At 33.2% G+C, this 62,780-nt stretch overlaps 6 protein-coding genes, 1 long non-coding RNA gene and 1 other non-coding gene across 8 annotated transcripts in view; 3 read left to right on the forward strand and 5 right to left on the reverse strand.

The window, feature by feature from the left end:
• LOC110722639 (6-phosphogluconate dehydrogenase, decarboxylating 2, chloroplastic) overlaps positions 1-1,109 on the reverse strand; it is a 2,387-nt gene extending 1,278 nt beyond the window's left edge. The window contains exon 1 of the mRNA XM_021901911.1: positions 68-1,109. Coding sequence (XP_021757603.1) covers positions 68-939 — 872 coding nt within the window. The 5' untranslated portion in view covers positions 940-1,109. The remainder of the gene's footprint in view (positions 1-67) is intronic.
• A 1,548-nt stretch (positions 1,110-2,657) lies between these two features.
• On the reverse strand, positions 2,658-7,270 carry LOC110722640 (V-type proton ATPase subunit E). The gene is made up of 6 exons (XM_021901912.1): positions 6,999-7,270; positions 6,758-6,858; positions 5,088-5,244; positions 4,570-4,763; positions 4,179-4,278; positions 2,658-3,062 (listed from the first exon to the last, which is right to left on the reverse strand). Exons 1-6 carry the CDS (start codon positions 7,098-7,100, stop codon positions 3,027-3,029), a joined length of 690 nt encoding a protein of 229 aa, XP_021757604.1. The 5' UTR covers positions 7,101-7,270; the 3' UTR covers positions 2,658-3,026.
• Positions 7,271-16,205: 8,935 nt separating this feature from the next.
• On the reverse strand, positions 16,206-17,316 carry LOC110722641. Its single transcript, XR_002511620.1, has 2 exons — positions 16,897-17,316; positions 16,206-16,667 (listed from the first exon to the last, which is right to left on the reverse strand). It is a non-coding gene; the product is annotated as an uncharacterized LOC110722641 (long non-coding RNA).
• Positions 17,317-19,952: 2,636 nt separating this feature from the next.
• LOC110722642 (laccase-4-like) lies at positions 19,953-24,978 on the reverse strand. Its single transcript, XM_021901913.1, has 6 exons — positions 24,834-24,978; positions 24,407-24,558; positions 24,076-24,314; positions 23,652-23,780; positions 21,376-22,302; positions 19,953-21,264 (listed from the first exon to the last, which is right to left on the reverse strand). Exons 1-6 carry the CDS (start codon positions 24,933-24,935, stop codon positions 21,134-21,136), a joined length of 1,680 nt encoding a protein of 559 aa, XP_021757605.1. The 5' UTR covers positions 24,936-24,978; the 3' UTR covers positions 19,953-21,133.
• A 1,952-nt stretch (positions 24,979-26,930) lies between these two features.
• LOC110722644 (hydroxyproline O-galactosyltransferase HPGT1-like) lies at positions 26,931-34,311 on the forward strand. The gene is made up of 13 exons (XM_021901914.1): positions 26,931-27,135; positions 27,293-27,356; positions 28,651-28,700; positions 28,796-28,989; positions 29,094-29,157; positions 29,240-29,312; positions 29,668-29,791; positions 29,911-29,998; positions 30,101-30,151; positions 32,659-32,730; positions 32,867-32,979; positions 33,782-33,799; positions 33,830-34,311. Exons 1-13 carry the CDS (start codon positions 27,023-27,025, stop codon positions 33,832-33,834), a joined length of 1,029 nt encoding a protein of 342 aa, XP_021757606.1. The 5' UTR covers positions 26,931-27,022; the 3' UTR covers positions 33,835-34,311.
• A 14,303-nt stretch (positions 34,312-48,614) lies between these two features.
• On the reverse strand, positions 48,615-50,198 carry LOC110722507. Its single transcript, XM_021901776.1, has one exon. The coding sequence runs from the start codon at positions 50,196-50,198 to the stop codon at positions 48,615-48,617; it is 1,584 nt and encodes a 527-aa protein (XP_021757468.1).
• An 860-nt stretch (positions 50,199-51,058) lies between these two features.
• Positions 51,059-54,175, forward strand: LOC110722645 (putative glucose-6-phosphate 1-epimerase). The gene is made up of 8 exons (XM_021901915.1): positions 51,059-51,559; positions 51,747-51,821; positions 52,139-52,195; positions 52,327-52,490; positions 52,589-52,723; positions 52,937-53,039; positions 53,212-53,311; positions 53,599-54,175. Exons 1-8 carry the CDS (start codon positions 51,407-51,409, stop codon positions 53,766-53,768), a joined length of 957 nt encoding a protein of 318 aa, XP_021757607.1. The 5' UTR covers positions 51,059-51,406; the 3' UTR covers positions 53,769-54,175.
• Positions 54,176-57,258: 3,083 nt separating this feature from the next.
• On the forward strand, positions 57,259-57,330 carry TRNAM-CAU. The gene has a single exon. It is a non-coding gene; the product is annotated as a tRNA-Met (tRNA).
• The last annotated feature ends 5,450 nt before the right edge of the window (positions 57,331-62,780 follow it).

Genomic DNA, 62,780 nt, shown 5'->3' on the forward strand with positions numbered 1-62,780 from the left:
TATAGTATAATTCATATCATAGCAAAATAAACATAGTCATAAGTCGAAACGACGATTCGGGTTATACCTGCAATCCAAAGAAGCAGCAATAGTAGGAGCAGCAACAGATAACTCAGCAGCTTGTTGAACAGTCCATTTCCCAGTACCCTTCATCCCAGTCTTATCCAAAATCTTATCAACCAATCCACCTTCTGCTAAATCATCCTTGACCTTGAAGATATCAGCAGTAATCTCAACCAAGAAACTCTCAAGCTCACTTCTATTCCACTCATCAAAAATCCCAGCTAATTCATCATTACTCAAACCACCCACATTCTTCAACACATCATACGCTTCCGAAATCAATTGCATATCACCATATTCAATCCCATTATGAACCATCTTCACAAAATTCCCAGAACCACCTTCACCAATGTAAGTAACACAAGGTCCATCATCAACCTGAGCTGCTACCTTCTTCAAGATCTTCTCAACGTTTTCATACGCTGCGTAATCACCACCCGGCATAAGCGAAGGACCGAAACGAGCACCATCTTCACCCCCGGAAACCCCCATTCCGAGGTAAAGAAGTCCATTAGAATGAGCATCAGATAAACGACGTTCAGTGTTCTGGTACCACTCATTACCACCGTCAATAATGGTGTCACCAGGCTCCATGAAAGAGGAGAGAGACTGGATGGTTTGATCGACGGGTGACCCAGCTTTGACGAGGATGATTATGGATCTGGGTCGTTCGATTGAGAGGACGAAATCGCGGGGAGTGTAATGGCCGAAGAGAGGGAGATCGCCTTCGGATTTAGCGCGGTCGATGGTTTCATCGACTTTGGTGGAGGTGCGATTGTAGACGGAGATAGGGAAGCCTTTCTCGGCGATGTTGAGGGCGAGGTTTTGGCCCATGACGGCGAGACCTGCGAGTCCGATTTGAGAAGCGGCCGCCATTGTTGAAGAGGAGAGAGAAAATGGGGACAAAGAAAGGTGAAGGGGAGTTGGTGAGTAGAAGAAGGGATGATATAGAAATGGAGGAGAGAGAAAGTAGGGAAGGGAAAGTAAAAGACGGACTCGTCGAGGGAGTGAAGGGACAGTGACCTTCCAAGGGAGTGGAGATAGGTGGAGGGTTGAAGGTAGGATTGTGTAGGAGGCTAATTGGTTGTTTAATTAGAATATTAACTACTCTATTATTGCTTAATTATTGTAAGTACTCATAATCTAATACGGAGTATCCAACACATCTACAAGAGGGTAATCACGCAACCACTTAGGTTCATAATGTAGTAACAACACGTCAACACATTTATCGAGATGCAAATTGTGTAATGGTGTAGCAGATTAGATTGCTAAGATAGGTTAATTAATACAGCACTTCGTATTCGATAGTATGGACATTGATGTGTCGTAATACTCCGTAACTCTAGTTTGTTTATTACACTTCTTTCTAATATATTAGGAAGTCTAAGCAATACCAGCCTACAACAAAATTAGTTTTTGGTTTGAACGATACTTAAGGTTCTTATATCGGAGTTCGAAGATGAAAATTATGCTCGACTTTGATTTCAGGGTGTTCAGATAGTAGCTCAAGTTCAACTAATAAATCGTGAAATTATAAAGATTAATTGAATTCATGTAAAATATTAAGTACATTCCACAAAATGAGTATTTCACATAGCCTAAACCAAGAGCCATTAAGGTCACAAGTTGTAGGAAATGCGGCTTTAGACCTTCAACGTGGGTGGCGCATCCACATGCATTAGCAGGCACAAGTTACATCATGGGCTCTCAGTCTCAGTAAAACGCCAAAGCTAAGAGAGGGAAAGAGTAATACGTTATGTTTAATCAATACAATAATTTAATGTCAATTTGCAAATCATGGATCAACTCACAATCACCCATTTTATTAAATTAGCTACATTAGCCTCCATCTTTTGTCCTTTCATTTTCAATACACTTTTGGAGTTTTGGTACACTTTTGCAACGTTCTTTTAATTAATTGACCCAAAATAATATCAACAGCATCAGCCATCAGCTGTTTCCAAAAACAAAATATCTGAATGTGTACTCCGTACAAGTTTTTAGCTTTTCACGGAGTTCTTTTTTCTTTTTTTTTTTTTTGGCGCAAATAAGGACACTTTCTTGGCGCATAAACAAGAATCATGATGTGGTGTTGAAAAATATTACTGTAACTAATACTTGTAGTTTGGCTCTGTACATTGCATTATATTTGTTCTCTTTTTGACTCAAATAGACTCTCGGCAGTTTTCTGAAAAAATTTGATCTGCTAGCCCAAGAGGCTGAGGCTGAGGCAGAGGCAGATACACATCGATATGTTAATGGTATTTCTTTCCGCTTGCTTAAAGCATAAAAGATACTGTACAAAATTAGCATCCGTATTTACTAATGCCTAATTAGAAAAGCTCAAACCAATGCAATAGATAGCTCGATTAATCCTAACAATCAATCAAGTTTCAGTCATTTAATACTTGAAACACACCCGAAACAGGAAAATACAAACTTCCCACACATCATGAAACAACTTCACCTGTAGAATTTCATACTACTAACAGTCCCATACTGTACACCAGCGAACCACGAAGTATATCTTATTGCCAACCGATAAATAAACACAGCACAGCTTGGAAAAACAGGAGCATGCTTAAAGCCCATGATAAAAGATGGCCTGTTACCTGATAATTAACAACTCAACGTTCCATATTTCCATTCATTGCTTAAGACTATCCGAAATTACACAAGCTAATGAAGGAACGCAGCTTTTATCTGAAGCTGTCATTTATTTGATCCAATGACCATAAGCAAGAAAAATAACGAATTCAATGTCTGATTAATTGTATGATTAACAATACATAAAACACTCATGTACTTACTAATCAACTTAGTCACTCGAATGGATAAATAGAATTTGTACTATTCTCACAGCGATAAACAAATTGCTGATTGTGGTCAATGACCATATATCCAAAATCTTAACGGCCTCGGTGACAAGGAATGCACGAGTTTCTCTTGACCACAGCTCATCATGCAGCAGCAACCTCAAAGAGATGCTTGCGGATCTGCATTGGATTTATAAGAAGATTTCTTATAGAAGGCCAAAAAACTTAACATCGTACTACCAAAAATGAATAAAACTAAATTCATCATCCCAACAAGAACATTAAGGACCTAAGAGTAGCAACTCAGAATCTGTAACGAACCCAAGGGTGCAGCCCCAAAGCATCATCACACATAAGAGGAAATGCAAGAAAAGGGTGCAGACGGAGGGAGCAGGTGAAATAGAGCAGCAGCAGCACAACATTTTAATTTTTAAGTGAACCGCCACCACTCAACAAATGACTGCAAGGGGGTTTGGTGGAAATATTTGTGACTGATCTTTTGGCCTTTTGTGTAACCTAGCTGGCTCTTTTTAATTGTTGTTGTTTTTTTGGACTGATGTACATATAGAAAGTGGGAGAGGGCAATTGCTGAGGTAGCTAGAATATGGTACTTGCATTTGGAGAGTTGTGACCTGAAGTCACTTAAAGAGTGGTGAGCTTACCGTTGTAAGAAACTTCCTTATTTTTCATATTAATCAAGAAGCGGTCCTACTTCCCTCAAACTTATTTCCTCTTCAACAAATTTTGTGCCTTTATTTTTGAGTCCAAGTGAATCAGATGTATAAACCAGGCCAGATACAATATTACAGCACAGTCACTATTAGTAACATATACAGCGATACAACCTGTCAATTTAACCCCTCTAAATATTTCACCTAGTATCCCCCCCCCCCCAAACTCCCCCCAACTTAATAAAGGAGAAAAAAACAAGACCAACTTTTCTTTCTTAAAATCCTACTCTTTTTGCAAATAATTAATAGTCAGAGTAATATGATTAAATTTCTTAATACACCCTTATTAAAATTAAGGATGGGATATGAAAAAAATAACACAACTATTATCAAGGGTGTTTTTCTTGTATAAACATGTCACAATCTTAATTTCAAAAGGTTGCAACTATGTGACAAACAATTCAGGGCAGAGGATGAAGTTTCCCAGTTGTGCTGATTATGTATCAGATCCACCGTGAAAATACACATTGTAGCTTCACAGGTTAAGGAACTGCTTACTAGGGATAGGAATTGAAGACTTCTATAAAGACAAAACATTACAAAGGAGAGTAAAATCATAAATCACCTGAGGAAGCTTCTTCCTATATGCAACATCCAATCTTGCATCAAGAGTGTTTTCACACACAATTTTTCCATCCCGAGAAGCCAGCACAACACCTCCAGAGCTAGAAGCAACAGGGATTACAATAACACCATTAGCACACCACTTGTACAATGTTCAATACAAAATTTAACATCTTGAACAGCAGTTCTTAAAACTTAATAGTTTAACTCAAAAAACCTTCATCGACATTTAAGCAACAAACCACCTACTACTTTCTTTTTTTTTTTCCGAGGGCCAAACCAACTACTACTTAAGGCAGCCTAAAAATTCAAAATAAAGAAAGAACATCCTACACAGCCAGCCAAATCAATTTAGTCCATCCAAGAGCTCATACACTAACAAGTTAACTTACCAATTAAGACCATGTTCCTTCTGTTGACCAGGACCAGGAGGAAGATGAATAGTGTCAACAACTATCTCAGGGACATGTACATCTGCTTTCTCAGCATATTCATTTTTAGCTGAATTAATAATATGCTCCACCAGGTGCACATCATCCTTTCGGCAACGCAATAAGACAGCAGGTTCTTTCAACCTAAGTAAACTCTGTCAACAAAGGGAAAAAAAAAACATGGGGGTATATTAATCCCAATTTCACACTATTTCATTATAAGAAATTAAAATTATAAATATGGCTGAATAAACAAGAGACAATATCTTTGCAATGTCGAAGTAAGACATATCTACTGTATAATCAAGAAGCCATCAGGAGATAAAATCATATAAGAGGAGATATCTCATTTACAGGTCAACTAATCACTTTAGGCAAGGCATTCCAACCCCCAACCCCCCCCCCCACGCCCACACCCACAAAAAGAAGAAGAAAAAAGAAGAATTTACGAGACTAGAAAGAGCAAAATATCAACTAACCTGAACAACGAGCTCTTTCAAAAGCTGCCTGTAATGATGATGGTCTCCACTGACACGCAGTAGCTCTTTGGCTGCTGCTTCTTTCATGGAATTAACTAAATCATCCTGAGCTTGAAGGACCTTGATCCGAGATGCATTGAGCTGCATAGAGTACTCTCTGCCAAAAGAAGCAGATCAGAAAGTGTTAATGGATTATTATTTCCCCAAATAACAGAAGTTCTATTAAAAGAGTTTACTTTAACTACTAACACCATCCCACAAAGACCACAATACATTTCAATCATGCCTTTCTACGATACTTTATATTATTTTCTCACAATCTCAATATATCCCTACACTTTCTCTCTATATCTAGTATTCTTCTTTTTTGTGCCAAAGGCAAGTGAAATTGTATTGGGGGAAGATGAAATCATATACAAGTAATAGATCCCCTCAATCGAGATCTTCTATTCAAGAAACTAACTTACTGTGGCTTGATGTTTTGAAGCAAAATTAAATTTGTGATGGAAGGAACACAACTTTTAAGGCACACACTTTAGCGCTTAGAGAATAAGCAGATCTTTTACTAATGGAGATTTGTAGGACCTAATTGAAGTAGTATTATCTTTAATATGTGTAACATGTCCTTTTAGCCTCTCAATTGATTGACAAAATCTGATTTTAATAATAATTACAAGTAATAAAAATTAAAAAGTATGAGTAACAAAAAAAATACACAACAGGACAGCACAAACACTGATGTACAACTTGAATAATTGAGCAAAATGAGTCCTGCATCATGTTTATCACAGAAAACATACCCTAGGAAATTGGAGATAACACCTTTAAGTAGGAATCCACAGATGAAGCACAAGCAAATCACATGAATCCACAACATGATTTCTACCCGCTTGTCAAACAACCAATCTTAAATAATGGCAAGAAATCAAACAAAAGTTCTCGTCAAAATCTTATCCAGTCATACAAATCTTGGCCTTAAAAACCCAATGGATCTCCAACTTCATACCAAAGAAGGATAAAACGGAATTCTAGAGGCCATAAATGGACAGCTTCACAAAAACAATTTAAGCGTATAAAGAAAAATTGTGTCTTTCCAGAAAATAATATAACTCAACTTGGCTTTAATCACGTCTATTTAAAGGGAAATAAGTAGATTTTGAAATTACGTAATGATGCAAAGATTACAATCAAAAGACAATACATATACGAGATACGAAGTATAACATTAGGCAAACGGCAATTTCAACCACAATTTGACATTCAGCACTATGAACCTGACATAACTCAATAATTCACAAATTAACATTATCAATCAATCTAAATCATAAATCTGCGAATAAGTAATCAAAGCCAAATCCGATTAAACCAAATCAACAATAGCATAACCCGCCATAACATATAAGTAATCAAAGCCGAAATCAAATTCAACCAGATCAATCATCAACAGCATAGCATAAACTACACTCAATCCTAACCAATAGCCAAATCATGCATTCATAGCCATTAATCATCACGTTAAACTTCCACAAGAAACCAAGTAAAATATCAATCATAGTCAATGCTTTCAATCACATCATAGAAATCAAATTCAGCGACAGTATAATCACAATTCACAGTAATCAACATGAAATTAAGCAGCGAAGTAAGCAGCAATTCAATCGATAAATTACATTTTCCTGCGAACTTCAATTTGCTTCTCCTTTCGCTCATACTCCTGCCTGATCTTCTTCTTCTCCGCTTCAACTAACTGCAATTTCTCAATGTTGAACTCCTACAAACCAAAAAAAAAACAAATCAATCAATTTCTCTTTCCAATCAAAATCGAACCAAAAACAATCAAAATTTCAAATCAAACAAAAATTCTTCAATTAAACTTCAAAATGAACAAAAAAAATCAATCGATTCGCTTACTTCTTCAGCAGCAACGGAGATCTCGTTAGCCTTTTCCTCCGCTTCTTGGCGGATGAATCTAACCATCTGCTGGATCTGCTTCTGGACATCGGTGTCATTCATCTTCGGATCTGTTGAAAAATTATCTCTCCTCCTCTGATTGGTTGAAGATGATAGGGCAAGAGGAAGACGAAGATCAGTTCTTCAAAGTGTCGATGAATGAATGAAACCGTGAGACTAATTATTGGGGGAGAGTTTGTGAGTCGGACAAATAATGTTGATAAGAAAAATTGGAAAGAGATCACAAAAAAAAATTAAATAAGGGTTTATTTCACATTAATGTGTGAGCTGGCAAATTAGGGAATATTCACGAGGTTACTACTGTTGTCAACTGATAGGCTCATAGGCGGTTAAACACAGGACTATAGGCGGTTAAACACAGGAGTGTTAAATACCGCCGTCCAAATTTATCGCCACCGCCATCATTTCAAATAAATTGACAATTTTGCCCTTACTAACTTTTTTTTTCCATTTTCATTCTCTACCATTAGTTCAGCAAACACAACCGTATCAACCACCACCTTCTACACCGGACATCCACAACAACGGCGAAAGTCGACGAGAAATGGATGATGATCGAGGTGGCTCTATAAAAAAAGAATAAGGGGTCAACCAGAGTTCCACGGTAACCGCTTTTGACCTTCGGTTACCGTGGATAGGGGTGTACAAAAACTGGCCCGAACTTGAAACCGGACCTGAACCGACCTGAACCGAACCGGACCTGACCCGGACCTGTTGATTCAGGTCCGGTCCCGGTTCTTAAAAATCCAGGTTCCCGGTCCGGACCCGGTCCAAACCCGGGGTTTTCAGGTCCGGACCTGAAACCCGGGAAAATCGTAATTAAAAAAAGAAAAAAAAAAAAAAAAAAGAAAACCAAACTCTGAAAAATTGAAACTGACGTTAAAACTTCTCTTTCATATTTTTAAGTTCTAACCCTAACTCCCTAAGCCCTAACTGATTCTCTCAGCCTCCCTCAATCTCAACTTCTCAACGCGGCTGTCCCAACTCGCTCCGGCCACCGCCCACTGCCGACACCTCCCTCATTCTCTCAGGCGATGCACACCGATAATATCTGGTAAGTATTTGCTTATAATTTTGGTATTTTTAATTCGAAATAATAAATTTAAGTGTGAGAATTTATATGTTTATTCTTGTTTCAAATTTTCAATTGCTTTTAATGATTGTTTGATGTTTGCATGTTGAATTTCTTATTTTTAGTTCATCTCTTTCGAATTTCTGTTTTTTTTTTTTTTGTTTTTTTGAGTTTAGGGTTCATAAGAATTAAGAAGTTTAGGGTTTAGGGTTCAAGTGCGAAATTTAGTTCGAAATTTTGTGTTTATTATGATTATTAAGATTAATTTAGTGCGAAAATTTGTGTTTATTCCTAAAGTATAAGTTATTCAAGGTAATATATGTCTCCACTTGAATTTGTCTTGATGATGAGAAATACAAAAAAAAATCCATCATTATCTCAATCAATATTTCTGTATAATACAGAAAACTGCTAAGTATGTACTCTATTGTATATTTGTATGCATTATTAGTCTCTGTGTTTGAATGTTATATGTGCCAATTCAATTTCACATTGTATTATGAATAGTTGAATATATACCATAATACCAACCTGCAAATTGATCCAACATAATGCGGCACAACTTAGTAACTTACTACTTCGTAATAAATTTTGATCGTTGAGAAATTTTTTGGATGAGTAGTGAACTAGTGATTCATTATATTAATCATTGTTTGGTTTTCTAATGAATAATGAATGGACTTGCACTTATTAAACTAACTCATACTCCGTATCATATACGCTATTTACCTGGTATTGATATTTCTAATGTGTATATATGGACACTTTTTAAGCTAACTTATACTTTAAAATTTGTGTTTATTCCTGCTAGGCTGCTAAAAGTATGGACTCAGATTATTAAGATTAAATAAGTTGGCTAACCTGTGTGTAGTTCAGGGGTTCTTATTTTTGTTTTTATTCTTGCAGGGAGTGAAGGAAGTCAAGGAACCACGGATTCTTATTCTTGCAATGTAAGTTGCTCTTAAATTTTTTTTATAAAATGGTATGTGTATATAATTGTTACTTTAAAATTACTTATATTGTATATAATTATATTGTAGATGGAGAGCTCTCAATCCAAACGGTCTGCTTCTTTTTCTGAACAAACGTCACAGCCACTTTCTGAAAAGGATATGGAAGAATTGCAATCTACTTTGCCTCCTGATAAGAAGCTAAAAGCGGGGCGGGAATATATATGGAACAGAAAAAGTAAGAGGAAAGCTGAGTATTGGAAATATTACTTAGAGTACGTCGAGAATGGAAAACTACGAGCTGAATGTAAGTTCTGTCCTAAAACTTTTGCTGCTGATGGTAATCTTAATGGTTCAAAAAATGTTAAAAACCATGCAGAATCATGTCTCGGTAATCCTATTAATATAGAAAAAGAAAAGGGCAAAGAAAAGCAAACTAAATTGTATTTTGATCAAGAACATGAGAGTAGTGAATTAAAGTGTGGGAGTAGGATTATTAACTTGAATGATGTTAGAGAGGCATTGATTCACATGATTATTGTTGATGAGTTACCATTTAAGCATGTGGATAAACCCGGTTTTAGGCACTTTGTGCAAGTTGCATGTCCACAATTTCACATTCCATCTCGTGTTACCATTGCTCGTGATTGTTTAAAGTTGTATTATAGTGAAAAAGAGAAATTGAGAGAAATGTTTAAGACATGTCAAAGAATTTATGTGACCACTGATACTTGGACTTCAATACAAAGAATTAATTATATGTGTCTTACAGCTCATTTCATTGATAATGATTGGAAATTGAATAAAAAGATCATAAATTTTTGTCCAATTTCTAGTCATAAAGGAGAGGCTATTGGAAAAGCAGTTGAGGCATGTTTAGAGTATTGGGGTATTGATGATAAACTTTTTACTGTCACTGTTGATAATGCTTCTTCAAATGATGTTGCTTGTGCACCCTTGAGTAGAATGGTTAGATGAACAGGATGTATAAATGATGGAAAAAATCTTCATGTTAGATGCATTGCTCATATCATTAATTTAATTGTGTGGGATGGTATTAGAGAACATGGTGTGTGCATTGATAGAGTTAGAAATGCTGTGAAATATGTTAAGAATTCCCCTGCAAGAATACTTAGATTCAAAGATCTTGTGCAAAAAGCAAACATAGATTCAAAATCTTCTTTATCCTTTGATGTCCCCACTCGTTGGAACTCCACATACATAATGTTGGAAACGGCTTTGAAGTTTCGACGTGTTTTTAGTGGGTTATCTCTTCCTGATGGAGAGGATTTGAATGACAATGAAAGGCCTCCCGAACCCGAAGATTGGGAAAAAGTGGAGAGGTTGGTTTTGTTTCTAGAGGGGTTTTATCTGTTAACTAAACGAATTTCTGGTTCCCATTATGTGACAGCTAATAAAGGTTTAGGAGAAATTGCTTCTATGTATGATATGTTGAATAATTGGGAACAAAGTGAGGACTTGAATTTTCAAGCTATGGCCATTGCAATGAAAAAAAAGTTTGATAAGTATTGGGGGGATGTGGATAAGATGAATAAGTTCATTTATGTTGCTCTTCTTCTCGACCCTCACTCTAAGATGGTCATTGTTGAATTGACACTAACAGATATGCATGGACCGGAAATGGGTACAAAACTTGCTAATGATGTGAAGGAGTTCGCTTACTCTTTATTTGAGGAATATAGAAAAATGTATGCTACTTCTAATATTCCAGATTGTGGAGATAATATGTCAATGGATATTGATAATAGTAAAGGAGTGGGTTCCGATTATGTGAGGAAACTAAAAGAAAGAGCAAAACGATTGAAGGGGACAAGTGGGTATGCGATAAGTGAGTTGGATAGGTACTTAAATGATCAATTAGGGCCGGAGGAGGAAGAACAAGATGCATTGACATGGTGGGGTAAGAATGGTCAGCGTTATGTGATTCTTAATCGCATGGCACGTGACATACTAGCCATCCCATTGTCGACCGTTGCATCGGAATCTGCTTTTAGTACGGGAGGTCGTACTCTAGATCCATTTCGGAGTTCTTTAACTCCTAAGGTAATGCATCGTTATCTTTTTATTTTATAAAATCAAGTTTGTTTATATCTTAATATGACTTTGTTTATACATATTTGTGTAATATTTTTGTATTGAAGATGGTTCAAGCGTTACTTTGCACACAAGATTGGCTTAGAGCTAAGGAAGTGCCAATTGTTGATGTGGAAGAAAATTTGAAAGAGTTAGAGGAAATAGAGAAAGGTAGTAATAATTTTATGTATTTGAAATTTTGTTACACCAAATTTATTATTTCATTGTTATCAATCATTAATATATTCTATATTGTATTTTATTTAGAGGTGCAACGTGGTGAATCTAACGATGTAGACGATGAAGTTGTTTTCGTGGACTCATTAGTGTGAATCACGCGATCAAAGGGAAAACAACTCGTTGGAGAATTTATGTATTTCTCGTACTTGAGAGTTGAGACTTAAGAGAATTTATGTAATTTTATGAGTTTTCGTGGACTTATTTGTATTTTCGGTGGACTCATTTGTATTTTTGGTGTTTGAGAATCGGGACTTTATAGACTTTATGTAGTTTTGTAATTGATAATTTTGGTTTGTATGTAATTATTAAATTATGCAACAGGTCTAAAAATCACCAAACAGGACCATATGCAGGTCCATATGCAGGTCCAACAGGTTTTGTATTAAAAAAAAAAAAAAAAAAACGAAAAAGACACAAAACAGGTCCATTCAGGTCCAAACCCGGACCGGACCTGATTTTTCAGGTCTGGCCCGGAACCGGACCTGTTAATTCAGGTCCGGTCCCCGGTCCTCATAATTACCCAATTCAGGTCCCCGGTCCAAACAGGTCCGGTCCAGGTCCGGTCCGGTTTTGGACCGGTGTACACCCCTAACCGTGGACGTTAACCGGTTTTGGGCTCCGGTTACCATGTTCAACCGGAGGTCAAAACCATTTACCATCCACATTAACCGGAGGCCAAAACCGATTACCATGGACGGTAATCGAAGCCTAATTCAAAATTTACTCAATTTTCTTAAAAAAAATTAAAATATGGTGTGGCTGGTAATCGGAGGTGAAAACCGGTTGCCGGAGGTAAAAACCGATTACCGGCTGCGGTCAGTCGAATTTGGTCGCCGGTTACCGGTGTTGGCAACCGATTTTCACCTCCGGTTACCGACCACTTATTTCATAAAAAAAAAACGGAAACTACTTACCTTCTTTCCACCCATTCCGCCATAGCTGTCGCACCACCACTGTCTAAGTCCGCGCCGCCTCCACCGCCTCAGATTGAGCCACCGCCACTGCCTGAGCTCGCCGCCAATTGCTTCCTGATAAACCCCAAATATGTGATTGTGGAGGTTGTGTGGTAAAAAAGATGGGTGGTTGGTGTTTGAGGAGAGAGAAAAAAAAATAAGGGTGAAAAATGGGTTTGGGTTTAGTAAGGGCAAAATTGTCAGTTTGCTCGAAATGATGGCGACGGCGATAAATTTGGATGGCGGTATTTAGCATTTCACTAAATGTAAAGGATCTCACATGAACTCTTGCTCTTCGCCGAGAATTTTTACTATACAATCGTTGTATTTTATATGAGTAGTGGATATTTGTTTGGTGATAGCGTTTGAGGTAGCGGTTAACATTTTGACCAATCAAAATACTACTAGAAAAAAAATTTAAGTGTGTTTGGCAAGGTAGCGATTTTAGTAGCGGTTAGCGATAGAGGTAGCGTTTAGGTAGTTTTTCTCAAACGTTAAAAATAGTAGCGTTTAGAAGTAGCGGGTAGCGTTTGACAATTTTTTATTAATTTTAAAACAATATTTGTATGAATTTTGATTTATTTTGGTATTGCAACCGCTACATTTTCTGAACACTCATACTATCAACTGTTACTTTGACACCCATAATGAATTAAAAATGATTTAGACTTATTAAAATCATGATAATTTTGAAAATTGATCTGACAGCAGATTAGTGGAAACACTTTTTTCTTGTTTCCTGTTTTTGGTTTTCGAAAAAATAGGAAACTGAAAACCAAAAATGATGTCAAACAAGCCCTGAAATCTACTAGATTAATCCCATGCATTGCACGATTTAAATATTTTCTTTGTTTAAAATAGTTGTCAATATTCTTTATTCAAAAAAGTGAATCATAATCTTATTTATTAATTTTGAAAGAAAATTAAAACCTGTATATTGTACTAATATTAGGTATTTTTATAATATAATGCTTGAAATTTGTAATTAAATTTGGACTGGTCGAATCACAAACTCCTCGTCATATTTTTTTTTTTTTATTTTTTTTTCATGGTTAAAGAGATTTAATTACAAAAAATGTCTTATTCCAAATCTTTTGCTATTTTTTCTATTTGATTTTTGCTAGGATATTGTTTATAGTATTTAATTTAGTGAAATGAATTATATAATACCTTGTGCGAGCTTTCAAAAAAAAAAAAAAAAACCCTTGTGTGACAACAAATTATAGAATTTTCAAGCTAAGGTTTAGCCAAAAATTGATAATTGATCCTCAAAATGGTCTTCTTAGGTCAAAAGCAAGCAATCCAACAATTATACATCTGATATCCACATCAATTTTAATGCACGCTATCACCATATAGACACCCTATAAGACATTCACTAAAGCTTTAAATCAAATTAATAAAACTTCTTTTGGAAGAGGTTTTCTAAATGGAGCGTTGAGAGATATTTAGAATTATCTTGCAGGGGCAAGTTGATCATTTTACGTGGGATTTAAATTTTGTCATTGTAGATTTAGTGGTACAAAATACACTCTCGGTGATACATAATATAATTTCAGTTCAAAATATGTTCAAATGTCTCATTAGACTGTCAATTAATATCATTGGAGTTTCACCGGTACAAAATACACTCTCAGTGGTACACAAATACAATTTCAGTGGTACTTACAGAAATCCTCAATTGTACACAAATACAATTTCAGCGTTACTTACAGAATTCCTCAGTGATACAAAATATACTCTCAATAATTGTGGTCCCAATACTTTTTTTTATCTGTTTTACACGTGAAACCAATTCTGCCGAAAAGGCACTCGATCTCTCTGTCTATCTCTTCCTTTTTCCCTCTTCCTAGTACATTTGTTATATTATTTTATGTTGTGAGACATTTTATTTTGTCTCACAATCCTCCAAATATATTTCCTCCTTTTGGAAAGAGTCATTATAAAAAGAAAGGCACACTCATCATGATAATGTGGCACAAAAATTTCCATACTAGCTAAGAGTCAAGCTTGCATAGGTTTGTAAATGACAAAGGCGGTCAACTTTACTCTGTTGGGTGAATTTTGGGTTCAGACTATTTATACCAAATGTTTGCATTGCAATATAATTCCAATATACTTCAATAAATGTAAACCCTAAGCAAAAGACTCCTTGATCTAAAGAAAGTATTCTTCAAATTCGCTATCCCCTTCTAGGGGCTTAGATGGAAGATAAGTTCATAACCTAATATTACCCGTAAAAAAAAAATAGAAAAGAAAAAAAAAACCTAATATTATTTTTGGCCAATTTTCTTTTACCAATTAGAATACTTTAATTATTAATAAACTTGAAGACATCTAATATCATATCAAGATTGATTTAGATTGTATAATTAATTATTTTGATTATTTTTAATTGTTTTGGCTTCATTGTTTGACATCATTATTGCATGCATGATCTGGACTATATTGAAACCTTGTTGAATTGAAAGTTTCTAGTAAAGTAAAATATATTATATAAGCGACCACTAAATAACCTCATATTTTTTCATATTACTTAGGGCTTGTTCTCATTTACTGAACTGAATTGAACTGTACTAAGCTAAATTGAAATAAATATTTTATAAGGGAAGGAAATTAGGAGCTGGACTGAACTGAATTGAACTGAACTGAGCTGAACTAAACTAAACTGAACTGATTTGAATTAAATTTCAACATAAGAGAACATACCCTTAGTAGAATTTGAAGCGGGACAAATTGCTAATATAATGAGATTAACATGGAGAAATCATTACTAAAGATTTTATTTGAAGGTGGCTTTCATGATTGACAACATAATTTTTATGTATATAGTCATTTGAAGTTTAGCCTCAATACCAACATTTGATTCTAGAACCAAAAATGCTTAAATAAAGTTGGTCGAATGCTCCAAACCTTATACTAATTGCAGGGTCGGCCCGGAGGGGTAGGCCTCGAGTGCGACCGCCTAGGGCCCACGCTAAAAAGGTGCCCAAAAATTCAAAAAAAAAAATCAATTTGCATAGCTGTAGAATTTAAATTGTCTAAACTGTAGTTTTTACTCGTTAAAAAATAAGCTACTTTTAAAAAAGATAATAAATGCATTTAGTTAGCAATTAATATTAAATTACTTAGATGTCAATTAGGTGGAGATAATTATGCAATATAACCTCTTCTTCTTCTTCTAATCTTCCGATTTTATGAGTATCTGTTTCAAAATATTAATCTTTTCAATTACACCGTTTCATATTTATTTAATTACCGAAATATTATGCAAAGTTATTACTCCAGTATTGTGTATGGAGACTTATTATTCAAATAATTTAAGTTATTTTCATTGTCTTATATTTAAAGATATTGCGTGTAAAAAAATTTTTTTACGTAAGGGGCCCTTTTCTTACATTATGCCTAGAGCCCATAAATTTCTAGGAACGGGGCTGACTAATTAGTTTGAGTGTTACCCAAAACGACCAAAGTACTATATAACATGTGTAAGGGTACTTAATTAGTAAATTTGTTATTAAGTATCAAGTATTTTTTTTTTTTTTTTTTTTTTTACGGGAAGTGTGAAGTATTCTTATTCATACAATCATACTTCTGTAAAAAAATTGTTATAAAAAAAAAAGGAATAGCAAACATGTTATATACTTGTATGAGGTCTAATTAACCTGTATAAAGGGAGAAATTGAAGGATAGATGTGAGGATGTCATTTATTGAGTCTATTGTAAAACAACACTTATTACAAACATGGTAAGATAAAATTACAAGTAAGCATGGTAAGATTATGCGAACTACTAAGTACTAACACAACACAGGAAAGGAAACTATGATACAAACAGCTAATAAAAGGCCTAACATAAGTAGACCGAATAATACAAATCTTTATTTTACTTGTTCAAATTTTTTTGCACGGAAGCCACGGACCGAATAATATGCTACTCCGTACAATATAAAACCACAATATGCAAAAACATAAAGCTAAAGGTAAGCCAAAGATAAAAGCAAATCGATAAGCAGTAGGATAAGGTTTACATCCGGTCCTGAAAGCCTTTGTGCATTCTTCTTTACTATGATGGCCGCAATAATCCCCCTGATAACACCAGCAGGGAGCTCCATCGGTAGGCTCAGGGCATTTGACTTCCGAGCACGGATATTTGGGATATCAACCCACAAAAATACCGCGATTCATCACCACCGCCGCTGTCATTTACAGCCGAATTCGTTCCTCTACAATTTAGAGGGATCATCAAGATGATAATAGTAGCAAGAATGGTAGTTGATACCATTGATTATGCTTTGAAACTGCAATTATTAGAAAGAGAATAATGGCGTATTAGTATAATTCATTGAGAATTTTTTTTAAATTGAAGAAATTAAGTGCAAGAAGGATATAAAATCTGAAATTTAGATCTTATGTACCATTAAACTAATAAATAAATAAATAAAAAACGAAATCAAACACTAAACTTGTCACCCACCCACCAAAACCCCAATTTCGTGGCCCTGTGTCCAGCTACAGTTACGAACAAACCTGAGCTCAAATGAACGATCCAACCGTTGAATTTGAAGATCTATGTGTCTCCAACAATCTGACCAATTTTCAGCACGATCGGACGGTCGAAATTCCGGCAACGATCAATTTCGTGGATGCTCTTCCAGAAAATTCGTGATGAAGAACTTCACTACTTCAAACCTTCTCTTGTTTCTGATTTTTTGTGGGTGGAAATTCTAACATTTGATGGATGAGATTATGAGAAACTGAACTGAACTAAACTAAACTGATTGGAGTTGAATTGAACTACGCTGAAATTAAGATGAAGTGAACAGATCCTAAATATATATAATCGGCCTTTAACAATGTCATATATCTTTTCCCATGTTTTTGGTAGAATTATTTAAAAGTGGGACAAAGTGCTAATATAATGAGATTAACATGGAGCTAGAAATCATTATTAAAGATTTTGTTTGAAGGTTTTTATGAACCATATATGGCCTTAAGGTCTAAGGGTAAAGGTAATGGATAAACAATCAATATCAAATTAAGCTAAAAATTAAACAAATTCATGCATTGTTAAGACTGTTTTAACACCCAAGTTTTAAATTCTGAATTTGGTCTAGTACTCCCTTCACATTGATTAGTAAACTTAGGAACACTAGGAGAAGTATTGTTTATTAACTTATTTGTTTAGAGCCAAAGCTTATAGAAGGAAAATGTTCTCCACTCTCATTGATTAGTTAACTTAGGAACATTTGAATTTGCTGCATTTTAGGCACTTGCTCTTGCTAAGCTAGCTTATAAGTACTAAAAATTACATGCAATTCTTCCTCATCGCCTTTTCCTTGTGCTCATCATGTGGCTTTTCACAAGGAAATTAAACAAATAAAAGAATTATGTACTTCCTACTAAGAATGCTCGATATGACCGATTTTTTAGAGCCTTTTGGAATAGATAGAACGATCCTAGTAGGACATAGAGTTATCAATTCGGGTAAACGGATTGGGTAAGAGTGGGTTAGGTCAACTCGAGTCGGCCCAATTTGGGTTAATGCCGTAACCTATGTTGTTCGGATTGGGTCATGCTTGAGTCGGGTGACTCAGATCACACCAGGTCATACATCTTATGAAGAAAACTCACATTATATAAATCATACCACCGAAATGAAGAAAAATCAAAGCAACCAAAAGCAAGAAAGCTAAGTTCACATTCGACATTCATGACACATAATGGATATGCAATAATTTCACAACTTGATTATGTATCATGGAAGTTGTGAAATATATAATACCCCACAATTGATTCACAACAAAAATCCATCATGCACACTAATTACAAGAATAAAAAATTAAAAAAATAATAAATAAAAAGCTAAGAGTTTGAACTTTGAAGCAATAGTTTTTTTTTTAGAGTAAAAAAAGACTGAGAAAATAAAAATAATCTATAATCAAATCCTGATAGAGTTATGAGAAAGAGAATGTTGGAAAGCTTAATTATATTGATGTGATTCCATGGGTATATATAGTACATGAGTAAGCAATATAATATGACTAGATGCATCAGAGTACTTATCTAGAAACATTAGCTAAGAATAAGGGATATCTTTGACTATCAATGTAAAGAGTAAATCAAGGGATTGCTAAGAATAAGGGATATCTAAAGTCGCCTCCCTCTTCTCTCTTTTCTCTCTTCTCTCTCCTCTCTTTAGGGTTTTAATTTTCTTGGCCGTTTAGGCCGGAAATAGTCTAATTTCTTCGGAAATTAGACTATTTCTGACCCTTTTCTTCAATTTAATTTGCCTTTTTGTTATTTGATTGGTTTTGCTTTGTTTTGTTCTCTCCGTTTGTGAGAGTCTGTCCCAATTTTTTTGGGTTTTTCCCAATTTTTTGGGATTTTGATTCTCATCTATGGATGAGAATTTTAATTTTAGGGTTTTAATAATAATTGAGAAGGTGATTCGGATGCATATGGGTTTAGGGTTCGTCATCAACTCTACGATCAAAACATCAGCGCAGATTGCGAAGGTCTCTACTTGGAAAGATGCAAAGATATCGAAAAACACTACTCGCGTCAAGTTTGAAGCGGTGGAGTGTGAGCTATGCCCAATATGCAAATTAGTTATGATTTTGATTGTAAAAGTTATGTTATTTTCTCTAGATCTGTGGTTTACAAATCTTTATTATTGTTGTAAATGCCGTATGGCTATTTATTAATGATAATATTCTTCTTCTTGTCAAAAAAAAAAAACAATATCAATAAATATGATTTGATCAAATCCTTTACACGCCCCCGCAAGATGGACGGCTAAAGGGAAAGTACAATCTTGTAAAATGAATGTTCTTCTTGATTGTTGATTGCCACTTCAAGATGTTGGTGGTTCTTCAATTGAGAGTTTTACGTACCAAATTGGGAGTTAAAAGAGATTTTTTTTTTTTTTGAAGGAGGAGGAATTGCATGCGTGAAGTAGGATTTTAACTCTAGGAGGGGAAGAGGGGAAGTGAGATATAGAGGGGATGAAATTTTGATCATTTTTATTGGAGAAGAATTACATTTAGTATCATTAAAAGAAAAGAGTTTGAGAATTTCTATAAAAGTTTGGAGAAGTGACTTTATATTTGGCAACACTTGGTAGATAGACTACGTAGGCCAAAAGGGGATTGTTTTTCCATAAGGGGGGTGGTTTGGAGAATTGATTTTATGTTCGACAACACTTGGTAGACAAATTATAGGGTGTCGAAAAGAAAAAAAAAGATAATTAGCATCTCTTGGTATATGAAATACGGGGTGCTAAAAGAGTTGAGCGGAAATTTGATTTGGGTTTGAAGCTTTCCGAGAGGATAGGGAGCACGAATATGGTCACTGTCATTTGTCGGCATCGGCAAAAGGTTTTGATAGTGTAGCCATGGTTATAGCGAAAGCAAGAAAAGATGGATCAAAAGCTCATGATACCATGATAGAGTTATGAGAAAGAGAATGTTCGAAAGCTTAATTATATTGATGTGATTCCATGGGTATATATAGTACATGAGTAAGCAATATAATACGACTAGATACATCAGACTATCAGAGTACTTGTCTAGGAACATTCAATCTAAAGAGTAAATCAAGGGATTGCTAACTATAAACAATATCAATAAATATGATTTGATCAAATCCTTTACAAATCCCAGAAATTAGTAATTATGATTTAACAGTTGATCAAATCATGGCACAAATATTCAGAAATTGTATTAGCGCCAAAAGCTTTGAAATCTGAACTAAATTAGAATCGAATAAAATAATTAAACAAAAATTTTATAAATCCAAATCTTAATAGGCCTAGAAATTGATATTGATAAATCCAACCAAAAAAACGCAATCAGAGAAAAGGATGGGAAAGGGCACAAACAGGAGTGTTGACGACAGAAGACAATCGGAAAAAGGAGATTCAACAAAATTAAAGGCGACTTCATCCGCGCCAAGAAAACCAACCATCGTAATAATCTTATTACTCGTACAAACATAACTACTCCATTATTTATGCTTTGGTACAACCACCATCAGATAAAAGTATTAGAGTAAATTAATAGAATAATAAGATATTGCTTGCATATATTAATGAAGATAAAGAAGCCTTATATAAGGCCATTACAACTGACTAAAGCTAAAAGAAAGCAAAGAAAGTGGGAATATTAAACTACCCACGTTACGATACTTACTCCTAAGTCTTAGGAAAATAAACTGGAAATCCTAAGCATGTTAAAAATAGAAAAGTCAAACAACAACTTTGAAGCATAATTTCCACTAATTTAGCCAACACCATCGTAATAATCTTCACAACACAGCTCCTTAGTATCATGACATGACCAGTCAAGACAACAATATTGTAATTTTCCTTTGCGAGTTACTGGCGCGCATACATCAAGAACTAAATCTATGGATCCAAATTCATGCTCAATGTTATTCAACATACTCTTCTGAATATTCAAGCTTCCATGGTTTTGAGGAGGACCTACACATTTAGGCACTTGCTCTTGCTAAGCTTGCTCAAAAATACTAAAAATTTCATGGAAATCTTCTCCATCGTTTTTTCCCCGTGTTCATGTGGCTTCTCACAAGGAAATTAAACAAATAAAAGAATCGTGTACTATCTTTGTCCTACTAAGAATGGTGATATGACCAATTTTTGAGAGTTTTTTTTTTGGGATACATACAACGATATTAATAGGATAGAGGAAGTATAACCTTATTTTATACTGAGTAAAAAGTAAAGAAAGTTAGGAAATTTGACTCATTAACACTTGGGAAAATCGCTTGGAGGTGGTATCAAAGATTCATGTGGTCCTTCGCCATTATCCACCAAGAATGCCATTTTTAACCCCCATGTTGTATGAATCTCCAAATGGCAATGCAAGAACCAAACCCCTAAATAATACGTAGTAATTAAAAACATAATTAACAGTATGCTTAATTAACAAGTATAGGTCCATAATTAAGTTGATTGAACATTGAAAACTACACGTACTCGAAAATTACCTGGATTATCGGCTCTAAATCTGATAGCAACCCATCCACCTGATGGTACTCCAATGGTGTTCCTTTCAACAGGATCGACGAGATTAAATTTCTTTGGATCCTTCTTAGGGTTATAATTTCCCACACCTTTCCCAACGACGAAGAAATTAAATCCATGCAAATGGAACGGGTGGTTCTCCGGAGTTAAAATCGCGGTATCTTGCAACACAAGTTGAACTGTTGCATTATAAGGAAGCCTATACACTCTAGTCCCGGTCGTGGTACCGAGATTTGTAACCTGATTGCCGGTGTAATTAAATGGTGTAGGAGGGTTTGGAGGAAAAACATCCGTGAATACACCACTCGTGTTAAAGTAATGTGCTTGTAGAAGAGAAATTGTTGGTAAAACAAATGTAACATTGTTAATATCTGCTACCACCCTAGACCCATTTACACAAGTTGAGCAAGGGTTAACACCTAAACCAACTGCAAATAATAATTTGTGATAAACTTTTTGTGGCACCTTAGCCGGGAACTCTTTCGTGTTAAGGGCTCGAAGGGAATTGGTGAAGTTATCAGCCACTCGAGTGGCATTGATAGGTGGTGGCGCGGTGAGGGTGGTGGATAAGGCCGCGGACCTTGATGAAGGGTAACGAACCGTGGCCAAGCCGGTTGCGTTATCCTCTGGGATAGGTGCATCCATAAAGGGTGATACTACGACCAAGTACTTGCCCATTACTTTAGTTTTGGCCTCAAGGATCACATTAGTGGTTTGGCCTGGTGATATGACAATAGTGTCTGTTTTGAAGGGTTTAACGTAGGTGGCATCGACTTCGACGACAGTGAGATGATGGCCGGCTATCTTGAAGAAAAGTTCTTCATTGAGTGCGGCATTGATAATTCGAAGCATGTATTTCTTCCCCGGTTTCACATGTAAATTGAACAATTCTGCATCATGTGAATGTATATACTACCTCCGTTACAGGTTATGTGCAACGATTTGACATAAAGCAGAGAGGAAAAATGTCTAATCGTTGCACATAACGTGTAACGGAGGTAGTATGATATACAAAGATAAAATTATGATTATAACTGTTGAATTGACCACCTTAATATTTTAATGATTGACTTACGTAAAACAAACTCTGACTAATGATGTTTATAAGTCTTGGTTGAACAGAAAGATTCAGGTATACAAATATATGTTCCGGAGTAGGAACAACAGAGTTTGGAAGACTTGATGATGAATGCAAGCTTTCAAGATGTCCTCACAACTCTAGTATACTTAGTTATTCAGTGCATGAACTTAAGAAACAAAAGTGTTGGAAGGAACTCATGAGAAACTCAAAGTTCCTGATGGAATCTGGAATTCTTGAAGGAACTTGACTGATGCTCAGAAAAGTGTTTAAACGATGGTTTTCAAAAACAGTTTTCATATCCCTTAATTTAAGGAAAAGATAAAATCAGTTTTGAAAAAGATTTATTTTATAAATAAATAAAATCAAAATAATTCATTAATTTAAAAGATAAGTTTTTAAATTAATTAATTATTTAGTTATCTTTTAATTAATAAACAATTATTTTTTTTAATTAATAAATAATTATCTTTTTAAATCCTTAACTGATTTTTGACTTAGTAAAAATAACTGTTTACTTAAATTAAGGAAGCACGTTGATTTAGGAGTCAAGTTAGTGAAATCATGGTTCTCAACTTCCTCCACTTACATCCCAACTTCCCAGTATAGGTGAACGTGGGATTGAGGGGGAAGTAGGAACATGATGGAAGCTTGGATAATCTCCCTATAAAAACAGATCAACGTTAAGTTTTGAAAGTGTGGAAAAACAATTTAAGTATTCTGAGTGTAGAGTTTCAAAGTGTTTAAAACGAGAAGTTCCTTCCATCCTTAGTCTCTTAAGTTCCTTAGGAAATATTTGTAATCATTGTGTAATTGGGATTGGGTTGTGAGAGTTGTAAAGTGTGAGACTTGAGAGAGTTCTTTACACTGTACAAGTGATTCGGAGTAGAATCACAAAGTGTGAGAAACTGTGATTGAGGGATCACAGTTGGATAACTTGAGTTCCCCACGGAACTTGAGTCTAGGCAACGTATTAGTGATTGTAAATCATTTTTACATAGTGAATTTATTCATTGCCTATCTCAGTGTCTTTTCTCTTAGTAGTAGATTTAATTCCGCAAAATTTACCATAGTCTAAATACACTACAATTCACCCCCCCTCTTGTAGTATACATTGTTCTATCAATAACATAAGTACTAATTAGGGATATTGTTTCTTACTTTGAGAGTTACAACCCTTAATAGGTCCAGGATGTCCGTTAATTGTATGAGCATCTGAGACATTGGGTGCTAATCCTGATTTTAGTACTTGGTTGATCACGGCTTCAACATCCGATTTCCACCATTCACCTATATAGGTAATCCAAGATGATAATTAAAAATCATTTTCGATAATCAATACCGTTGGAATTAATTTCCAACATTAATGTTATATGTTATGTACTTAAGTAGTTATGTGTGGCTTGTCACATACTCCCATGTGGGTAGAATACGACGTAAGTGAAGTGATGGTTATGACTCTTATAGTATTATATTCGTACAGGCTTAAGCGGCCTAGAAGTCATTGGTCTTTTATTTTTTTATAAAATTTTCTCCAATAAATATTGATATGGTGAATTTAAAATATGATCCAATGAACTTTTACCTAAGATGATGACATTTTCCTTATCAGGTTTTGGGAAAGGATAAGGAACACCAAGTTTGGGCAATATAACAATGGCACCATGGACAGTGGCCCTAAGAATATGAGCATGATAGAAAAGGGTTCCTCGTTGGCCGGTTAGCGTGAAATTGTAAGTGTAAGTTTGTCCTGGCTGTATTGGACATTGTGTTACGTATGCTGGTCCGTCCGACCACCCGGTGCGTATCTGCCTGATCCCATGCCTGCCCATTAAGCAATGAAGTTGTTAGACCGATCGAGTTGCTTAGCTTAAATACTAATTATATCATTTACTCAATATATATGTTGCACTTACCAATGAATGGTGAGGTTGTACTTGACATGATTGACCACCTTGACAAGCACGGTATCATCCTCCCTAGCCACGATCGTTGGCCCCGGATATTTACCGTTTACAGTCACTATTGATTTTGTTGAACACAGCCTTGTATAATTCTTCTCCACCACCTAGTATTTTGAAAAGCATACATGTAAATATTTTTTAGTGTTTAGAGAGTTACAAGGGTAGGTGATGAGAATCGATCCCAAGATCTCTTGAAATCGGGAGGGGAGCTCTAACCACTTGAGTTATCCCTCACTCTCGCACACATGTAAATATTGAAGGCAAATAAATAACCTATACTAGGCAATGAACTATGAAAGATGAGTCTATGAAAGTTGATCCGTAAAACCATAACAAGCATGTAAAAAGTATATATAAAAACGAAAATTCATGTACTCACATTAAACTTGTAGTGACGAACTCGACATTCAACCAATAATACTGGCAATAAGCAAGCAACCAACACTATTATTGTCACCCCTTTCTCCCTCCAACTCGCCATTTTTCTCGACCTCTAGTTTAAGCTATGTGCTCATACAAATGAAAAATTGATAATATTTTTTGGTATATATCTAACAAAGCTAAACCTAAGCTTTTTATAAGCGATTATGGGGGTGTGGGAATGAATTGAATAAAGGTGGTACATACAGTAGTTGCATTGCTACCGATTATTGCTAAGATGTCTTTGTTTCTTAGTTGGTAAAATGAAAGAAATTAAATTAATAAATAAAGTACTTAGAATGAATTGGCTGTAAGTAACACTTTAATTAGCTAGCTAATGTAACTAACGATGCTTTTTCTTGTAAACTACACCAAATTAGTTACTACGTATGTATACATGCATGCAATGTCAAAAAGTAGTGGAATTAGTCCCGTTTTTAAAGCTAAGGAATATAGCTTTTTTAAGTTAGAAATTTAGTACAGTATATTATAAATGTATATTGTTTATTTAAATTTAGAAATTTAGTGTATTTGTATTCCATCCGTAAGTGTTTTGTTTGTAAATACTTTGTATATTAATTGTGAGAACTGAATAATGTACATGAAAAAAGTTATATGCATGGTTTGTAATTTTGTTCAAGTTTCATGATTGGTAGTTGATGCGGAGTATTAGAAATTTAGATTGAGCAATTAATGGTTTTAGGAATAATTAATATACTCACTATAGAATTGAGTAATAATCAGCACTTTTGTCAAAGATCAATTATAGAGTTTTACTGGACCGAATTGATCGAACTTGACCGGAAGTCAAATACTTATACTCCGTAATATTCTACTCGAAGGCAAGATCGATTTTCTTTGAAATTTCCCTTCCTTTTCTACCTTTTGGTGTAGCCATTAGTAGTTCCTTTTATGAAAGTTTGAATCTTGAATCAATTCATATTAATACGTACATCATAACTTGTTGAATGTCATCTTGTTCCCCATTTCTATTGTATCAATCAATGGTTGTACTTATGGTTGTTCACATTAGGTTAATCGTACCATTAAGCCTTAACGGTACGGTTAACCGCTAGACAGGTTACTTAAAACACTGCACACGACCGTAACCATACAATTAAGGAACGGTTAACCACAACGATTTAACCATTTCTTAGCGGTACGGTTACTGGTTAACCGAATGGTTAATCGCTAACCAATAAAAAAATTATAAATTAAATTTTTTTTTTTGCCCTTTTAAGAGTTTCCACTCTAATACAAATTTTGATATAAACAATAATAAGTTCTAATTAGTTGATTACAAATTAATAAAGATGCTTTTAAGGTTAACTTAATCTATAAAATGAGTCGGTTATACCAGTTAACGGTTACGGTTTTTTTGCACACCCCTAGTTGTACTTGGCCTAATTCAAGTCAATGACACTATTTTGTGTCCTTTATAGAAAATTCTTAATTCATATAGAACCTAATTCCTGTTCATCCTATTTTTATTGATTTGAAATTATTTTTAATGAATTGAAATTATTTTTGCTGAACTTAAATTATTTGGGGAAGTTGAAAGTTGAAATTTTTACTGATTATCTATTATTTTTTTTCTTTATAATTACTGAATTTTACTAAAATGATTTTTTTTTTTTTAATGAACTTAAAATTATTTTTTACTGCATTATATTTCTTCTTTATATTTACTAAACTTTTTTATTGAACTAAAATTATTTTTACTGAGGCATGATGATAGTTAAAAGTTGAAACCAACAAACCAACCACAATCACATATTAAAATAAAATCTATGCGTAATGTTGGATTAAGTCAAACTTATAAACAATATTTCTCAAAAAAAAAAAAAAAAAAAGGTTTTGACAACATTCAAATAAGAGGTGGAGTAAAATGAACTCCAACAAGTCAGTTGAAGTTGTTGCTAACAGAAACACGAAAGTAACCCTCCAAAAAAAAAAAAAAAAAAAAAAAAAGAAGTTCATGATCCATCACCATCTTCCATTTCTCCAATTCCGCCATACTCAAATCTTCTACTCAACGCATTCAATTTTCAAATCTCCAGAATTTCAATTCAATCGATAAACCCTGGAAAACCCAGAATTTAAACATTCTGCAAATCAAATCAATACTAAAAAAAAAGTAATAATTCAATGCCTAGTCAAGAATCAAGTCAGCGGCTCACTGGTTCACCAATTAGATCTCGAATTTCATCTCTTATGTTTGCTATGTTCGCTACAATGGCTTCCCTTTACGTCGCTGGCCGGTATTAATCTACAATTTTTTAATTACAGTTTTATTTTTTAGTTTTTTTTGTTTGTGATTTCAGTGATCTTAAATTCATTCGTAATGTGCTTAAATTTTGTTTTTTGGATTTCGATTTTTTTTAATTTGTTTGTTTTTTTTTTTTTTTAAATTGGTAGATTGTGGCAAGATGCGGAGAATCGAGTTTATATGATTAAGGAACTTGATAAGAGGACTGATAAGGTATATTCTGATAATCTGTTATGGTTTTTGTTCCATTTTATTTGACAATTTTGCAAATGTGTATTATGTTTTGATCTACAACATTATTTTTTGATTTTTCTTTGGTTACATTTTACTTGTATATCTTTTAAACAATTGTTATTTTAGGAAGATAAAATTGTTAATGAATTGTGAGCGTCAATATAGTGTCGTTTACGACGATTTTATATGAATACGGCCCTGTTCTCTTCGGCTTATGAATTACGAGAGAAATCCGTTATGATCAGCTAAAATAACTTCAGGTCTATGGCCTTGTTTGATTCAAATTCTTTTGTTTGAACTTAAATTAACCAAACTTAACTTATCTTTGTCTGAATTAGTTTCTTTTGTATGACTTACCTGAACTAATTATTTTCCGAAACAAGCTAGAATAAGCTGAACTTAATAAGGCCTAAGATTAAGGCTATGTTATTGGAATGATATCATAAGACCTATTTTGTCTTCGAGAACAAAAATCCTTGAATGTGGAAATTGTCTAAAAACTTCTTGCTGAAAAACCTTCTTTTTCTTCCTCTGATCTTATCGTAAGCTATTTGACAAGTCAAACTAAGTCAAACACATTATGGCTTAAGTGAGGATAAAATACATGACCTAAGTTGATTTTTGTGAAGAGTGGTATAAAGGATCCTAAGCACGATACAGAGCTTGTTGAAAAGGATTGAGAAAGTATTTGGGATTTGTTTGAATAGTGGTGTGTTGTGGCTAGTGGTCATTGCTTAAACTGTCCCTTTTTTCTGTCAAAGAATATTACGAGTATATAGTCCATAAGAAACGTAAATTTGTTTCTGACAGCATCTCAAAGTTTGAGAAGGGATCACTTATAAAGTTACGAGCATCAGACTATACATGTATCCTTTTTTATTACACTGTCTATATCTTTTGAGCTGTATAGTGTGACATATCAAGTGCCTCAATCTCATAATAGTTGCCTCCATTAGAAGTTGACATGTGGGTATTATCTCTTTGTGATGTCTTCAACCATTGTGAAGGATTTTTGTTGTGTTTTGTTTTGTGTTAGAGAAATTGGGGGAGTGGAAGATCGTATCTACATGTTCAGGTTCATTAGTCTCTTGCGGAATTGCATAGAGAAGGGGTGGGCAATGATGTTTACTGACTGTTATTTTTGTCATGATTTATGTATAAAGTTTGAGTCCTTTATGTTTCACTTTACGTATGAATTTTTAAGCTTAATTAGGAAAATTGTGTAAAACTATACTTTGTGCAAAGAAATTTAACAACAAATTTTCATTCCCAGGGTCAGACAGCTATATCTGTTGATGACACTTTGAAAATAATAGCTTGTCGGTAAGTTATTTACTCTTTTGCTCTGTTGGGGCTAGGGGGTTGCATGTGTTGATTTTTGAAATCTTATTACGATGTCAATTTATAATTTTTTGCAGGGAACAGGAAAAGAAACTGTCAGCCCTCGAGATGGAACTGGCTGCAGCTAAAAAGGGGGGGTTTATTTCAAAATACTCAACAGGGAATGATGCTACTGCTAAGAAGAAGAAGCTTTTAGCTGTTATAGGAATTACTACACAGTTTGGTCGAAGGAGGAACAGAAATGCTATACGAAAAGCATGGATGTCTACTGGTAATGGATTTGATTTCTGTAATCTACACTATGTAAGCTTGATGTAGCGATTCACTTTATTATTTTCTCAAAGGAAGGTGTAATTTGTAGTTACATTTGTGCAGGAGCTGCATTGAAAAAGCTAGAGAATGAGAAGGGCATTGTTCCAAGATTTGTGATTGGAAGAAGGTCTATGTTCTGTTGGTTTGAATCTATGTTAAATCTCTTTCCTGATTTCTTAAACTTAAATTGAATATAAGCAATCTTGCAGTGCAAACCGTGGAGACAGTTTGGACAGAGATATTGATGTTGAAAGCAGGCAGTCCAACGATTTCATCATTCTTGTATGTTGAATATCTGATATCTTTTGTTATCCTAATCTTGTCTCACATGGATACCTATCTTGTTCAATCATGAGCTGTGCCCATGTAGGAATGCAGGATCTTGTTTGTAGTCTTTGTACTATTTAGCTGCGGACTGAGAGTTGGTGTACTACCTTGAAGTGTGAAATGCTGCGATACTCATTATCTTTTACATTGTGGCTGGTGTTAAGCTATTGTTGCTGTGAATAAATTCATCCATTATATTTTCATTAGATAGAAACTTCTGTACACCTTCTAACATGTACTTGAATAGTTGAATGTGATTAGCTTAAAGTAATCAGCTTTTTTTTTTTAATGGTTTTTGTACCAACTTCAGGATGATCATGTAGAGGTGCCAGAGGAGATTTCTACGAAGACAAAATTGTTTTTTTCTCATGCTGCTGAAACATGGGAGGCTGAGTTCTATGTCAAGGTCAATGATGATGTTTATGTTAAAATAGGTTTGTATATCCAACTGATTCTGGACTGGCATGTAAACACAAGTAGATTGGCACACATGCTCACACACCTTTTTTTCTCAAGACAAATCAATCCCTAAATTGCTTGCTTTGTCGTGCAGATGGCCTCGCTGCAATTCTTTCTGCAAATTTGGATAAACCTCGTATTTATATTGGGTGCATGAAGTCAGGGGAAGTTTTCTCTGAGCTGTAAGTGCAGTCCTTACTTTGAAACTTGAGATGGTTATATTTTATTGTCATTGCATAATGTAAATTATATATTTTTGAAACACATTGCCTATGAATTTCCAGGGGTAATAAATGGTATGAACCAGATTGGTGGAAATTTGGCGATGGGAAATCGTAAGTTAATCTACCTTTTAGCTTCCCCCCCCCCCCCCCTTCTATGTTTTTTTAAATTATGTGTATAATTTCAGGACATTTATGCTTGTTTCTTACTCTGTGCTTATATTATCTGTGGTGTCAAGTGTTAATTATGAAGAAAAGGATTTAAGCACGTTCATGTCATGAATTCTTTCTTTCTTTTTTCTTCACCTGAGAACTTAGCATTAAACCACAAGTCCACAATATTCCTGTTTTCCTTGGCTTTGTTTCCTGTTCTTAATGGCTTTATTACATCATTATTATGAAATATTTTAATCTATGAGTGTACCAATAGTCCAATACAGATTATTAATAAGGGAAACATTTAAAGTATTTTACATACAGAGTATGAAATATTTTAACTGAAAATAGGTTTTTTTTTTAAAAAAAAAAAAAATTCTATCAATGTAGTTTGGGCAGAAACTCAATGCAGTTTCTTGCATGGAATTAAGAATGTCGCCCTTTTATGAGGAGGAAGGATAAAGGTTATTCGGATTGCACTCAGAATAGTTAAGTGCCTCATTGGAGAATGAAAGGAGGGGTGCTCATCCTTGGCTCTTTGCTGAGCTTTTCTTCTTTAATCGCCTGACCAAATAATTTTGATTCGTTAATGGAGCAAGTGTACAGTATGTATTGATTCATTTTCTACATATTGAGATACATCTGAATCCCCCTATGTCCCAGGAACAAGAGCTTTTAATGTTGCTGTTGCTGTTTTTTCTTTGACTACTTTTGTTCTGGTCTTTTAGAATGTCTCCTTAATTTTACCGAGAGGTTCCAATGATTGAAGGTTTGGAATTTTAAATTTTTATTTTAGGAATGTGGCGAAATTCACCAACTGCTTGGACAATTTAGAGTTTAAACATAGTGGAAAAAGCGATTCCCTCTTTACAATTTTTTAATTTCAAAGTCTGCATGTGCACTTCCACATCCATTATCAAAAAAATTAAATATAAAGGTGTTATGTTGCAAGGTACACCTTATGATGTGATGCAAACTGGTAACATAAGTATGTGTTGCATGGGGGTGTGTGAGGTATTATCTTTGTACATGTAAATTTACTCATATAGATTTCCTGCTAGATCATCAAAAGAGGGGGGGGGGGGGGATATATGTGGAAATGAGATGGATTGAGATGCAAAGAGACAAAAGGTGGCTTTGATAACGTGCCCTGGGTGCTTGAAATTAGCATAGTCCTTGAATTATTGAAGACGCCCCACTCCTTTCCGCACTCCTCATAACTTTACCTAATCTCCATCCCAAAGTTTTACCGACAATTTGTTGAGTAAAGAAAATTAAGATAGCACATTGAACCAGGAACTAACAAATTAATTGAAGATGCTTTGCAACTATAGTAGGAATGATCACATGTTAGCAATCACCGTTTTAACTGTAATCAGATTAATAGGGAAGATTTTAGTGTAAACTTTGTCATTATGTCATCCATAGTCCAAACCTCAAAATATGGTAAAATTGTGAAACTTCGCATATTAAGATCATTATAGACAAAGATTCTCTGCAATAGAAGAATAATCTCGTATAAACCATAATATCATGCCACAATTGAATCAGCCCAGCTGTATGAAGGTGTTTGGAAGTTATGACTTGAAAAAACTGGATGCTAAATCCTCGTGCTGAGTGTCTTTCTGGATCCTTGATGCTAACGTCACCAACTCACCATCAACTTGAATCATAAAGATAGGGATTACTAGAGCTATGAGGAAATGAGTGTTCTATGAATCTATGCAGTATTACTTTACGGCTTTTCGGATGCTGCCATGGTGAGAAGACTGAGAATTATTTAAAGAGGGAGGCAGGAATTGGGAAGGGGACAAATGGAATCCAAGAATTTATGTTTGGTAACTAGTGTAATATTCAATGTGGATAACATGGTACCTCTAAAGTACACAATTTTTCCAAGGTGCTAATAGCATGAATTCAAAACCGAAAGTAGAAAAACGTAGCACCATGAATTTGATCTACTCATTTATCAAGATTCAAGATATACTCCGAAATTCTAATTTTCTGATCACAGTTGAATGAGATTTACTGCTTCCATTTTAAAAATGGAGAATTCATTCTTGTTTGAAGTTTAATTGTTCAGCTGCGTCAGTGTGAATCATCTTTTCGCTTATTCCTCAAAGGACATATTTGAGTTGAGCCTTATTCACTCATACCTGAAAGTAGTGAATTAAAAATTCTGGTATCATGGTTGTTGGATGTGGGCTTCTATTATGCTACTTATACAATTATTAGTTATTATTAAACAACTTGGTTGCTTTCAAGCAGAACCATGTCAAAAAATTAGTTTCCCCCCACTTCACCCAACCCCACTGTTTTCCTTCAGTGGGGTAACTAACTTTTGTTACTGATTTTGCCACCATATACTTCACATATAACTAGCGATTCACATGGCATCAACAAATTATACAAGTCTTGGTTGACCTCGGTTTAATTTGCCTGAAGTTATTATTTATTTATGACAGTTACTTTCGACATGCTTCTGGAGAGATGTTTGCCATATCACAGGAATTGGCTCAGTTTGTATCAATAAACAGGTTATCATTTCTGCATCCTTTCCCTTAGTCTTATTCATACATCAAGATGTTATACACACATTCATGTGTAGTTCTCATTTGTGTGCTGAGGGTTGAGTCAGCTGAAATGAATTCGAAACCTCTGATTGTTTTGCAGGTCCATCCTTCGAACCTTTGCCCATGATGACATCAGTGCTGGATCTTGGTTTATTGGACTGGATGTGAAGCACATTGATGAAGCAAAGCTTTGTTGTTCTTCTTGGTCATCAGGTATATTGTGAATTTTGAACACACCAAGAAAAGATAGGGATAGTAGTGGAGGAGGCTACCTCCCCTTTCTGTGAAATCTACACTGATTGAATGGTTCTGATTTGCAATGTGTATGCCATGTTTATTTTGTAATGTTCAAATTGGTTTGACCAAGTTGTGTAATACTTTTTGAAATGTCATGTTGGAGTGGGCAAATCAATTGGAGTCAGAAACATTCTGTAATGGCAGCTATCATTGTTGTATACTATCTGAATAATGTGCTTGTTAGCATGTTATTCTATCTGTTTTAGGATTGTTGAAACTCTTTCACTTGCACTTGCACAAACTCCACACCTAGAACAGGGGGAAATTCTTTCAGTACTTTGTAATTGGTTGGTTGGGCCCTGTTCGGCCAAACATAGATGTGGGAGTAGTTTATGGCTATAAGATTAATTGTTAGCTGTGATACAGTAGATAATCAAAGTAGGAGTGGTCATGTGAAAATGGATAATTATTCTTTTGGAAAAATGGAACTAATAATCACACCTTTGCCCGGTATTCCCAAAAACAATCTCACCTTTGACACTTAAACCACTAAAGACTTCTCCAAAGCTAGTGCCAAAAGACACCCTTTATCTGTTTTAAGAAGTTCAATTATATTTATTTATATATAAATATATGTGGATCAAATTTGATTTTTGATCCATGTTTCTGTGCTAATGAGCATGATGACTGACATAATTGGAAGAGAATTTTGTTTTCCATTTTCTGAGTCCTTGCAAAGTGAAGGGTTTGTTTGACCTAAGTCTTTGAATTGTTTCAGGTGCTGTATGTGCAGCTGGTTGACTTTTTTTTTTGGTAGAAGCAGCTGGTTGACTTTACATGGCAAGCATTATGTATCTACTCAGTATAAATTTCATGGAGACCATTCTTTAGCCCCAGGCCCTCAGCGTAGGCCCTTGGTTGACATTGAGAATGACCAATCGCTGCCACTGTAAGTTGATTCTGTCTTTATCTTAAGAGCACGAGACCTTCAGCAGCGACCAGCTCGTCAGTTATGTTTCTTAGAATAGGTCACCGCAGACCCTGAAACAACATTGATCAATGATCACAACTTGGTATCTGCCGTTGAGGTTATGCACTTGTAGAGAAGAAGTCCTTTTCCCTTACTGTGTATCATACACCAAATTTTGACACGAAACGTACAGAAAGAAAATCCCCCCCCCCCAAAAAAAAAAAAAAAAAGAAAAGAAAAAAAAAGAGAGATATTATTAGATTCATTACAGTTAATGTAATTTGACAAGTGTGGGATTGAAAAATCAATCTATGCAGCATATATTTTTTGCTCTATTAGATACAATGATCATTTAACTTCTTTTGAGGTTTATTACTGTTAGCCCTGATCCAGATTCCAGAACATATTTGTGCTGGGTAGCTATCATTTTTAAACAGTTTATGAACCACATTCTCAAAATTGGATTACAAGTGTTGCCACCGCCCATAATGCTTGTGTGCCTAATTTTTTAACTGGTAGGTCAAAATAGAAAAGATTCCAGCATTTGGCTTCAGCTACTCACTCTTCTTATGACTAATTTGTTGAATGGTCTTTTTCAGTGTTCTAAGTTAGGTGCATTTGGATTCTGTGGTGCCATTTGCTGATAAGCCAGCTACCAAACTCCCTCTGAGAGTCTTTCCTTGGACATGGTTTGTTTTAAGTCATTTTACTAATTTTGGATTTTCTATTTTTGAAAGTAACCCATCTCTATACGATAAGTGCATTATCACCAAGCTAGTCTTATTTATTGATAGGCATGTGAAGTATTTTTTAGTCATGAGTTGACTTTGCTATCGGGCCTGGCCGTGGTGGCCTATGTTTCAAGAGTGCATAACAAACCAGACCTAGGACATTCTTAAGTTTGCAGTCCAAAGCACGACATGGAGGGCTCGTAACGTCCCCTTAGGTCTTTAGGAGTTTAGGGTCCCTCAAACATTGCATTGGTTAAAAACTAAAGACTAGTGATTTATCCTTGGTTTCGTTACTTAGCATTCTCTATGATGTTCAGGCTAGCAATGGGCTGTCTTGAGTTCAACTCCCCCCACTAGGAATCTTAGGAGAAATTTCTCGTCTACCCCTGCTCTCGAGTTTGGGCTTGTTTTGCCCATCCCCTTCATCAGCATACGGACATTATGGGTTCGTAGAGGATACCATGTCTCTTTCGAGCTTGATCTGAGGCTCTCTTGTCATGGGTCACTGGTAGATCCATAAGTTACATACCATAATTTTAAATCAAATTATTATATAGTATCATAATTAGGCGACCAAGGAGCAAAGCGAAGGAAAGAGGAAATGGAGATGGTTGTTGAGGAATAACTAGCTCGTTCGTAGGAGTAGTTTGTAGAAGCGGTGAATGCCGTTTTGCACGATCATGCATGCGTGCAACTGATGTGTGTAATTGAAATTTGGACTGGTATGATGATGGAAGCACTATTATTCATTTAATTAAGTTGAAAGCTACATTTTACTTGGGAAATAATCAAATTGAATGTGACATCTTTTTAGTTTATTGTCAAGGGGAACGACTATATGGATTATGGCGTTATGTTAATTCCTTACAAACTTGGTCCAATTACTATTATCAGATAAACCATGGGAATTTTCTTTTGATGTGCACTTTCCACTAAGAGTATGAAATACATGCTAGGGAGTACTTTTTTTTTTTTTTAAAAAAAAAAAATGTTATACTAGACGCAATTAAGAGTGTGTTCGACATAACAAGTTGTTGGTAAGTTAGATATTTCAAATTTAGCTTACCGAACATGCCTAAATTTAGAATAAAAATTGTCTTATACATCCAGGTGTATCGTACACCCATGACTATTTGCTCTCATTTTAATGATTGTTTTTTATTTAATTATCAAATGAAGAGCAAAAACTAACCTTGGAGTTAGTTGGGTGCACGGTACACCCGGATGTATAACAATCTCTCGATTTAGAACTACTTTGTAATTGAAGAACGAGTCATGAAGTAGGTTCTTTCACCTCATAAGTACTCAATTTGTATTAGCCGAGATATTCTCTAAACAAATCTAAAATATGTTCCTATGCTATCAGGATACCTAATTTGACATCCAGTAGTTGATTCGAGATTTATCTTAGAAAATTGGGCTCGTCACCCCTAAAAAAAGGAAAGGAAAAAAAAAAAGCACAAAGTGTAGCTTTCAGTGGACAGTGCCCATTTTCATGACATTAAGTTAATCTGACCACAAAAGTAATTTATGTCTGGTAGTTAAGTCATTAACCTGAGTCATTGCATACGTGTTTTTAGCTATTAAGCCTAATTATAAAGCATGGATTAGGCTAATTACAATTAGAGTAATTTTTTATTTCTCAACTGACCAGTTTTTTCCCAATAGATTTTTGCACCTAAATCTTCTGGAATCTTTGCTATCATCAAAATAAAATAAAATTAAAAAAATCAACAAATATTGCTAGCATGAATCTTGAGATTTAGCCATTCCATTTGCTTTCAATATACAAAATTAATACTTCGTATTAATTTAACTTCTTTAATATTTTTTTCAATTCAACTAGTTTGGGTGATCTTTAAGGAATTAACTTCTTTAATATTATGTGACGCTAGCTTTTTTCAAAAAGAGAAAATTAAAAATAAATACTCCCCTCATCAAAATGTTGTATTGGTTTACATTTCTATTCTAAGAATGATCCATTTTATATTTCTATATAATTCTCTCGGATAAAATAAATATGTTCATCACATTTTTTTTTTCCTCGATAAAACAATAGATAACTAACACAATCATTTATCAACCCTATACAATCAAATAACATTGTGAGAATTAGAAAGAGTTAATTTATCAGCTTATCACAATGTGTCAATGGTCTTCGAATAACTTATTGTATCTCAACACACAAATAATAATAAAATAATACTGTAATAATAATAATAATAATAATAATAATAATAATAATAATAATAATAATAATAACTAATCGTAAGTTTACCTCATCTAAGCTGTCATCTTTTTATTTAATTGGTTTATATATTTACAAGGTGATTATTCCTTTATTAGATTAGATGCATCTGGAATTTGGATTGTAAAAGATGCAGTGAATTGTTGATTTGTTTGGAATGTTTGATCTCGTTTCTTAAAAAGATTTCTTACTGCATGGTCTACAATTATTAGATTCTTTTTTTATCTCCTTTTTTTAAAAATTTATTTTATTGAGATATACGTATTTTTCTCAATAATATATTTTTTTTAAATGGATTTTTCTCAATAATATTGGTCCCCTTCTTGCTCTTGTTTCATTGTTGAAGCGCATTTATCGCTGATAATTCTTTTGCAATTATGTAGCACGGGTCTACCGTCTATGCACGACTTATTTTGTCTCATCCTTCTACAAAAAATCCTACTGAACCAAATAAATAAAATAATTAGTTACTAGTAATAAATGCAAAGTAAACAAATACAGTATGAATATAAATAATACGGTGTTCGGTGTACAATGAGAGAAAATATATCAATCTAAAATTTACCTTTGTTTCTTTTTATTTGTAACAAAAATATATTATTGTAAAATTAAAAAAAAAAAAAAAAGTTGTTACTTGGAATTAAATTTTGTCATTTATTTAAACTTGTACGCCTGTAATCCTGTATAAATTATCTATAGGGACTACAAGTACTATTTGCTTTTTTTAAAATAAAAATGAAAACAAATATCTTTCTAAGAAAAAAGCTTTTAGACAATTTCAAGGGCCAAAATAATAAATATCAACATGACTTAAGTAGCTGGATGCAACAACATTAGTTATGGAAATCTGTTTTTATTATTTATGTTTATGTCATCAAACCATAGACCAAAATATAATATGCAACAGACGATTTATGAATTTATAAGAAAAATCAATTACTCTGTAAAATCTAAACCCTGTGATTGCAAACTTGCAAGGCATTCTTGCATAGCTCTAGATCTGCCGACTTCACCTAATAGTAGTACAGTACGTAAACATCTAAACTAACAAACTCAAGGGACCATTTATGTTTACAGACTTTAGTACGAGTATACATTCTAGGAGACGGTAGCAAAATGGGCCTGACAAATAGTAGGACTAACTACCATAACACAAAAGACGAGGACATATGGATCACGTACATGGTGAAGTGGATATTTTACAGAATTAACAGTAGTATTATTTTCCGTTTCTTATTAATTGCAACAAAATTTTAATTTTATTTTTTTAATTTTCTTGAATGTGCATTACGTGATAGTATACATATGCAGTTATGCACAATAACATATACTTCCTCCGTTTCTTTTTAGTTTACACGTTTCTTTAGTCACGTTTGTCAATGTACAACTTCAACCATTCATATATTTAATTATCAATAAACAAAAATTATGAAAATTTGATATTTTAAAACTATATATCGTGACGAATCTAGCAAGATCTCACATGACTATATTTTTTCATTATATATAAAGCACAAAATACGGTCAAAGTGGAGTGTGTGAATAGTACTAAAGTCAAAACGTGTCAACTAAAAAAAAGGAGGTAGTATAGTATTTTTAACAACTCTTTGATTTAAGAACTTGATATTTTAGACAATTGAAGGCGTATCAAATTGCACTCCTGACGTCCACTTTAGCATTGACTACCGTCATCGATCATGAGTAGCCAACAATAGCATTTCTCCCATATATTGACTCTTGTTAAGATGGTATTAATGTGCTATCACTATACGGAGTAATATCCCCCCACTGACACAACTACACTCTTACAAATTGTTTAGCCCATTAATTCGGACCTAATTGATCCTTTTGTCCTGATACATCTCTTCATATTATCTACCGAAAAAGAATAAAAATTTAAAATGCGGAGATTTATATTTATAAAAGTACTTGTATACCACTCAACAAATTATTACTAGTATTAGTAGGATATATGGTTTGAGATGGAATCAAACAGATTTACATAAATAAATAGTGAAATTAATAATATTGTAGAATAAAGAAAATAAAGGATGTGTATGAATGTATTATGCATCTTCCCTAGGATTCTCACGCGTATTTTTAGTTTGGTGCTTTGTGAAGGAATTTACAGGTAAAATAATGTATCACATGATCCCACCATATGAATCCATATCCACATTTCTAGGATCTTTTCACAATTTCTTTCTCACAAATTTCCAATATTAACGGTTTTGGACCTTTGTTAGACTTTTAGCTATTGTGCTATGTGTAGAGACATCAACACAAATACAAATATAGATTATATAGTTTGTACTTTTATTCTTAAACCACATATATTTTCTCAATACATAAATTTGAATTAATAGAAATAAAATATGGGCTTCACCTAAAACCTACATAGTCCTTCCATTTCAAACCCAATTTGTGTGGTTAATGGTGAGTGCCAACTAGTAACCCCCAACTCCTTGATTGATGGATTAACCCTATTAGGCTTTTATTGAATAGTTGTGAAAACGCTCTCGATTTTTTTTTCTTATTTTTTAATTAAAAACACGTGTATTATATATATATATATATATATATATATATATATATATATATATATATATATATATATATATATATATATATATAAAAACTAAACTCACATCAATTTTTTCTAGGGCGTAAGTGTAATGGTAGGAAATCAGGATTAATAATAATTAAAAAAAAAGTGAATAATCATTTTTTTTTGTCCAATTCAACTAAGCACAAGACCATTATATTGGGTGTTCAAAATCAACCAGCAAGATCGAATCAAAGGGAACAAGTTTGATATCTGGGTTGAGAAATTAAAATTTCCGATTTTTGATCCGATCCTATCTGAAGCCTTTTAAAAACGATTCTTGAATTAGAATCGCCACTAGATTAGTTTTTTTGTTTAATATTATGCATAAAAACATTTGGAATGCTTAATTGTTACCATCATTATGTGTTAGGTATATTTATATTAATATGAGCTATATGACACTTTTCATTTTATTTTTTTTACAGAATATTTGCAATAGGCCGATTTTCAAGTCTTGAATTTAAATTCTCAATTTTTCTCCAGTCCGTTCCAATTATGGACTAAAAAAAAAACGAGAAATTCAAACAAGTGACCTATTTCACATAATAGCCTTTCAGCCTGGCCAATTCCTACTATATATGTCATGTTTTTATAGTAACTACTGACTCTTGTCAACAAAAAACAACAAAAAAAAACAAAAAAAAACTACTGACTCACGATAATGGTTGTTAGCTTGTTAATTAGTATTTGATGGAAGATTTTTTAAGGGGAAAGAGAAAATTAGTTATAGATTAATTAATTAACACTAACTAATAAAAAGTAATGATAACTCTCATGAAAATAATCCTCCCAAGGCTACATCTTCCTATACGGCTCACCACCTCCACTAATTATTGAGTATTGACCTATCCACCGACTCTTGAAGCAATAATCACATTGATATAATAGGATAGTAAAATAATAATAGTACAAAAGAATCGAATTTATTCTGTCTATTCGTAGGAAAAGGGTAGAATTTGAAAACTTTATGTGATATCAAACAATCAAACTATATTATCATATTCAACTACTCTTTTTCTATTATGCATGTACGCATATGGTTGTAATATACTTGTATATTGTATCAAATTGATGTGCAAATGCACATAATTATTATGGATTACATATATACACTCCATAAAATAAATCATGCAAAAATTTATTCACACACTATCTTGATACAATATATTAAGCGACACCTTTAAGTCTTATTAATACTTGTACTCATCATATTCTGATAATATTCTTTTTTAAGTGCCTTATTTTTCTAAATTGTCCATTTCTTTATTAGTATCTCATTTTACATCTCTTATTTTTTAAACCCACTTAACACTTATTTATAATTTTGATTCTCAACAAACCTTAAATTAGTTGAATGCCTAATATATACTCAAATCAACTCATATTTCTATAACATATTGCCTGTTAAATTGCACCAAGCCACCAAGATAATAATAATTATAAAAAAATTAATGGAGTGATTTTGTCTTTGTTTATTAAGCTTACGTATTTTACCGATTTTAAGATGGCACGAAAGACTGAAAGAGCAAGCTAAAAATCAGAAGAATGGATCATATACAATTACATTACATTTACCCATAAACACGGCATGGCACGACACAAGTATGCACAACGGCACAAATATGTCCTGACCATTAGCCATCTTTGATAGAACAACATAGGAAATTACTAACGAAATTTGTATTTTATGCAAGTATATCTCAAATTTGAATACTAATATAGTGTGGTGGGGTCATAAGAAACTAATTCTTTGCCATATCCATCTAATATTTGACTGGCCGTTAAATGAGGAATATCTCATTTCATCGTCACATACCATTAATTATGTTTAACATGTTTGCTTACATGCATACAACAATGTCTTTTATAACCCCCTGATCAAGTCAAATGTATATTAAAAAAAAAAAGTCAAGCACCTTTTCTTTTATTCACACTATTTTAAGTCTTTAACCTCATTTCAACTTTCAAAAGCCAACTTTTTCTTGCCTAGTCTCCCACGGTACGTATGACATACTCAATTTAGGACACTCCCGTCAAAAATGACTTTCCTAGCTAGACCGTAAAAAAATAAAAACAAAAACTTGACAAATCCATATCATCAATAAGTATAAAAATAATACAGTAACTATTTTATGGATGTTGTTAATACTCTCCTATATTTTTTGTTAATTTTCGTTTTGATTTTTTTTAATCTCATAAAAAGTTAAACACAAATTCTTCAAAAAAGTGGGTGTACGATTATTTATTGTAAAACGGGTTAAAATTATCATAAAAAAAGTTATTATTTTCAAATACTCCGTAATAGATTTTTTATCTTACAAAAACTTATAATGTATTAAATTTAATCATACTAGTACTTATATCGTGTAGTCATGAATCAATAAGAAATTACACATTAAAATAAAATTTCAAACCAACAACTAATTAAAACTTACCCTTTAAGTAGGCAAAGTTAGCATAATAGTTAAACATACTCTCAAATTGCCCCCTTTACAATAATATTAACGTATACTTGCCTTATACAAGACTTGTTCAAAGTTATTCCCTCCGTTTCTAAATACTTTCCCCACTTTTCTTTTCCGGCCGTTTTTAAATACTTGTTCCATTTCCTTTTTTGGAAAGCTTTTACAATATTTTATTCATTTCTCACCCTTAGTGGATCCAACATAATACTCTCTCTCCTCCTATTCTTCCACTACGTACTTTTGCTTTTTACAATATTTTTTTTCACAACTACCCCACCACGGCACTACTTCCATATTTTATTACTTTCTCCTATTTCTTCTAATGCTCCACATATGTAGAAATGAAGCAAAGTATTTAAAAACGGAGGGAGTTAATGGGAAGAACAAAAAGGATCTATAAGAATAACAGTCAATGCTTAACAACAAGTAAGGGTGTCCATAATTCGGATAAAAACCGAAATCCAATCCAATCCAAACCGAATTATCAATTCGGATCGGATCCGAACTTTAAATCAGATCGGATCGGATTGAGATTTTTTGGAAATTCGGATTTTCGGATTGGATCGGATTGACCCTAATTGGATCCAATCCAAACCGAAAACCGAATTGTAATATTAAGCTTGTATAAATATGGATTTCTGTATATTTTGAAGTTTAGCTCAAATACTTAATACTACATAAAATAAATTAGAGAGACTTTGTATTATTAATTAATGACTTGACGTTGAACTATGTATTTTAATCATGATTTTGAAGACTTTTATTTATAGTAAAGCTTTATTTTTATAATTGTATTAGGCGCTAAAAAAATAATGTATTATAATTTGGATTTTCGGATCGGATCCAAATAACCTAATTTTAATTCAGATTGGATCGGATTGGATCAACAGAGAAATTCGAATCGGATCGGATTGGAAAATTGAAAACCGAATTATATTTCGGATTGGATCGGATTTGGACTAAATCCAAACCAAAAACCGAACGGATACCCCTAACAACAAGAATATTACTAGGGAGCTGAGCTAAGTACCTAATCCATAACTGAATAATTTTCTCCTTCAACATTACTTATATGGGGTAATTTATTTAATTTCCATCACTGCTATATAAATTATCTTCTTTTTCTTTTTTTTTTTTTTTTTTTTTTTTTTTTTTTACATTAGCTAAATAAATTTTCACATGTTCAATTGTGACCTCCAAATATAAGAATATTGCGTATCGTGGAATTACTATATAGGTTACTATGAAGGGCCGGTTTATATTTATTAAATTGAGCTGAACTGAATTGAAATGATTGGAGCTGAGCTGAATTGAACTGATTAGAGCTGAACTGAATATTTTATGAGAGATAGAAATTAGGAACTAAACTCAACTGAACTGAACTGATTGGAGCTGAACTGAACTGAAATTAAGTAGATGTGAAGAGACCGTAAGTTAGAAGTTGTTTACAAATTAAAAGACTAAGTTAGGAGTTGTTTACAAATTAAAAGACTACGTACATGTACACATACCTAAAAAAAGGATGGTAATCATGTTGGTTGGGAAATTGGGATCTTCCTCTTCCCCTCCAATGCCTTGGTAACCTAATTATTTACGAAAAATTGATCAAGTCATATTGCTAGTTTGCTACTCCATATTAATGTAACCATCATATGATTCACATACACGGCAGTATTTTTGGGAATGTTTAGAACAAGTTTACAGTGTACCCTAACTAAATATTCATTGCTATTTATTGGCTAGGGATTTTAATGTGGTGATTGTTGATACTTACTTAGATAAGGAACTTTACGCAATCATATAAATTACACAATCATATAAATTACACAATTAACTAATAACTTAGGTATATGACTTGTATATATGAGCTTAATTATAATTAGAAGTCTTTTAATTACACAAGTTGTTTTAGATCGATTTAAATCCTTCTATTGATCTATAAATCAAGTAGTATACTATCAGGTACAGTCATCCTGACATATGACGACTTTCAGAAGTTTGAATAAATGACATGTTTGTTTAGCACGTGGCGTGATCTTATTAGATCTTAAAGCCTTGATTAGGGTTTCAAGCCATGCAATATTATGGTGTAAATAACATACTAACATGTGCCACATGTCTTCAATAGATTGAATCTCATGAGGTCGATGTGGCTAGGTGTCGCCATGCAATTAGAATATGTGGCACCATAATATGGTTCAGCCACATCATTTCTAGTCTTGCTTCTACATGTATGTTAATACAACCAATTTCTTTTGTCCAAATATGTGTTATTCTATAATATAATATAAAATACTATGTATAATGCTTCATAAATTTGATATAATACATATTATTCTTCGTACGTAACCTTATGTTTGATAAACTTCAATTCAATAATGTAATTTGTTCAGCTTTTTAGTTTGAATTATTTTTAAATAAACAATGTTTAAGGAAAACCAAACCGAAAAAAAAAAAAAACAATTATATTCAAAATAAGTTTCAATGATTACATATAACTCCCAAAAAAAATAATAAGTTACTACATGCCTTAAAAAAAACACATAAATTTAGATAAGGTTATATGTATTAATACAAGCTCAAAAATGTCAAATTTGGCTAAATGAAGACACGATAATGTTGATAAATATATAATAAAAATGGACTAAAAAAACACACACACACCACATATTAGGAGTAGGAGTTACACATATATTAGTAGAAATCACACTTTATAATCAGAAAGACTTAATCCAAAAGAATAGCATTAGTAGATTTTCATATGAGTACCAAATAAAAAATATATATAAAAAAAATAAAAACTCATCAATGAAAGATCAATACCTACAATAACAATCAATTCAACTTAATAGCACATTAAAAAATTGAATTATTAATACTAGCCTTTCTCTTTCACTCAATAGTCGATAGCACACATTGATACAATTTTGATCATGAATATCATTGATGATACAATAAAATTCCAAAAACGATCCACACAACTAGCTTTAGCCATATAAAAACAATAGTATATAAGAGATTTTATAAATTCTTTTATTATGCGGCTACCAAAAATTTAAAAATAAAAATAGTTTCATAAATTACAAATAGGAAGATAATTAAGGATTCTCGATCATTAGAGAAAAAAATATTGTTTGATTACACGTCGGGTATATCCATATCCCCATTATCCAAGTAGGATCTCACAATGACAACATAGTTTATATCAAATAATCTATCTACAACTCCAATCATTCCAAACAACCAAACAAAAATTTCGTCACCAACTCATACTAATTAATTTAACAATATGATGTAAAATGTTTATGTTTCATACTTTTCTCTTATTCCATTTTGTTGTTTTCCTAAGCTAGCTAATCAAATGATATAAATTAAAGTATATATTAACCCTATAAATGAATCCTATAATTCTCTAAAGTTGACCCTTCGAGTATCCACTTTCTAATTTACTATTTCTCTTAATCAATTGTTATTACATACTCCCCTGTCCCACGGTATCTCACCTAGTCACCTGTTTTCTTTGGGAATGTTTGCAAACGCACACCTTTAATCATTAATAACTTGAAATACTCTGTATTAATTTTTTTTTATTTAAATAAATTATTTATAAAAAGTTATTATTTATTAAGTATACATGCATTTAGTCCAATATATAACTCTTGTAAAAAAAATAAAAAAAATAAAAAAACTATTCATTAAAAAATGACATAGGTCATCTTCTCATTAAAAAATTTCACAGGATTATATAGATACTAAAGGTGAATAAAAATAACATAGGTCATCACTTCATTTAAAAAATTCAAGGCTAAAATGCCTTTCATTTTTTTGTTTATATTAATAACCTATAATCTTTTCTTTTCATATTCCAAGATACTGAGTGCAAGTACATATTAAGATTCAAGGTTTTTAATTTTTAATTTCATATTAAAATATGAGTATATTTTTTGGTAGATTTTGAATCAACGTTATAATTCATTATAAAATTTTGTAAAAATCGTATATGACACGGGACTTAGGGTCTGTTCTCTTACGTTGAAATTCAGTTCAGTTCAGTTCAGCTCCTAATTTCCTTCCTTATAAAATACTCCCTCCGTTTTTTTTATATGCATCACTTGCATTTACACGGAGTTTTAGGAAAGTTATTTGCTTCAATATTATATTGTGCAAGTGGGGCAAGTGGATGATTAATTTATTTTGATAAAGTACAATGTGGGTCATGAAATAGATAGTATGGGAGAGAGAATGATTTATTTAATAATATAAGTGGGGACCATGAAAGAGAGTGAAATGATAAAATATTTTGAGTGGGGTATTTGAGAAGAGAGAGAGATAATCTATCTAGTATAAAGTTACCAAATATAGAAGTGATGCATATATAAAAAAAACACCCCTAAATGGAAAGTAATGCATTTAAAAAAAACGGAGGGAGTATTCATATCAGTTCAGTTCAGTACAGCTGAGTTCAGTCAATGAGAACAAGCCCTTAATCTAATATAATGTAAAAAGTCAAAACATGTAAAGTATTATAAATCAAGGGAAATAATAATAGAGAAGGTCATAATCAACCCAAAAAAAATTATTTAAAAATAAAGGGTTGGGGAAATTCTAGTGTGCAATGATAAGAGTTCCTGACCCTTCTTAACCTTCCTCTGTATATCTCTTTTATTTTACACCAAACTTTTTATACTACCTCCGTTTATTTTTATGTGCAACTTTTGCCATTTTAGTCCGTTCACTATTATGTGCAACTTTCCTTTTTCATTCTGTTTTTGGTAAATAAAAACCCTTGAATTTACTATATTACCCCCACTTAAAAAATTTAATCATCTTACTTTTACCCCTCATTATCCAAAACCCTAACTTAATTTAACACACCTAAATTAACCTAACCTAATTACTCCCTCCAATTTACCCCCCAACCGACACAACTCTACATCTTCCCAACCACCTTTTCTAAACTGATCTAGAGAATTCTATAGAACCCTAGATCAGTTTCTTTGTTTTCCTGTTCTTCGTGTTCTAGGGTTCCTGTTCTTCGTCTTCTTCGTTTCGTTCGCCCTTTTCCTGAAGAATTCAGAGTCCCACAATTATGTCTTCCCCCTTTCCCTCCCCTTTCAAGAGGCATCCAGACTTCACAATTCCGTTACATGACCTAGATCCACTTGTTGACGCCTATATTGGCACAGATTCACAGAGTGAGGCTCGGTTCATCAAGTCCCTCATTAACGACATCAACAGGGGCAATGATTTTCCTCGCCGCCTTTACAACTCTGAGGAAGGCCCTAGTTGCTGTTCTTCGACGACTTTCAAAGCTTTGGGGGAAGTCCTGAAAAATATCGACGAGGGGGAGAAGACGAACAAAGAGGAGGGTGAAGGCGAGTCCCATGCCAAAAAAAAAAATTGATTTTCAGGTTAAAGATGTAGATCTGGAGTCCGATTTTGAGGTCAGTGTTGCGCCCTCCCCCACCCCCAAGCGCGGATCTAAGGTTTCCAGGCCTCCTCCGAAGCTTTGGCGAAAGAGGAAGGCTGCGGTGGTGGCGATGAGGCGTTTGCGCGGGTTGCCTGATTTGCCGGAGTCCGACCTCGTGGTGCTGTCCTCTGATGAGGAGGCTGAGCACTGACCTTTGCGTAACGATTCCTATTCCTAATTTTTTTAAATTTTTTAAAATTTAAAAGAGTCCTAATTTTTGTGCCGGTGGATCTATGGCTGAAACTAGGGTTTCACTGTTTATTGCGGGATTGTTTGACTGGTTGTGGTTTCATGATGGGGTGTTGGTTGTGTTGATCTACTCTGGCTGCTAAGGGTTTGCTGTTATGGGTAACTTTGACTCGTTGTTGTTTATTGTTGGGTTGTTGATTATGTTAAATGTTAGGGTTTATTTGTATGTTTGTGTTGATGTAGGCTGGATACTAGGGTTTGCTGTGTAATGTTGGGTTGTTGGTTATGTTACATCTGGGAGATTTATTGCTGGTTGCATGTGTGTGTTGATACATCTGGTTGCATGTTGTCTTTATTGCTGGCTGTGTGGACTTGATTGATGAATGATGAGGCTGGTGTCTTGTGCATGTTCATTGTTGCCTAGTCAGTCCCTTAAAAGGAGTCCCATGATGTTGCCTTCTGTTTCTTGTTTATTAAAGAGTCCCCTACTTTGATATGCTATTTAGCTTACCCATATCCACATGATGAAGGGACTCCAATGAATTTCAATATGCACAGGTGATTTGCTCCATCAACATGAAAGTTGTTGTTGTTGTTGAGGTACCCTTGTGCATATGTGTAGTATTCAACATTATAACCCTCTGATGGATTTAGTGCCCACATAAATTGTTTATCTTTGTCATTCATAATCAACTAAAAATGTGGGTACAAAATACTAGTACATAAAACTTTACAAAAGACCATATGTATGATAATCTAATGACTATACTTCAGACTGCCTGACTTGTTTGGGTAATTGTAATCAACAAAATACACCTAACCACTGGATTGCTCAAAATGTTTTTGGGAAAAAAAAAACCAATAAAACTTACTATGATAAGTGGTTATGTGTGGCAGTCCATGTGTTGTCTGGTTGTTGTAAAGACTCCCCTAATCTGCATCCACCTCCAAATCTTCTGTGTCTTCTTGAGTGCCTTGATTTGCTGGCCTAAACATGGTGTTTAGGTACTCCACAGCCTCCAATACATCCTCTTTCTGAACCTCTACCAAATCTGGAAGACTACCTAGGTTTTCCAGCTTTTTTTTGTTCATATGTGGTATTTTGTACTTGTTACCACCTTCTGCCTTGAGTATCTTAATCATACACTTTTGCAATGTAACCCAGATGTACTTGTTTACATGAGGGTTGAAAGTGTCATAAGACTGTTTGACCTTTTGAATTAGCTCCTCTAAGTCCCTAGGAAAAGACTGATATTGCAATGATTGTATAGACCTAAATAGCCCTAAGTCAAGGACATTCAAATCAGGAGACTGTGCTGGCTGGAAAACAAATTGAATGTTAAAGCCATTAGCTGTTGTTGCTGCCACAAACTCATCATCTGTAGGAACTTGGTGTGGCCTTGCATTGTCCCATTGGATGACCACATCCTTGGGCAGACCTTCAGGCCACTTTGATATGATTGCTGGAATAACCTTTGTTAGCAGCATCTCTCTGATTACTTCTCTGTTTATGTTCTGGAGTGCCTTGGTTTCCGTGGTCCCTCTTGGTCTTTTCTTGCTTGCTTTCTGTGCTACTTGCTGGACAGTGAATGGAAAGATGCCATACTTTCCATCATGTAAAAGTTCCCCATTTATGCCATATAATGGCTTCCCTATGATTGCCATGAACATTGCCTTTAGTTTGAATCTTCTTGACTGAACTGCCATATAGGGATCCTCCTCACATGGCAGTAGGTAGAACCTCCTTTTGTCAGGGTTCAAGTAGAACCACTTTTCATCACAGTGTATGACATTCCTCATGTCAACAAATGTGGGGTCCTCATTCCCTGTAATTGGATTTATATGTGACAAAATCCATCTTAGTCTGGCAACCTTGTGGTCTGATGTGAGCAATGGTTTGTTGCAGCATGTGTGTGTTCTTAGCCTGCCTCTTTTCTTCAAATTGTGAACTGTAGTTAGACTGATCTTCAATGCTCCTGCATAGCTTCTTTCTGTCTGCCTTAAATGTAATGGGACTGACTGGAGAGTTTCATCAGAAATCTCCATTGGCTTTCTCCCTGTTTTGCCAAATTTTTTGGTCCTGACATCAATCAAGTCCCCTGTTGCCAGCTGTTTTTTTATGTCTGAAAAGATTCTTGTGATTGTTGATTTGTGGACATTAAATTCAGATGCTAATTGCTTCATGTGACCCCTTGGTAAAGTCCCATTGCTCATTTTCAGCAAAATTGCATCAACAATCTTTCTTCTTTGCTGCAAAGTTAATTGTTTTCTGCATACAAGACCAGTCCCTTCATGACCTTGCTGTTGCATTTGTGTGTTGAGAACATTAGTTTCTGTCTGTGGCTGCTGTTGCTGTTCTTCTTGGTTGCCATCCTGCATTTCATCTTCTGAGTTGTACTCCCATATTCCTGCATCCTGCATTTCTTCTTCTTCCTCGAACCACAGCTCTGCTAGCTCTTCTTCATTGAGAATGTGTTCAATATAAAAAAAAACAGAGTCATCAATTTCTGCCATTCCTCTTTTCCAGCACAGGGAGGATGAAGTCAGGGCCCTGCTGAGTTGTGTGGGTTGAAGATGAAGACTACACCCACCTGTGCATGAAGGACAACAGAGCACCCCTGTTTTTTGTAAAGTTTTAAGGAGTAGTTAGTGTGTAATTATTCTAACCTAGGATTTGATAAGCTTTTGTGGATGAAACTGTGTTTTTGGCGGAATGTTTCACCCACCTTTAAACAATGTTGATTGTAATTAATGCCTGACAATGGAGGATGATTTATTCCCTCCTTAAATGCTTGAATGAATGGTGACATTAAATGGGGGCATGGCTGTATTTATAGCCTCCTAAATTTTTTGGGAAAATTTGACTTTGGTATGAAATTTTTAAAAAAGGAGGGGGAAAGTAAAATTTCACCCCAAATTTTCGGTGGGTTTTGGGTGGGAAATTATGCTTTGGTTTTTTCTGCCAAACTTTCCCACCACAAACAAAAAGTGTGGTCCACACTTTCTCTCTCCTTGCTTTTTAATTAAACCCACTAACTTCTCCTAATATTTACTCTTCAATCTTTTGCCTCGTGAACCGTATTATCACTCAAAGTTGCACATAAAAATAAACGGAGGTAGTATAATTTTTATTTTGTGGACTATAGTTTTCGTAAGAGTCTCGCTAAATTCAAGCTCTTTCACAATTCGCACAATTCAGAATTTGTGATCTTTGGGTCTCCTTTTCTTGTGTCAATTTTTTTTCACACATATAATTTTGTGCACAATCATAATATCCTATCTTTTTGCCACCTGTACACCAATAATTACTTTTGTTTTTATTTTTATTATTTTGGGTTTTTTGGGTAGTATTTATAGCATTCAAAAATTTATTTTTAGTCAGAAGAAAAATAATTAAAAGGGTTTGTTTTTAGTTGGAGTAAAAGTTAGTTAAAGTGGTTGTTGGAAGTCTTTGTTCTCCTTAGAAAAATTTATGTACAAAAAAGTAAGAGAGAGTCCTATTTTATAAACTTTATTTTAATTTAATTGGCGGCTTCCCTTTTATATATATTCAAAGTTCAACCCTCTACTTCTTATTTCTTTCCTCTGAAAAATTTTGCATAAAATTATTCTCTCATTAAATTCAATTCCTCTGCCCCATTATTCATAGTCTTTTATTTTGGCCGGTGAATTATATATTTCTCCAAAGTTTATAAATATACAACTTGTATTATAAACTTTGCATGGTATTATCTCTCTTAGTTGTTGAGAAAAATAAAATGACTAATTGTGAAGAAATTTCCTTGGATTCAAGACCTCCATCATATGAAGAAATCAAGGACAAAAATGGTATTACTCAAATCATTCTTCGAAATCTACGAGGCGATACCGTTCGAGTAAGTCATCCTATCCATATTATTATCATCGTCTTAATTAATTACATACTCCCTCTGTTCCTTAAAGATCTTTCTATATACTTTTCTGTTTTTTATCCGTTTTTTGAAGTTCTTCCCACTTTACGCGGTTTTATTTGTATATATTAATATTGATTTGGTGTTCGATTGTTTGTGTTCGATTATTTAGATAAGCTTGTACGGTGGTCAAGTTCTTTCATGGAAGAATGAACAAGGAGATGAATTATTGTTCATGAGCAGCAAGGTATGCCACCCCATTTAATTTCTATTCAATTATTTTTATTTTTATTTATTTATTTTCATTGAAACTTCTGATATTTTTCATTTCATTATTTTTAATAACAAGGAAGGTTCCTAACAATAATATCTTTGATTTTTTCTGTAGTCTAAGAAATAATTAGTACTACTAATTATCATTTTTTAGACTTTTCGATATAAGTTAGAGGTGGGGTTGTTGTCAAGAATTGGTCTAGTATGATGATTTATTGGTAAATATATATTAATCATATGCTTTTCAGTTAATTATTTATAATAATTCATCCTTCAATTTGACTGATTCAGGCTACGTTTAAGCCGCCAAATGCAGTTAGAGGAGGAATCCCCATATGTTTTCCACAGGTAAATTAAAATCTAATTTTACTCATTTTTATAAAAGTTGCAAAAAATTAAAAATATGATTAGACCAACATAAATTTCATTGTTAGCTGATTACTGTAATTTTGTGCATCTACCATTGGAATGATCTGAAGTTTGGAAGCCGCGGCCTGTTAGAACAACATGGATTCGCAAGGAATAGAATGTGGGTGATCGACGATCAGCCTCCTTCACCACGTACTAATAAATCGAAAGGCTATGCCACGGTCAATTTGTTGTTAAAACCTTCTGATGAAGATCTTAAAGTGTGGCCTAACAAGTATGTACTACTCAAGTACTAGTAATATGTTAACCTGAATCTTATTTTAACATTTTTACTTGTTGATTTAATGTCTAACAACAAATTCTCTGTTTTAGATTTGAGATTCGAGTCAGGGTTACACTATCCGAGGATGGCAATCTTGTATTGAGATCGCGTGTTAAGAATGCAAATGGAAAGCCCTTGAGTTTCAATATTGCATTCCGTACATATTTTGCAATCTCAGATATCAGGTAATACCTCTTTCTTTGTCGATGTTAACACTTTCCCTTTTCATTCGTTTTAAATTAAGTCAAGAAACTAATTTATGAAGCGTGTCACTACTTAATGTTAACATATAGGGCCAGGTCTTGTTAGAAAATTGAATTGTTTATGTTATGAATATAGCTACCAGTTTTTTCTATGATTTTCGAGTCTGATGGTCAATTTTCGGGTTAATGATACAGTGAAGTTCGAGTGGAGGGGTTGGAAACTCTGGACTACCTCGACTGTTTACAGGACAGGCAGCGATTTACAGAACAAGGAGATGCCTTAACATTTGAATCAGAGGTGCATAACATAACCCAGATTTCTGATATATAACATATATTGCATTATTGGACTTATTGAGGTACTAATTAAGAAATTTTTTAACAACACAAAATAAATTCAAACCATACTGCCTCTCTGTATATACAGAATTCAAACTATTTTTCAACTAATGAATTATATGTTCGTGCAGGTTGATCGAATTTATCTGAGTTCATCAGATGTAGTCGCGCTCTTTGATCATGGAAGCAAAAGAACATTTCAGATAAGAAAGCAAGGGCTTCCTGATGTTGGTAAGTTTTATTCTGTTAAGTCACTTTTGTTTACTAAGAGTAGCTAGACAAGTAGTGATTAGATTTTTTTTTTTTTTTTTTTTTTTTTTGGTAACGAAGATGCATTGCAAGTGTTTCTTACCTAGCAAAGAAACACTTGTAATGCATAAATGTGTTTGGAATTCACATACTTGTGAATTCCAAACACATTATTGGTGTTACAAATGCATAATTATAGGACGGATTACTAGCAAGTAGTACTACTAGATACAAGTTTTGCTGACAGTTAACTTGTAAATATCTTTCAGCGGTGTGGAATCCATGGGAAAAGAAAGCAAAGGCATTGACAGATCTAGGAGACGACGAATATAAGAAAATGTTATGTGTTGATGGATCCGCAATTGAGAAGCCCATCACCCTTAAGCCAGGGGAAGAATGGAATGGACAATTGGAGTTTACAGTACTCTCTTCATGCTAACAAAGGAAAAAACACAACAACTTTAGATGATGATGATCAAATTTAGAAAATAATCATAAATGTTGCTTATTTTTCATGGCAACATTTTGTTTATATATTCTGACTGCTAAGTATTATCTGCAGGTTCAGCAAACCATTTAGAAGAGAAAAAAAGTTCCTTTTTTATTTTGAGGGGAGGAAGAAGTTTTATTTATTTAAAATTCTATTTTTTGGTTTATGCGAGCATATTTAATTTGTTGAAGTTGGCAAATTGTAAGTTTACACTGTATTTTGTATATCATTTATGCTCTTTGATCCAAAAAAAAATTAACTTCATGGGTCAATGATATTGTAAAACTTGTATCATTGCTTCTATTAGTGATGTTTGTACTAACCGACATACTATGTTACACTTTTTTTTTTAATGATTTGTTGTTATCATTTAATTTGGGTGTATGTGACAATATATTTAGCTCATTTTCAAAAATAAAGAAAAAGATAAAGGTTTTCATTGGCTTGTGACACTTTCTTGTACAAAGGAGGGGGAAAAAAGCATAAACTAGGAGCATAATTTAGGGGACAAAGTTAGAAAATTTTCAAGGGTGATCAAGATCAAACACAAGTATTGAATATAACTTACAATCAAGTCTCTATCAAGGTGAATTTAGCCTACTTGCGCAATTATCTGGTACATTCAATCTATTGTTTAAGGAACTTTTAAGATTAATATGTAATTTAAAATAACCTTTATAGTATTTTGAGCACCTATTCTCAATTTCTCATTAAGTATAAAAAAGTTTACCCTTATATAAAAGGAGTACGATTTTAGAACTTTGACACTGACCTAATTTAATCAGACTCGATCTATCCAAATTTGTTCTCTACAACCACAATAATTTAGCGTGACTCAAACCCAATTACACTTGAAACATACCCAGCCCAATGGCTCAAATTGACATCTCGGGCTGTGTAGCCTCATAGATTCTACTGGTATTATAATTACTTTAAAGTTTATATCCTAAAGTTTCAATGTTAGCCATGCCATCAAAATAGCTAGATGAAGACTTCTGTACTTCATATTGCTATACCCTTGTAGCAGCCTTGTAGGTCCAAAAAAAAAAAAAAAAAAAAAAAAAAAAAAAAAAAAAAAAAAAAGCTTGACAAACGAGGGTGCTAATGAGCTATCAAATCGTTTATAAGTCGGATAAGAGCAACATAATACAATATTAAAAAAAATAATAATGATTTTATCATTTATGTTTCAGGATTAGACTGTCAGTAAAATTTAATTGTAATACGGAGTATTAAAAAAAATCAAACATTGCAATGTGTTTAAGAGCTCAATTATAGAGCCAAAAGGATTAAAAACTCGATTTTACATATATATATTTAACGGGTATCAAATTTCACTCATTAGGACTAAGAGGTACCAATGTCAAAAGTTATGTAAGATATGTCCACATTATTTTAAACACGATCTTTACATTTTGTAGCGAACCAAACAAATTTCTCCATACCGATAACATAACAAAAATAGAAAAAAAAAAAAAAAAAAAAAAAAATCAATAACACACATGTGAAAGGAGAGGTAGACCACTCTTAAGTATAGGTGATGTTTCATTTTAAAACCGATTGTTTGATGGCGAATAAAGAGTTCTAATATATCTATTGATTATTACCTCTCATCTCTATGATTGATTTCAAATGACTTACCTACACAATTAACATGTGCATTTCTCAACCTGGAGTTTTCCCCCGAAAAAAAAAAAACAAAAAAAAGGTTATGAAAACTTATAAGTAATTCTCCAATCTACTAATTATGAACAATAAAAAATGTCTCTAAATGGGAAGTACGTCCCACGAGAAGAGTTTATAATGAAATTATTAAACAACTTATTAATTTGCTTAGGAGAGAGAATTCAAATTCAACGGTCCTTATGTAATTGTACATTCAATTGAAATCCATGAATTGTAACTTTCTTGGAATGTCATAATCATGGTGTCTCAAGAATAATTACATATGTCCATTTCTCAATTTTATTTATTTATTTTTTATTTTTTATTTTTTTTTTGGTTGAAAATGTCAATTTCTTATGAAATGGCAATATGAATTTGAAATGTAAGATTTAAATTCTATCTGCCAATATGACCTTATAAGTTACTTCATAAATATTGGTTCATATCTTAAATTCGATAACCAAATAAAATTGTTCCACATACTTGTAATCTTATCTCTAGGTACCATTCAATGTGGAGAACTTTTTTTTTCAACCATTAGGGGAATGAATACCTTCTAGAATGATAAATTGTGTTTTGAATTTCAACCATAGTTTCATTACTCGGTTTAATTATTAGTCGTTTTAAAGTGTAAATGGTTTTTTCACCAAGAAAACAAAAAGTGTAATGGCATTGCTTAAGTCAACTTACCTTTGTATCAATTGCATCATGTTTATGTGTGAGGGTGTGACATCGTAACTAGATAGTTGCACTACTATTTCTCTTTAAGTCGAATCTTGTTCATCTAAGTATCTATTTTCAATAGTAGCAATTTTATACTATGATCAAACAAGTCCATTAGATATCATAAAAAGGGAAATACACCAAATAGTGTAAGTATTTGGTAATGGATGAAGAAAAAAATTTAAGCTCAAACATAAATAATAAATTAATTCTTTTTTGTAATGGTCTCTTTAATTTACTTGCTCTATGCTTATTTGCACAAACATTTATGCAAGCTAAAAGAAAGAGGGAAAAACTGAGTAATTGAGTGTAGGATCCAACTCATATGACAAAAAGAGAGAATTTTTCTAAAAAGGAATTTGGAGCAAGTAAATTGGGACGTTCTTGTTAGAAAAAATGGGTCAAATCATTTGGGACGAATGTATTGTATTATGTTGTAGCTCATTCTAAAGAAATTAAGGAGTTTCAAAACTTGAAGGTTAGATGATGTTTTATTTCTCTAGATATTTCCTTTGTTTTTTATTAGATGCATCGCTTTTTATATTTAGAATTTTCAATTTAAATTCATTACTTTCCTTTTTAGACAATAAATTCTCTCTTATCTCTTATATCTATCATATGGGCCTCTTTATTTTTCTCTCTATCTTTCTCTACTTCAAAAATTACTTAAGAGCCCGTAATTTCAAAAGTGATACATATAAGATATGATCTAATAAAAAACGAAAAAAAAAAGTATGAAATGTCTTGCCAAAAAACTCCTAATTTCACAATTTTGCAATAATATAATTTTGCACACACACGCATACACAACTCACCAAAATAAGAAAAAAAAAAAAAAAAACAAACAAAAGTAATAAATGCAATTTGCAAAGGTAGGGCCAGTTCTCGGGTAAAAAGATTTCATAAAATGGACCTAGTGGTCCATTTCCTACAATATACAACCCGGTCATTAGCCCAATTCTTACGGCTTGTCTATTTACAGCCCATAATAGTCCAAATAATATGATACTTTATACGTACTTAAATTAAATCAGTAAAACCAATCAACAACATCAGAGTGGCGCAGCGGAAGCGTGGTGGGCCCATAACCCACAGGTCCCAGGATCGAAACCTGGCTCTGATATTAAAGAGTAGCTTCCCTTGCCAAAATTTTTTGTAAACCCCAAATTCAAAGAATGTAGATAGCATCAGTCATCCTATAAATTGTAGATCCCTTCTCAGTCTCTTTTTATTTGATTTGTTTAGTCAATAATAACTTGTATTTATTTTGGACGGAAGCAAATCGTCTTTTAGACTTAGTTTTTTCTCCTTTATGAGCTACGGAAATTAGAAGCCTACGAAACTTGTTTTTCAGTCCCCTAAATTTTCTCCATTTAAATTACGGAAACAAAAGGGAAAAAAAAAACTCAAAATCAAAGTATGTCGATAACATCGATCCATTCTATAAATTATAGGTCCACGTGCATTGTTGTAATGCAAGGCTTGTTACAACAAACTACAAGTAAAAAACAACCAAATTGCCAGCCAATTTTCCTTTTCATTTTTTTTTTTAAAAAAAGGCCCAATAATTGGTTATCATTTTCGTCTAAAAATATTGGCAATAATTAGTAGGTGCCAAATGATAGAGTTTGGATCGTCATAAATTATTGTCACTTCTAATTGACACACGAATGGAACTAGGATGATACAACTCAATCACAATGGCCCACTAAGCCTTTTTCATTCTTTGTGATAAAATTTATACGTAGTAATACTCCACCAAGAATATAATTATCATTAATTATTATAATCGATCAATTAAATAATTAATATACCCAATATAATGATGTCAAAAACTTATCAACATCGTAACATTGACATGAGTGGTTTTTATTCTTCAATTTGTTCTTGTTTAAAACTATGAAAACATGATGATAAGTTCTAGCTACTTTTTTTTTAGTTTATCTATATATATCATGATATCATCTAATACAACATTATTAGGTAATGACTTTCAAGCTTTATTTATAACGATCATGGTTCTCTTCTTGTTCTATTCCCCTTACCACAATAAAGAGGTATGGTAGTATATTTTTCAAACACTAATATACTATTCTCTTAACCTAATTTTTACTTAGGTAAACTGTGTAGATTATTACGTAAATCTTAGGAAAAATAATTTTTCAAATGAAAAACTAATTTCATTCATCATAAAGTAAATTTAACTTATCAAAATTAGGTGTTGTTAAGAAGTAGTACTTGATACACTAGGTTTTTTTTTTCCCTCTCTTAATCAATCATTATTTATGTTTCTTTGCAAAAATGTATTGACTCAATATTGTTTTCTTAGAAAATTATACAGCATATTTATTACATCCATTATTGGGATATTGATTTAAAAACTTTTTTTGACTTTTATAGCAATCGTTGTTCTCTTTCTCTTCCCCTTAAAAATAAGAGTAAGTACTTAAATGTAGAGGTGTAAATGAATCAAGCCGATCAATAAACTACTCGTGTTTGGTCTCGGTTGAAACTCGTTCATGTACGTTTATTTAATAAATGAACCAAGCTTGAACAAATTTTGAAGCTCATTTAATAAATGAGCTTGAATACGAAAATAGATATACTCGTTCAAATAAGTTCATGAACAACTCGTTTATTTATGTTCATGATTTACTCGTTTATCAATGTTCATGAATCATTGGTTTATTTACAATTGTTGATTTAGTTATTAAATTTATAAGATTCAATTATTGTGCTAATTTTGAAATTTTCAAATATCAAAAGTACAAAGCTCATTTATTGGAGAAGCTAGATTATTATTAAGTTCGTTCATGAAACACTCGTTAGATAAACGAGTTGTTCACGAACCGTTCGTGAACATGTAGTGTACTAAATGAGCCGAGCTTGAATAGAAATTTGAGCTCGCTTGAAAGTTCGGGATCGTGCTCGAACTCGCCTAAGTTAAATGAACTTGAACATGAACAAGGTAATACTCGTCTCGGCTCGACTCATTTACACCCTACTTAAAATGATTGTTTATTCAGTGTGTTTTTTTAATCGATATATCTAATTTTGGCCTAGTGATAAAGACTTAAGACTTGTATGTTTATGATAGGTCTTTGAATCCTTCTCAACAGCCTCCGCTACTTGCAATATCTTTGTGCGTATCATTTGCACACAAAAAAGCCATTTTCTTTAAATTGAGTATTTAAGACATAAATTAAATACGAGTGAATTTTTCTAAACATATATAAAAATTAATGATACAAATCTATATCTATATCTATTCTATATTTATTTATACTCTATACTTTAGTATTTAAAAACTCAAACCACAATCATTCATATGCCACATGTCATCACAATTCACAACTTATTCATATGCCACATGTTCTCACAACTTCACTCATATGCCACATGTTACTCCCTTTACCTTTTTAATATTAAAAAAATTAAATTAAAAATTTTATATAACGTTAAATTCTTTTTGCGTAACTTGCACATTTAAGTAAGAAAATGAAATGTTTTATTTTTACCATGATAGAATAAAGTTGAATTAACTATTACATAAACATATGAATTGAAGTATAATAAAAATAGTCTTTTTATCTCTTAAACTTAAAATATAGCTTAAACTAATATGAAGTATGTCATTTCATATTCTACAATATTCATGTATATATACTTAACTAAATTCTTTCATATTCTTCCACAATTCCACCCTCACTTTTTTTTTATAAGTTTTCACAGCATTCACCTCAAAAGTCATGTAACAATAACTTCGTAGTTTCAACTATTGAAAAGCATACATTTATATAAAATAACATAAGTTATAACCCGTAGATTGAACGGGCCAAAATGCTAGTTTTCATATAAGAATGTCTTACCATCATAAGAGGGTAAGATCACACCTTGTAAAGCAGGTTGAGCTAAGGGGGAGAGAATAATGAGACAGGCATCCTGTGATCAAGCTTAATTATGATGCTAAGGCGGTACAAATGTTTCTTAATGCATGGATGCTATTGGAGCCACCAAAATTATTAAATCAATGAACTTATTAAAATATATACTTGTATAAGGGTTTTTTTCCTTGTTTTTTTTTTCTGATTTTGAAGTAATATATAAGATTTTTGTGAATACAAAAGATGGAGCGAGGACGCTAATTAAATAATTACTAGATATATGACTGATTAGTATTCCATTTTAATTTATTTGACTAACTCATATAACAAGCATATAATCCAAGGTTTACGTACATGTGTTGCTTAAATCATACAGAGTATATATGTCAATATATGATGAGTATGTGTGTATCACATACGTACACTTAACATAATTTTGTTATAAGTGTCCATTTCATGTCATAATATATGCTTTCATTGTGTTGCCAACTTGATCTTTGATATAAAGATGAAATATAAGCAATCACATAAATTGTAAAAAACATTATTCTTGTCAAAAAAAAAAAAAAAAAAAAAAAAAAAAAAAAAAAAGAAGAAGAAGAAGAATTATCTAAATTAATAAAATTGGCAATAGACCAATAGTAAATTAGGGGATGCAGCTACAATGAGTTATTATGAAATATATGCATACTCATTAATGTTGGATAGTTTGGATATATATAAGAAAAAATATACACGTACATTATTTTTTGACAATAATATATAAAAAGAATAGGCACTATATATATATGCATAGATGGTTTGCATCAAAAAAAAAAAAAAAAAAAAAAAAAAAAATTATGCATAGATGGTTAATATTGGTTTTTTTTTTTTTTTGGGTGTGTGTTTCACTCGGATCACCCTTTGGATTAATCCGAATTCAGGGATCAGTTATGGGTGGTTAGGTTTCAATTCCTTCCCTGTTGTTGTTGTGGGGGATCAAACACGAGTCCTTCCTACTAAGTATAGTCTCAATCACCACTACACCCACAACCAATTGGTTGGTTATTGGTTGAGTGTATGGTAATAATTAAGTACATCAAATAATTTGCTTTCCTTCTTCCTTGATCAATCCATTGAATGAAGACACAAATTGAAGAGGCTAGCAAATCTGGACATTTGTAAAGCATAAGGAGATGAATGAAAATGCCGTTAGCTTATCTAGTAAACCGGTTGCATAATGAACATGCACCCTGTTACTCCCAAGGGTTCCATCACACACAGTTTTGGTCTCTTTTTCAACAAAAACGGATTGTGTAGCACTTTGTAACTATACTGATGTTTGTTCTAAAGCAATAATAGATAAGTGTTGCACAAAAACACTTTCAATTTGATGTAAATTATGCAACGTACTTGTCTATGATACTCTATTTGTTGATGCCCCTTGTATATTATATGAAATGTTTATATTTTGAGACAAAGAAAGTATTATATATATTACTACATGATACAATATATGAAATAACTTGTCTCTAGAATACAAATGCTATATTTTATAATAGCATTCAAACTTTGGCAAGTTTAATTTGTACTTATTTTGGCATTTGTATCTTAAGCTTTAGTTATTGAGTAGGAGAGTATACATGTGAATGTAGTTTGATGATGCTGAATGCGGATGGAAGGAGTCATATTCAATCACGATCCCTTAAAGACAAGTATGTACTCCATTTTTTTTAACTATTCATGCATTAGGTTTGACCATAATTAATTAGTAACATAATAAAAATATATTTGATCATAAAATAATAAAATATGTTTTAGACAGGTTTTAATATAAAGCTTCATAATACTTCCTCTGTTTTTTTAGTTGACACCTTTCTATTATTACGCTTGCCAACGCATGTTTTTAACGCTTAATAACTTCAATTATCAACATTGTAAAATTATAAAAAAGTGGATATTTATAAAATATACATATAGACGATTGAAACAAGATCCCACATGATTATATTTTATCGTATCTATAAATCACAAAATCGAGTCAGAGTGTAGTGTGTGAATAGTGTAAAAGTCAAACGATGTCAACTAAAAAAATGGAGGAAGTCTAATCTTTAAAATAATTTTCACTAACATTTAATTATATAAAAATAAAGTCAAACTACTACATTGACATGTGTGCAATGTTTGATTGTATCATGTATTATGGAATAGAGGGAGTACAAAATATGAATTACCACAAGTCACAAAGATTCAAATCCCTAAAAGACAGGATAAATATTAATTAAAATATACTCAATAACTATTATTCAAGAACAAAGGTAATACTTCATAATACCAGGTATGAATGAAATATTGAAATGTGTCTATGGTCATGTTTGGTAAGTGGTTTTTTGGTTAGGTTTTGGCTTTTGACTTTTTATATGGTCAAACAGCCAAAAAAAAGTATTTAGTAATTGGCTTTTCATTCACCCAAAAAGCTGGGTCTAGCTGGCTTTTAAGCCCAAATGAAAAAACTGCTATGAGTAGCTTTTTTGTTGGCTTTTGGCTTGTTTATCTACAAATTATCTAATAAATAGTCAACAACCACCAATTAAATTTACCAAACACTTTAATAAATCGTCGGCGTAACACAGCCAATTCAAAAACCATTATAAATAGCCAAACATTTCAGCTGGTCAAACAAGTCAAATAAATCAGTCAACCGCCAACA

Source organism: Chenopodium quinoa, unplaced genomic scaffold (genome assembly GCF_001683475.1).
Source record: "Chenopodium quinoa cultivar QQ74 unplaced genomic scaffold, ASM168347v1, whole genome shotgun sequence".
Classification (NCBI taxonomy): Eukaryota; Viridiplantae; Streptophyta; class Magnoliopsida; order Caryophyllales; family Amaranthaceae; genus Chenopodium; species Chenopodium quinoa.

Coding starts and splice junctions, on each gene's coding strand:
- LOC110722640 (XM_021901912.1), bottom strand. CDS start 7,100: ATGAATGACACCGATGTCCAGAAGCAGATCCAGCAGATGGTTAGATTC. Junction 5,245..6,757: donor ATTGAAGTTCGCAGGAAAAT/GTAATTTATCGA, acceptor TTCTTTTGGCAG/AGAGTACTCTATGCAGCTCA. Junction 4,279..4,569: donor AAGGAACATGGTCTTAATTG/GTAAGTTAACTT, acceptor TGTTGCTTCTAG/CTCTGGAGGTGTTGTGCTGG.
- LOC110722642 (XM_021901913.1), bottom strand. CDS start 24,935: ATGGCGAGTTGGAGGGAGAAAGGGGTGACAATAATAGTGTTGGTTGCT. Junction 24,315..24,406: donor TACAACCTCACCATTCATTG/GTAAGTGCAACA, acceptor CTTAATGGGCAG/GCATGGGATCAGGCAGATAC. Junction 23,781..24,075: donor GGAAAATGTCATCATCTTAG/GTAAAAGTTCAT, acceptor TTACCTATATAG/GTGAATGGTGGAAATCGGAT.
- LOC110722644 (XM_021901914.1), top strand. CDS start 27,023: ATGCCTAGTCAAGAATCAAGTCAGCGGCTCACTGGTTCACCAATTAGA. Junction 27,357..28,650: donor TTGATAAGAGGACTGATAAG/GTATATTCTGAT, acceptor TTTCATTCCCAG/GGTCAGACAGCTATATCTGT. Junction 29,792..29,910: donor TGATGTTTATGTTAAAATAG/GTTTGTATATCC, acceptor TTTGTCGTGCAG/ATGGCCTCGCTGCAATTCTT.
- LOC110722507 (XM_021901776.1), bottom strand. CDS start 50,198: ATGGCAGAAATTGATGACTCTGTTTTTTTTTATATTGAACACATTCTC.
- LOC110722645 (XM_021901915.1), top strand. CDS start 51,407: ATGGTATTATCTCTCTTAGTTGTTGAGAAAAATAAAATGACTAATTGT. Junction 52,196..52,326: donor TCCCCATATGTTTTCCACAG/GTAAATTAAAAT, acceptor AATGATCTGAAG/TTTGGAAGCCGCGGCCTGTT. Junction 52,724..52,936: donor TTTGCAATCTCAGATATCAG/GTAATACCTCTT, acceptor TTAATGATACAG/TGAAGTTCGAGTGGAGGGGT.